Consider the following 72,089-nt stretch of genomic DNA (forward strand, 5'->3'; position numbering starts at 1 on the left):
GTCATTTAAGTTGCAAGCTTAATATGATAATTACATGAAACTAATTAACATTAAATGCTTTATATATATATATATATATATATATATATATATATATATATTATATATATACGTAATACATATATTACGGAACAATTTGTTATAAATGTAAAGAATTGGTATCATTAAAAACTAGACAAGTTTATAAATTTGTTGTAGAAATCGTGTTATTGTTTAGCAAATTTTACGTTAAAATAATATCTGACTTATTGGAACTATTCTTCTCACCAATAGTTGATAATTATTCTGCTCTTGAAAATACTGCCTCATAAATTAATTCGGTAGTCAAGTACTCAATTGTAATATATAATTGGCGTGACAAAAGATCGTAAAGTACATCGTTATTACGTTGACAATTGACAGACTATATGCAGTGCTTATCGTAGCTAACACAGTGATATTAGTGTAGGTGTACAGTTTGTGGCCGAACTGGACTAACAATTGACAGACTATATGCAGTGCTTATCGTAGCTAACACAGTGATATTAGTGTAGGTGTACAGTTTGTGGCCGAACTGGACTAACAATAATGACAGACTATATGCAATGCTTATCGTAGCTAACACAGTGATATTAGTGTAGGTGTACAGTTTGTGGCCGAACTGGACTAACAATTGACAGACTATATGCAATGCTTATCGTAGCTAACACAGTGATATTAGTGTAGGTGTACAGTTTGTGGCCGAACTGGACTAACAATTGACAGACTATATGCAATGCTTATCGTAGCTAACACAGTGATATTAGTGTAGGTGTACAGTTTGTGGCCGAACTGGACTAACAATAATGACAGACTATATGCAATGCTTATCGTAGCTAACACAGTGATATTAGTGTAGGTGTACAGTTTGTGGCCGAACTGGACTAACAATTGACAGACTATATGCAATGCTTATCGTAGCTAACACAGTGATATTAGTGTAGGTGTACAGTTTGTGGCCGAACTGGACTAACAATTGACAGACTATATGCAATGCTTATCGTAGCTAACACAGTGATATTAGTGTAGGTGTACAGTTTGTAGCCGAACTGGACTAACAGTTGCTCACTCAGCTGAAGCGATCAGGGTGAAGTATATGCGTGTGTAAGTATTAGGTTTCATTGATTATTATTCATCTATGAAATGGTAAGTTTAAGATAATATTACTAATCTATCAAATAGTAAGTTTAAGGCAAAAAATCGCAATTGAAATTAACTATGCTCAGAAAACAATCTACTTACATTAGAGCAGGTTAAGGCTAAACGTGCCAGCCACCTCAAAGAGCAGCACCAAGATAAAGCAAATTTTGAAAACTGTGTGTAAACTAGCTGATACCGAGCGAATAAAAGACTGTGATCGAACTATTCAACAGATTTGAAAGTAGAAATTTCAAAATTCATAAGAAGTTATTGTCTACCAAATGACCATCTGCATATTTTCAGTTTCTAATATATTTTAGATAAAAATGATGTTCAATTATTTTGTTACCCTATTATACATAATATAATTTTTCTGCCTGTTTACCTCAAATTCTATGACTGTCTGCTTACAAATCCCGTTATCAAAATTAAACTCAGTTGAAAATTAAAGGAAAAAGAAACTTGACCACAGAAGTGCTGCCATCCGTCGGATAAATTTCTTAACATTTTCGAGTATGTTTAGTCTCAAACTTAAGAGACATTGTTCCTGCAGAAGGGCATCTAGAATGGCTACATTTACCAAATCTGAACTTTTAAAATAATAGTAATTCTGGCTTGATAATCTCCTCCTTTCTATCTCATTCTGCTAATCCACAAGGGTATTATTCTCTCCGTGTTAGAATAAGGGAGAAATCGGTACAGTACACTATCGGTTGATACTGCTGAGAAAAAGTATTTCTGACAGAGACAGGATTTGAACCTGCGCTATATAAAACTGAGATGCTAAATCCGACGGACAACTACGGCAACTGTCTCTCCCAATTCAAAACAATATTAATTTATTATAGTTTCGTTAGCTACCCGCAAACTCCGCCTTTCTTTATACATATACTATATCGGCTATATACGAGTTTGTAATATTTGACAGATATTCTCAGATATTTGTGATCAAACCCTCTAGAATTTTATTTTTTTACACGATGGTCTTTATCTTGGTGGTGCTTTTCGTTTGTGATCAGTGTCAGACCAATCGGGAACTGATTAAGTACTTGTATTTTTGTTGAAAATGTCATAGAATGTTTTTATTGGTGTGCATTAATATTTTAGTGCTTAAATTATCGTCGACAAAGTTAAATTTTACGAACGTAATTTAACTATTTATAGACCTTGGAGCACTGACCGGCTAGGTCCGATCAGACTTTGTTATACAACGTATATTTATTTTATGCATCTTTAGTATAATTATTATATAGTTTAATAGTATTATTATTAGTATTATTCGTAATGTATTATTAGTTCTTATATAAAGCGTGTATTATAAAAGACAACATCTTATAAATCATACAGAAGTTGGGATTAATAGACTTAAATGTTTTATTGTTTTTAGTTTTTGTAAAAATGTTTATATAAAATTTTTAAATAAAAATAATTTACTGAAGTGTGGTCTGATTACATTTTTCTGTCCTACTTCTTAAGAACAATTCTCTGTAACTATTTTTAAATGTTATATAGATAAGCGATTGTATAACTTTTAATGATTTATTTTTACCATTACGTATTTTGATATTTAATGAGTATTTTTTGGAGATTTGTATACAATTTGTACTTATTAGCAAATCACTTTCCAGGATATTGAGTAATCAACCATGGCTGAAGCACACTCAGCTGTTGCGTTCTCCTTCTCGATTACTCACGAGGGCTGGGACGTGAACGTAGATCGCGAGGTTCTACACTTGGTCTGGGCCTCGGGAGTTCGGTCGTGGAAGAAGAGACTTGCCAGGTTCAAGGTCAGTTGAAATCGGTTCTACTACGGTTCACCACCAACGATAACCTTATTATTGGATTTATTATCTGCATCATTGAAATACTACTAATTGGTGTTAATGACTGACATTTGGTTTTTATATATTTTTTATTTAACTCCCTCCTTTTTATTTCGTAATAAGTTTCGTTTAAATGTATGTAACACTTATCTTTTTACTAATTTCCTTGTCAAAAAATAAAGTTCATTAGTTTATCTTCAGGTAAACTCTGTTTACACAATTAGACAACAAATTATAAATTATGTAAAATATTTACTGCTCTAGCTTGACTTTCATATCGTATTTACTTTTTTATATGAAAAAATCTTTGTTTACAATAGGGAGTAGTATTTCTTATCACACGCAATACAAGATTGTAATTGTTAGTTTGTTACATGTTTAGCATAGCATTCATTGTATAAGAGAATTGTTGAAGATGTGTATCACACAGGGGTTCTATCTAGCTGAAAATAATAAACCTTGAGGCTATTAAGAATATCCAATGCAACTAAGAGGTTTAGACCAGTTTGTCAGAACTAGTTGAAAGTTGGTCCATTTAAGTTACCATCTAAGTTACCATCGGAATATAGTGGGGTCTATTACTTGTCCATTGTAAATATCACATCAAGTATTTAATGTCTTGTACATTCTGATGGTTGACATCCATCATCCAGTGAGGTTTCTGAATACACCAGTACTGCATATTAAGGGTTAATAATTGGCTATGACTTGTAAGGTCCTTGCATCTTAGATACTTTGATGAAAATTACGATCTTCTGCAAGCTTATTTTATATTTCTGGTCCCCAGCGAAAAATTCATCTTGATATATCTTGGTGAATTGAAATATGGTATGGATGAAATGTATGTTTATTAAGAACTCTCCACATGAAACCATGGTTCATTCCAAGTCTAGGACAAATCTTCTGGTAGAGTTGATATCAACCGCTGCTTCAAGATGAGCTGTGTCTGACAACCAAATGTTGGGTGTTTACTTTGGTTGTACTTCACCAATAAAGGCCTACTGTTATATGGTTATACAAGTCATACTTCTCATTTTGTAAAGGGTATAATAAAGTTCTTCATACATCAAATAACAAACAAATAAAATTAGCTCAAGTCATTATGAAAGATAGACTACTCAATCCATAAATAAAAAAGTCACGATTAGTTATATTTAGGTTTATTGTTGCAGTATTTGAATAACTAATTTAATATAAATTAAACTGGTTTCAATAAAACAAATGACTTCTTTTCTTAGAGGTGGTGTGTAAACAACTTGGGTTTTTATGTATTTATTGTGGTATACACCATGTAATCAGAGCGTACTCATACTCAGCTTTGGTGGACCCCAGAAAAGATATTCAACTGGGCCCGTGATATCCACCATGTCCCACCACCGTGCCCCCATCACACCACTGGATATTATTTTTAAACAAGGGGTTGATTTTGTTGAGGTAATCGTTTAGTTCACCATTCTAGCATAGCATGTTCATTTACTTTCAAATGGAAATACTTTATAAAACACTTGTTTCATTGTATTGTAAATTGTTGACGTATGTGAAAAGAAATCATAGTTGAGCACTCAGACCGTGTATTCTAGATGGGAGTAGATCTAGAATAGATAGATACTAGATTCTTATAGTTTAAGCATAATGTCAAAATCTCTGATTCTTAATAGCTTTTGACATTTATAAACAGCTGTTCGATTTGATAATCCAAAGCTAATCTTTCTTTGGCTGTTGCTCAATAGACTTTCCTCCTGCCAAGCCGTGTGTTATGAAATATTCACCTATAAAGGCATTCTAATTTAATTCAAGCAAATTTTTTAGAGCATCAGAATTTTACTGAAAATTATGAAAACAATATAAAAGTCCGTCCGGCTCAGTCAGAAGAAGTAGGTAGTTTATGTTACAGATAAAATATTGTTAATTTATTATCATGAGATTTACATGTTATTCAGTATATTGAAAACTATTAGAGGTACAAATAAAGTTTATAACGAAAATGTTAGTAAAACGTGCAAGCATTCCAGAACACTGTTTATTTTCTGTAAGTCCATAAATAACGGAGTTGTCAGTTTTTTTTTCGAAGCTTAAACAGCCATCTTATTGAAACAAAATTGTGTACCACAGTGGCCAATGAGCTTAGCCGGTCAATTTTTGTACTGAGTTTCAACTTGATTAAGTATTCCTATCACGAGTTAATAGTGATACCAAAGTTCTTATGGGATTTCCATGTAATCAATATCTCAAAAACCGTTAAAGATACCTAATATTACTTTTGACAAAATTTTAGTTCATCTTATTAGCATTCCAGAACACATTGTTTTTCTCCAGATCCTTAAAGACAGAGCTATGAATTGTTTTCAGTTTTAAAGCTGCTATATTTAAACGAATTGCAAACAAAACTGGCTAACGAACTTAACGTAGAAAACAATTTTGAACTGGGGTGTCTTGGGCTCTGGTGAAGTTATATAGAAATTTTCCTTAAGTGTTACCATACGGCCTGCTATCAATAGGCTAATTTTGTATTCAAAATCTACCTAAAACTCCATTTTGCAGACAGTAGTATTTTGTGATTATACTTTTCCAGCACTAGCTGCAGTTTTCTAAACTTATGATTGGTAATTGAAATTAAATTTTAGAGTAAAATTAAAAAGTTATTAACAGAAATATTTATTGTTTGGACTTGAACATTGGCGACTTCAAGTGAATGCACAATTAATATGAACTAGAAAAGTGCTGCAGCTATTTTTGAAAACTAGGCCACTCATAAGGTATTAAATTAGAATCAATGAGGCCTAATGAGCAACAAGCATCAAGCAGCACAGGATATGGAAGCAAAGGTCATTGAATGCACAATTAATATGAACTAGAAAAGTGCTGCAGCTATTTTTGAAAACTAGGCCACTCATAAGGTATTAAATTAGAATCAATGAGGCCTAATGAGCAACAAGCATCAAGCAGCACAGGATATGGAAGCAAAGGTCATTGAATGCACAATTAATATGAACTAGAAAAGTGCTGCAGCTATTTTTGAAAACTAGGCCACTCATAAGGTATTAAATTAGAATCAATGAGGCCTAATGAGCAACAAGCATCAAGCAGCACAGGATATGGAAGCAAAGGTCATTGAATGAATTTACATGTTAATTTTATCAGAAAGTGGATCATAGTCTGCCGCAAGGTACTGTTAGGAAACAAACTGACCAAAACTGCAGTTACAATTATTTGTGAATTTTTTTTATAGCTGATTAATTTTTTAAATTATGTATTTCTTTATAAGTAAACACAAATTGTTTAAGAGCAGTGTTTTACGTTCTGGCTTTCTTTGGAAATTTCATCTGCAATTCCGGGTATGTCACACAGAATGTTCAAACAACTTACGGTATTATTTTAGTATTACTTAGGCCCTCTAAGAATTAATATAGCCATTGCATGGCACATTTGATATACTGTAATATCGTTTTCTAAGTATTTCATTTATGTAATTAAAACAATTTTAACACTATGTTTTATTCGTGAGAATTAAAAAAAAATTGGTTCAAAGGAATTTGTGTAACCGTTCCGTTACAATCTAATCTTAAAAAATCATTGAATTTGCCTGCTGATAAATGAAAGAAATTGGTTCATATAGTCAACACTATCAATAATTCTTTCTAAGACATTAATAGAAGTAAAGTTTTAAAACAGTAATGAAAAGATTGTTTTAAATTAATTGTTAGTTTACCTACATTCTGTGAGCATAATTATTAAAGATATTGTATATTTTAGTGTGTATGGTTGTTTGTTTGTTTCAGAATAACATAAAAAATGGAGTTTTTCCTGCTCCACTACAAAGTTTGTGGGCAACAGTGGCACTCATCACCAGCCTGCACTTTGCTGGAATAAAACTTCCTTTTTTCGATTTTATTCTTTCAATATTACCCGAGTAAGTCCATCAAGCTAATTTTATTTAACAATTTAAAATACTGATAGAACCATTTCAAGATACTCCAATGTTGTTAAAACTTCTTTAAATGTATTTTCTTAAAATAGACAATTATAGAATTGATACAATTTTTATTCATTAAAGTACATTATGTATAAGAATGGTGTCAAGTTCTTTATTAAATGTCTGTTTTTAAGAAAGAATAGGACATTACATAGGTATATGTCATAGGTAACATAACATGATTATCTTAATAAGTAAGTCCTCACTTAAAACTGTTATACAATTTTAAGTCGTATTTAACAATCTAAATACATATGTTTTACATTATCATGTGCTAAAAACTCATCAATGGTATACAATGGATGTTCAATTAGGCAATTTTTAAAATGTTTTGTTTCCCTTTTAATTTGTATACAGTCCGGCAATTTAGTACAAAAATGTATTTCCCTGGTAGGTATGTTTCTTCTTAAAGAATTCTAAATTATCAAGAGCAATTGCAATATTCTCCCTGTCTTGGGTATGATAATTGTGGAAGTTCCCCAGAAGTGTTGAATTCTGGTAAGAATGATTGACTATAAAATGTATTAACAGTCATTATTCTTTGTACCTTAAAATGATATCTGACAGATGCAGAGTAATCAGAATAATCTAAATTCAATGTAATTCTTGAATTCATCTATGCAAAATTAATATTCTCCCCAAACTTTCCCTTGGTTGCTCCACATATGCTAATTCCAAATGAGAAGCAAAATGTATGAAGGTAAAATATATTGTGCATAAGGTAAGGTTTTTCTTGAATAATTGTTGAATAATCTGTTCTGAGGTAATTTTTTTATGGAACATGTATGGTCAACATGTTTGTTTCATCTAATATTTTAACTTCACTTTCAGTCAAAACAATGAGGAGAGATTAAATTATTATATATCATTGTAAATTTCACAGCTATGAGGATGATATAAATATGTAAAACACATATTTGGTGAAAGTTTATTTTGGAAAAACTTATTGAAATGGCTCAGAAATGTTTACCCTAATTGTGGATACATACATTTGTTGTAAAAATTATATTCCATTGATCTGACAGTCTATCTCAAAATTTGTGGTAATTAAAAAATAGTTTGTCCCCATTTTAATCTTTTTGTCATAAATTTGGAAACATTTTTAGATGATATTGTACATAATATTCTTATACTAATGAAAATGTTTAACTAATGTATTAATGGTTTAAATGAAGATAGATGTATGTTTAACTAATGTATAAATTGTTTCAGAAACAATATGAACTACCAGATTATTACCTGCTTCATCCAGTCACTTCTCTTCTGGCTGTTTGTCATATACGTGTTTAGGTACACACTTAAGTTACTGCTCATGTACAAAGGTGAGTTTTATAACCGACTAAAATATTTCACTGTCACAATACAATGCAAACCACCAGCAATGCTTTTCATTTAGTTTTTGAGAGGTAAATAGTCTAAATTAAGAGTGAAACAGGATAATAATAATCAGAAATGGCCTTTGGCAGTTATTTAAATTCATCAGTATTCATTGAAGGCCACACTTAAACTTGAAGGCCTATAATCCTAGTTGTTAGAGTGTAAGTGTTTAGTGCAAGTGTTCTTATTATTTTTGGCAGTAAATTATTACTGTATTATAGTTTTCAAATCATGCTGGTAAAAATAAAAAAATGGTAATGACCGCATAGTTGACTGATAGTGACAGTGGAAGCAGGCTAGAAAACATCCCCACAATAATTTATTACATTTTTTTTCATGTTTTCTGAAATTGTATTTGAATTTCAATCAGATTACAAACTGTAAGAAGAAAGAGGAAGGGAAAAATATGAAATATAAGAAGGTCAGAATACAAGAAGGCCAGAAGTTGACAAGGCCAAGGTCATTCGTACTGGTTATGGTATAATTTCCTGACAAATGACATGGTTGCAGCTATCAAAAGAGATTCAGCACTAGGCAAAATGTTCTATATAAGTATGTTTTTTTTTTTCAGAAAATATCATAAACATTCTTTATATTAAAATCTGGTCATTATATATCGTGTTTAAGTTTTATTCTTTCTTTCATTTTTGTTAATTGATGAAATCCCGAAAATTGATGCAATCTTTTGAAAAATTAACATTAGTCTAATATTTAATTTGGTAACTGACATATTTTTGTTTGTCAAATTGTTTTTAGAATGTTCTGTAACACACATCTAAATAGTTTTACAACTTTATGCTTAGGCATAGTTTTGGTTGCACATGAAACAAATTACTTTAGAAGAGGACCCATGGAGAAAGAAATAAAAGGAGAAACTCCCTAGTAGCTTAATTAAGGAATTAATTAAGGATTGTGTGTGTGTAAAAGGTAGAAAAACAGCATATTCATTTTTATACAGGTTAACTTGTAAAAAGTATAACTTCGAATAATCAATATGGGACAAAAAAACTACTTTCTTATGTGGTCAGTGTGAAGGAGGATATAACCTATTAAAAGCCAGTCTATAATCCTAGGTCAGCTCAAGTTGTACATAATTTAAAATGTGTAATTAGAAGAGGAATAACTCTTTTATCATGTGACCAGTGTGATGAAGGATATAACCTATTAAAAACCAGTCTATAATCCTAGGTCAGCTCAAGTTGTACATAATTTAAAATGTGTAATTAGAAGAGGAATAACTCTTTTATCATGTGACCAGTGTGATGAAGGATATAACCTATTAAAAGCCAGTCTATAATCCTAGGTCAGCTCAAGTTGTACATAATTTAAAATGTGTAATTAGAAGAGGAATAACTCTTTTATCATGTGACCAGTGTGATGAAGGATATAACCTATTAAAAACCAGTCTATAATCCTAGGTCAGCTCAAGTTGTACATAATTTAAAATGTGTAATTAGAAGAGGAATAACTCTTTTATCATGTGACCAGTGTGATGAAGGATATAACCTATTAAAAGCCAGTCTATAATCCTAGGTCAGCTCAAGTTGTACATAATTTAAAATGTGTAATTAGAAGAGGAATAACTCTTTTATCATGTGACCAGTGTGATGAAGGATATAACCTATTAAAAACCAGTCTATAATCCTAGGTCAGCTCAAGTTGTACATAATTTAAAATGTGTAATTAGAAGAGGAATAACTCTTTTATCATGTGACCAGTGTGATGAAGGATATAACCTATTAAAAACCAGTCTATAATCCTAGGTCAGCTCAAGTTGTACATAATTTAAAATGTGTAATTAGAAGAGGAATAACTCTTTTATCATGTGACCAGTGTGATGAAGGATATAACCTATTAAAAACCAGTCTATAATCCTAGGTCAGCTCAAGTTGTACATAATTTAAAATGTGTAATTAGAAGAGGAATAACTCTTTTATCATGTGACCAGTGTGATGAAGGATATAACCTATTAAAAACCAGTCAATAAGCTTGCAAAAAGTTCTGTCAGGTAAACCTTTAATAACTCTTTACGCCTTTTTTTTCCATACAAAAGCTTTTTGAGCAGCGCTACTATTTCCCCCTAATAAAATTCCATGCATTAAAAGTGAATGAAAGAAGGCATAATAGGCTGTCATGAGCATATCCATGCTAACACAGAATCTTAATTTTCTAAGTAAATAGGTAACTCTTGCCAGTTTTTTACACATCATTTACACATGTAAATCCAAGCTTAGCTTACTATCTAAATATACTCCTAAAAGTTTTACCGGGTTAAATTTAAATCATCATAGTTATTCTTATCCAGAGAGAAACATATGTTCTCTGCTTTATCACTGTTTACAAGAGAGTTAGATCTGAACCATTTATTTGCATCACATAGCAGCCTCCTACAATTTAACAATAACTGGTCTATTTTTTTATTGCTACTTACTAGGGTGTTGTCATCAGCATATAGTACAGAATAACATGGTATATTGCGTGCAAAGTCGTTCACAGCCACCACAAACAGAAAAGGCCCTAACACTGAACCTTGTGGTACCTCTATTGTAACATTTTTAAGATCCAATTTGTCTCTACCTTGTACAACCATTTGTTTTCTACCATTGAGATATGAAGAGAAGATCTTCAATTCCACACCTTTTACACTGTAATCTTGTATTTATTTAGTGTAATTTATGTGGAATACAATATTAAAAGCTTTAAAAAATCTATCAATCTAGCTGAACAAACCATTTTATTGTCAAAGCCATTTAAAACATTAGAAACCACTAATTCCACAGCTTTAATTAATTAATAAGAGAGAGGACTACGCACCATCTCGTGGCAGACCAAGTTTTGGTTGATATGTGTCAAAGTGGTGTCTGGTGCCAGCATGTTGGAAGTTTTCAGTGTGACAGTACTGTGATGTATGATTACAGGTTGGATGTACGAAGAGAGAGGACGAGGACGCACCATCTCGTGGCAGACCAAGTTTTGGTTGATGTGTGTCAAAGTGATATCTGGTGCCAGCATGTTGGAAGTGTTGAGTGTGACAGTACTGTAATGTATGATTACAGGTTGGATGTACGAAGAGAGAGGACGAGGACGCACCATCTCGTGGCAGACCAAGTTTTGGTTGATATGTGTCAAAGTGGTGTCTGGTGCCAGCATGTTGGAAGTTTCAGTGTGACAGTACTGTGATGTATGATTACAGGTTGGATGTACGAAGAGAGAGAGGACGAGGACGCACCATCTCGTGGCAGACCAAGTTTTGGTTGATATGTGTCAAAGTGGTGTCTGGTGCCAGCATGTTGGAAGTTTTCAGTGTGACAGTACTGTGATGTATGATTACAGGTTGGATGTACGAAGAGAGAGGACGAGGACGCACCATCTCGTGGCAGACCAAGTTTTGGTTGATGTGTGTCAAAGTGATATCTGGTGCCAGCATGTTGGAAGTGTTGAGTGTGACAGTACTGTAATGTATGATTACAGGTTGGATGTACGAAGAGAGAGAGGACGAGGACGCACCATCTCGTGGCAGACCAAGTTTTGGTTGATATGTGTCAAAGTGGTGTCTGGTGCCAGCATGTTGGAAGTTTCAGTGTGACAGTACTGTGATGTATGATTACAGGTTGGATGTACGAAGAGAGAGGACGAGGACGCACCATCTCGTGGCAGACCAAGTTTTGGTTGATATGTGTCAAAGTGGTGTCTGGTGCCAGCATGTTGGAAGTTTTCAGTGTGACAGTACTGTGATGTATGATTACAGGTTGGATGTACGAAGAGAGAGGACGAGGACGCACCATCTCGTGGCAGACCAAGTTTTGGTTGATATGTGTCAAAGTGGTGTCTGGTGCCAGCATGTTGGAAGTTTTCAGTGTGACAGTGCTGTGATGTATGATTACAGGTTGGATGTACGAAGAGAGAGAGGACGAGGACGCACCATCTCGTGGCAGACCAAGTTTTGGTTGATGTGTGTCAAGGTGATGTCTGGTGCCAGCAAGCCCTTGCTCTACAGCTACCAGGGTTCTCTACCCAGGTTGCCCCTTCCGTCTGTAGATGACACTATGGAGAGGGTAACGTTCTGTTAAATATCCATATGTAGACTAACTCTGGATGGATCTTTAATATTTGTATTGAGAATTTTACAAATTTTGTACGAAAAATAAGACCGATGCTCTTATAAATTTGAAAATATTTACTCTTTGCAAGGAAATGGTAGACACTAAAATGATAAACTGTTCCTTATTTTTGTAACATCATTGTCTTTTACTAAAACATAATTTGCAATGTTATAAACGGATTACATGTGCTTGATTTTGGCCTATTATTTAGAGGCCTACTTTTAGTTGATCATAGACAGGATTTGTACCTGTGCTATCTCTGACTCAGTTTCAAAGTTCTACTACGACTTAGACCATGCAATAGGCATTTCTGTATTACAGTTGTTGACTGTATTCAATATTAGTATTCTAAGTTACAGTATGTGTTACTTTATTTGGAATAAAGCCACTAAATGGAGATTTTCTTTATTTACATATAAAGTACATGCTCACTGGACTTTAATGCCAGAGTTCCAGGATATTTCAGATGGTACGCTGAATTGCCGTAAATGGTATGAAACAAGTGTTTCATTCATATTGGCTGATATGGGCGCCCCTGTAATGATGCAGATGGTCTAACACTGGAGTGTGGTAAACTTGGCTGAGACCTATAAGTCCCACTTGGAAGTGAATATGATACAGCATTATTCTATACAAATTCATTTTTGGAAGTCAAAAAAATTGATCGATATAAATGATTTTACAAATATTTAAATACACATAAAAATTGTATTTTAACAATTTGATAAGCCATGATGAATACTAGTGAGGAATCTAGAACATGTGTCAGTTAGATATCACTGTGTTATATTTACACAAAAATTGAAATGTTTCAGTATCTCCGCAGTGTCAGACCACTGTTAGATGACACACAGTATGGGAGGATGGAAAAACTTGCGAACGAGTTTAAAAATGGAATTGCTGTGAAACTGCAGCGTTACTTGGTTCTCAAGTCATGGTAAGGCTCTTATTTTGTGTATAACAGATAGAACACATTCTTTGTTTGTATTTTACATTGTTCATATCAAAATATTATCTACGCAGGTGGTCAAGCAATTACGTGTCGGATTGGTGGGAGGAATACGTCTACTTGAGAGGCAGATCACCTCTCATGGTAAATTCCAACTTCTACGGAATCGATGCCATTTTGATGCACCCTACCACAAACCAGGCAGCACGCGCTGCCACCATAATCCACACAGCTCTCCTGTACCGTCGACTCATCGAACGGCAAGAACTAGAACCAGTAGGTACTTTAGTGTTACTGAACTAGTCGTCATTTCATTTAAGTATGCAAAATTTGTGAGATATTTTGTGTATTTAAAGGAAATTGTTTTAGCCTATCAACAAATTATGTGTAGCTGGGTTGACTAGCATATTTGTGTCTTATTAAAATTTGTTAAAAATAATTGGGAGAGGTTGAATCATTAAGTTGTCAAACCGTTATGTTACAGATATTGATCCAAGGCCTGGTGCCGCTGTGCTCTTGGCAGTACGAGAGAGTGTTCAACACCACGAGGGTCCCAGGGGTGGAGACGGACAAGATAGTCCACTACAATGACTCCAAGCACATTGTCGTCTACCACAAAGGGAGATACTTCAAGGTGCCTATTTATTACAAAAATCGGATCCTTCTGCCAAGTGAAATTGAAATGTAAGCCATATAATTTTACCAATACTTTACTTCCATTACTCATTTCAACTTATTAAAAAACAATTACACTGCAATTTGGAATGTAAGTATAGGCTACAATAAGATTTTTTAATTATATCTTCTTAGATTCCTGCAATAGACCAATAATTGTAACATTTTAATGTTTATACCATTAGGTATTTTTATTTTTAACAAGCGAATTGTATTTAATTAATTAGCTTTGAAGTACATTGAATAATGTTATAACATGAAAACAGAATACTTCCTTTGCTTAATAATATTTTAGTTGGACCTCACTAATTGACATCAGTTAAACTGACAGGCTCTGGAACTGACATAATTAACTTAAAAGCGGTGATATGGTTTTGCATTTGCTTAATAATTGATCCAGAACCAAGGCGCAGTGAAAGTTTAGGTGCATTCTAATAACATTCATTTTAAGGGGATTAAAAAAATATTGTTATATCGGGGAATTCACTATAACAGAGTTTTTTATGCTTATTATAGTGTGTACATTTCTGGTATTTTCATTATATCAGCTCTGTCCCATATAGCAAGATAAAAAATAAAATATTTTGATCTTTACCAACAATCAAGTCCCATTGTCACAGGTTGCAAGATTCTAATGCACATTATTTTCAGCTAAAGTGTTATGAAAATCATTTGTACTTTTTTATGATATAATACCATATTAGATAACTTTATTAAATCGTGGCATAAACGGTTGGGAATAATAATTAGAATACTCAAGACTACCTTTATATCCTTCTCCAATTCCTTCTAAATTTTCCAAAAAAATTCTGGACATAATTATTATTTCAATATAAGGAAAGAAATAATACAAGTTTCAAATATGTTTTTAGACAGATGAACCACATCCTACAAGACACAAGTACACCAGCTGTTGGAGAAGAGAAGCTGGCATCTTTAACAGCTGGAGAACGAACTGCTTGGGCTAATGCAAGAACAGAATTTTTCTTCAAGGGCACAAACAGGACTAGCCTGGATGCCATAGAGAAATCTGCTTTTGTTGTTACCCTGGATGATGTTCCATATGAGTTTGATGAGGTTAGTTTGTAATTATATCAAATTGCATTTGAAAGTAACTTATTTTCATTAGAAATTAAAATGCACAAACTATATTTGTTGTAGTTGTTACTTTTCAATTATTAGGAATACATATAATTTAATTAAGTTGGAGTTTTCAATAATTTAATTTTGTTTATCATCAGTATTTATGTATGTTAGAAAAGTATACAACTTCCCTTTGCTGACCGATTATTACATGACCGACTATCTCTGATCGGTGAAATGGATGGAGAGGGGACCCTTCTGAGACCACCAGTGTGTTTACGACCACTGGTGCTTCATATGTTATGGGTTCACCCAGTCAGTGAGTCGCGGTGCTCTGCTTTATAAGTTATGGGTTCACCCAGTCAGTGAGTCGCGGTGCTCTGCTTCATAAGTTATGGGTTCACCCAGTCAGTGAGTCGCAGTGCTCTGCTTCATAAGTTATGGGTTCACCCAGTCAGTGAGTCGCGGTGCTCTGCTTCATAAGTTATGGCTTCACCCAGTCAGTGAGTCGCGGTGCTCTGTTTCATAAGTTATGGGTTCACCCAGTCAGTGAGTCACGGTGCTCTGCTTCATAAGTTATGGCTTCACCCAGTCAGTGAGTCGCGGTGCTCTGCTTCATAAGTTATGGGTTCACCCAGTCAGTGAGTCGCGGTGCTCTGTTTCATAAGTTATGTGGTTCATCCAGTCAGTGAGTCGCGGTGCTCTGCGTCATAAGTTATGGGTTCACCCAGTCAGTGAGTCGCGGTGCTCTGCTTCATAAGTTATGGGTTCACCCAGTCAGTGAGTCGCGGTGCTCTGCTTCATAAGTTATGGGTTCACCCAGTCAGTGAGTCACGGTGCTCTGCTTCATAAGTTATGGCTTCACCCAGTCAGTGAGTCGCGGTGCTCTGCTTCATAAGTTATGGGTTCACCCAGTCAGTGAGTCGCGGTGCTCTGTTTCATAAGTTATGTGGTTCACCCAGTCAGTGAGTCGCGGTGCCCTGCTTCATAAGTTATGGGTTCACCCAGTCAGTGAGTCGCGGTGCTCTGCTTCATAAGTTATGGGTTCACCCAGTCAGTGAGTCGCGGTGCTCTGTTTCATAAGTTATGGGTTCACCCAGTCAGTGAGTCACGGTGCTCTGCTTCATAAGTTATGGCTTCACCCAGTCAGTGAGTCGCGGTGCTTTGCTTCATAAGTTATGGGTTCACCCAGTCAGTGAGTTGCGGTGCTCTGTTTCATATGTTATGTGGTTCACCCAGTCAGTGAGTCGCGGTGCTCCGCTTCATAAGTTATGTGGTTCACCCAGTCAGTGAGTCGCGGTGCTCCGCTTCATAAGTTATGTGGTTCACCCAGTCAGTGAGTCGCGGTGCTCTGCTTCATATGTTATGTGGTTCACCCAGTCAGTGAGTCGCGGTGCTCTGCTTCATATGTTATGTGGTTCACCCAGTCAGTGAGTCGCGGTGCTCTGTTTCATAAGTTATGTGGTTCACCCAGTCAGTGAGTCGCGGTGCTCTGCTTCATATGTTATGTGGTTCACCCAGTCAGTGAGTCGCGGTGCTCTGCTTCATATGTTATGTGGTTCACCCAATGATAAGTTTTGCCATTGGTGACTGTTGCAGGACTGCCAGATCGCGGGTTACTCTCCACTCATATATGGCCATCTTGAATAGTCTAAACCACTATTTATCTAAGTATCACCCATAGACTTAACTTCAAAAGCTACACAAAAGTATCACGAAGGTGATCTTCTGAAACAGAATGGGCAAGGATTTTCAAACTCTGCTCAATACTTTAGTCATAGTGAAATGCAAGCAAGAACATGTAATAACATCGTAACAGAGCGCTGTGACTAATTGACTGGGTAGAGCACAGAGAATGTCTGGTGGGGTCTTTATCTCTATCTATCCAACTCTGTCCAACTCTATCTTTATCTAACCAACTCTGAGGCGGTTAACTTGTAATAATTTGCCTACAAAGGGAGTCTGGATACTTATATAACAGATCTCGTATAAGATGAAATCGGTTAATATAAGTTTATAAATTTTATCGATATCAGAAAGAGTTGAAACTACATCACATTTTATTAAGGATTGGTTTGGAAGACAGTTCCAAAACTGACTGTCTAATGTTCAGGAGATTTAAATAACATAATATGAATAAACCTTTAACACTTTTAAACTTTTATTTTTCTTACGATGTACATTTCGAAATCAGTGATTTCATCTTCAGGTACAAAATAAGGTTAAGTTAATTATAAAAATAAATAATTAAAACCAATTTGTCATGTGTTCTTTACTACCTTGGTGGCTAAATTTGTTGTATTTATTTTGTACCTGAAGATGAAATCACTGATTTCGAAATGTACATCGTAAGAAAAATAAAAGTTTAAAAGTGTTAAAGGTTTATTCATATTATGTTATTTATATTTATAAAACACTTTTCGAGGCTACATCTCTAACATTCAGGAGATTGGCATTTTTTCCGCTGTAACTGTAGTAAATAGTGTATATCAGTGTACAAAATTAGCTCATAGTTGTATCTCAAGCATGTAAGTTTTAAGTAGTAAAAGTAAAGTTTCCTCATTGTGTTGGCATTTCTTTATAATAAAACTGAACTCACTTTCCAAACCATCTAATTTTTAATTGTAATTATTGCATTAAATTTGTTTCTGTTTGGCTTCTATAAAAGATATAAATAAATTTTGAAAAATAAAAATTGCGATATTTATGAATACGTCCTTGTATATGTAAATCTGAAGTGTGAAAACAAACAATTTCAGAAAGACACTGGAAAGCTGGACAACTATGGCAGAATCTTGCTCCATGGAAAGGGTTATGACAGGTGGTTCGACAAGTCATTCACCCTCTGTATAGGCACCAATGGCAGGGTGAGTCGTCTTTCATTTACTAGTAAAGTTTATCTTCTGTAGAACTGTTTCGTATTCTATACATAATATTTCCGTAATTATTTTGGGAACTATTCTATGTATGTTTTCATCAATACAGATATTTACAATTTTTCTGTAAGTGTCTGATAGAAATTTGTGTTCTGTAGTCATTGTAAATCACATATCGTGTGTTTTCAATCAATGAAGAAATGTTAAATTTATTTATCAAAATTTCAAATGCATGATAAACAATAGAACAAAAGTAGGAGCCTCATTAATGAAATTTGGTTCCATTTCTATGTATAACTTCTTTTGACTTTTATTATTTATGATGCTTTAATACCTAATTTACTCTTTCAGATTGGGTTCAACGCTGAACATTCGTGGTGAGTAAACAATCAAAACAGTGATAAAGGTTAAACATACCAAGAAAAAAGTATGTATTACAGGCTAAAACATGGACAGAAATGAATTACCTAGAATAATGTAACATAAATGACAATATTTTTGTATAACTATGTAAATGTACATGTCCCATTCATTATATGTGTAAGTAAATAAGATTAAATGTATATACTAGCATGTATTCTACGTTTTCATATTTTTTTTAAAGTTTCACTCCCACAATCCAATGGTTACCAAAGTGAGCATTTATTTTTTAATAGTAAACTTTCTTAACCCTGATGTGTGTCGATCTTGTACTTGAGAGTTACATTACTATACGCTGTTCTTTTCAAAGAATACAGAAAAATTGTTGATCATAACTGAAACATTTGTTATATTCAGAGTCGTTCTCAAGCTATTTGACCTGTATTATAAACATAATTTAATTTTTCATAAAACAATAAAAAGGTTTTAATAACATTAGGGTTAACACTTTTAGTATACTCGAAAATGAAAAATTAATTTCATAATTAAAAGAATTATGTATTCCTTGACTATATATTTTCTCTTGTCAATAAATTACCCTGTTATAGGAAAGGCGAATTGATTAACTATTTTATTATTTTTTAATAGTAGGAACTATAATAGATAAAAATAAGGCTTTTTAATATGATTTAATTCAAATTCTTTATTGACATAACTTCAAGAAATGCAACAGCATCAGTTACATACCTGATATAATAATAGCGATTATTTCTGAATATTGTTTTCTTATCATGTCATACTAGTAGTAATCAGGGATACCAACGTGGTCTGTCGGAGATAATCAACAAGAACATTTAAACTGGCTATGAACTATAAACTCAGTAATAATCTGTTGATATGAGTAGTAAAACACAGACACTCACCAAGATAATGAGCTAGATGTATGCCAAGGTCATTCATTATCTTGCTGAATGATTTGTTTATGTACACTTCTAGAAATTACTATATTATGAAAATTAACCAGTATAATTTAAATTTTATTCTATTATTTTTTTAAATTTCCATTTGTACGGCAATTAATGAATGAAACCAATTTAGTTTTTGAACCTGACTGTTTTCAAGAAATCAATGAAGAATAAACACAATATTAAATCCTCCTGATAGTTACCTGAGAAAAAATAAACAATGAATAAAGTCATTGAAATCCAAATTAGTATTTATATTACAAAAATGCATTCTGACTGTAATCGTTGCTATGTTTCTTGTAGAAGTTGGACACAGTAAATGTCACAATATCCTAACCTCTGACTCGTGGCCTATCTACCCCTACCTCTCCTTACCCTCCTAATCCTCGTTGACCCGGAATGATCTGGTGCTGGTTTCAGGGCAGATGCAGCCGTTCATGTCCCACTTCTGGGAGTACGTAGTGTCTGATGAAACCGTCAACATGGGGTAACTTGTCTCTCAGTCACTCTATCACTCTCTCTCTCTCTCCTTTCCCTCTCTTCTTTTTTTCAGTTCAAAGTTTTTCAGTTTGTCTCGAGCTGAACATTTAGCCAAAGTTGTATTTCATCTGAAATGTTGCACATTTTATATTACTGGTAAAGGCAGTATAAAGCTTAAACAGTCAATTTCTTCTGAGTTTATAATCCCTGAGATACTACTCAAAATAAATGTTCCGCTCGGACAGCAGATTTTTAGTTGTACGCTTAAGTTATTTGCAGTTTGGTGGCAGTTTGTTTACTTTTTCTTCACTTCAGGGCTGATGCGCCGGTAATGGGCCACTTGTGGGAGTATATCATTGGAACTGATATGGTCGAAGGGTAAATATTAACTAATTGATACCTAAACCTACACTAACAAGATGCAGTCTCCACATTACAAGTCTATTAGATTACTTGTGAGTGAGTGCTGTTTGAGAAAAGGTCCAAAGAGCGATCTTCATCTTGTTTCAATTGAGTGATGTGGAAAACAGAGACAAAAATGTTTGATAAGCACAAATATTTATTGTTATTATTGATTAGCCTATGATAAAAACAATTATTAAAATATTATATTGCGTTACGTAAGAACTATTATTCAAGCATTCAGTGATACAAGGCATTAAAAAACTTATGTACTTAGCTTGAAATTACCGTACATGAGGCCTCCTCTTGTTTTCCACTTCACAGTTTTTATATTGTTGTGTGTTTTGGTTTACTATGTATGATTAATACTTAACATTTAATTGTTATTATTACAAAAAGATTGCAGTTTACTTTTTAAGACATTAAGTAAGGAACATTTTATTAGAATAACAAAGTTGAGATATATCAGCTAAAACAAGGATAACGGATCTTATCTCTCCGCTCATGTATTGGGTTGTGGTTTCTTCACTATTCAGTTGTTAGAGGAGTAATAAATGTAGTATGCAATTTTTTATTACTTGCTCGAACAGCAAATAATTGGATTCTTTTGGATATGGTTTTGTGATCTATTTAATCCAATGGCGTATATTGCCCATAATCAGTTGACGCCGGCTTAATTACCGATGGCTCTGCTTATCATTTTAACTTTGTAATTATGGAGTAGAAAAATATTCCCGATATACATTTTTTTTTTGCATTTGTCTATACTATTATATCGATGGTCTGTTAAAATGTAGCATGTTCAATTTTGAAGCTGGTCGACTCTCAAAATCGATTGTTGAGTCGTCTGTTGATTGTTTGTTTTCATTAGTCGCCGTCTGAAATGGTGTCGTGGTAAAATGATGTTGTTCTTTTCTGAAAGTTTTAGTAACTTTGTGGAGAAACATACTCAATGAAAGTAAAAATGAAGTGCGTGATGGTAACTTTTGAGTGAAAGTGACGATGAAGAAATTTAAGACAATTATGTTACAAGGCCTATTCTTTATACTGGTGGCCAAAGCAAGCTAATGAACCACATAATTTTATTTTTAGTGGAAGATCTGGTATAATTCCAGTTTTTACTAGGCAACTAAATACTTAAAATATAAGATAGTAAAATAAAATTTATCATGTCACAAGGTTGTTTAGTATTTTTAATTGACTTTAAGCAACCACACAATGATTTCCATTGTTAAAAGAAAAAATAATTTCGGTACCTGATGGTAAAAAAATTTTAATTTTAATTATTTTTTTTTTAGGGTAATTGATCTTGTGTGGCAAAATGTTAGTTCTTTTCTGTCAACCAGTAACAAACCAAAGTTTGCAGAGCATCTGTATCCCAGACCTCTAAATTTAGGTAAAGACTGAATCAAGACTATACATGACATAGTTTTTAGTATGTTTGAGGTTAAGTGAATCCTCAAACTGTTGACTAACATTACAGATTCTTGGAATTAATTTTTTCTTGAATCATTATTGAAAGAATAATCAATATTTGAATCCTATTTCCTCCTTTCCAATTACTGAAACAGGGTCGAATACTAAATAAGATTAGCAAAATTTTTGTCTCATACATAATAAACTTGCAAGGATTATACTCGAGGTGGATCGATACAAACAAAATTTAATTCCGATACAGAAATTGTGGTCTTGATTCGAATTCGATGCCATTTCCCATTTTATTTGTAACTAAGAATGTAACAAGGTAATTGGTTTTCTTGATATACAAATTTCAACATATGAAACATACATATATCCTTATAGATGTCATATTTATAAAACTACATAAATTATGAAATTTACAAAATAAGCAGTATTCTGTTTGTTTTCTGCCAAGATGTGAACGCAAAGTAATGCATGAATAAACACACACACACACACACACACACACACACACATATATGTAGTAGTAACATAACAAAACCATTTTGCTTTTTACATTCTTATAGTAAATAGGAACTGCAAGTTAAATATTATTTACAAAAAGTGTTAATTTGGCTGTCTATCTACATGTTTTAATAGAAAAAGTATAATAAAAACACATCCATACAATCAGTAATTTGTGTGTACTACTGATAAAATGTCGTCCACAAATAAAAACAACATGGTGTGGCGATGTATGAACACAAGCATAAAATCCCCCCCCCCACCCCCCCCCCCCCCCACCCCCCCCCCCCCCCACCCCCCCCCCCCCCCACCCCCCCCCCCCCCCACCCCCCCCCCCCCCCACCCCCCCCAACGAGTATGTATCTGCTTGTTAAGGGCCCATATAGATACAGAATAACACTGTCTCCCAGTTCGGTAGTTGTCTTCGCCTCTTGTCTCATATACGAGTATGTATCTGCTTGTTCAGGGCCCATATAGATACAACAGAATAACACTGTCTCCCAGTTCGGTAGTTGTCTTCGCATCTTGTCCTCATATACGAGTATGTATCTGCTTGTTTAAGTGCCCCATATAGATACAGAATAACACTGTGCTTCAAAGGAAAAACTACACAAGATTTGGAAATCACATCATTTGTGGAACTGACTTCATGCATTCAGTATTTTACTGACAGGAATTTGAAAACGAACCAATCAAAATCAAATGTCATCAATTTTCATTTCTGCCTAAGACCCAAGGGAATAATTTGCAAGGCAACCTGCTGTATTTTGTGGACGATGTCCCTTTTAGAGGAAACTGGATCCAACGAAATTCCTGGAGATGTACATTGATCAAGGTCTGACCTGGGACGACCACGTTAACAATAATATGTGCTAGAATTACTTCTGGCATATTTTGCCTTGCGAAGCCTAGCTAAATACTGTTTTCCCCTGAAGTCTTAAATGACGTCATATTTCGGTCTCATATATCCGCACTTTGCGTATGGCTTGAGACTGTGGGGGGGCTGTGCCAAACACAAGATGGAACGCGTTTTTAGGCTTCAAAAAAAGGCAATTAGAATTATTGCAAAGTTGAGTTACAGAGAGTCGTGTAGAGACTCTTTTAGGGAGCTGGGTTTGCTGACATTGCCCTTTCTCTATATGTTTTCATGTGATCCTGTACTGTCAATCGAAGTGCACTTTAGTCCGGGGCAGGACTTTTCATCAGTATGAAACTAGAGCCAGGGACAACTTTAGAGTCCATAGTCATAGACTGGCGGTATCTCAGCATTTACCGCATCAGGTTGGCGTCGGCCTTAATCAACAAGCTCCCTGAAAGTGTAAAAAATGTAACTAATCAAATCCAATTCAAAACTCGTCTCAAATGCCTGTTGGTGTCAAAAGCATTTTATTCGCTAGAGGAGTGGATGAGTCGCTGGGATATCTAAAAATATCTTAAATTACCAAAATTTAAAATCTGGATCCAAAGATAGTGTGAATGAGTGAAATGTAAGTCTGACTGTGTGTGAGTGTGTAGAGTATTTGCTGTTTGAATATATGACGACTGCTATAACAATGTTATATATTGTCTAAAAGCAATAAAGAAATGATTTGATTTGATATGACTGTCTTCCCAGTTCGGTAGTTGTCTTCGCCTCTTGTCTCATATACGAGTATGTATCTGCTTGTTCAGGGCCCATATAGATACAGTATAACACTGTCTCCCAGTTCGGTAGTTTGTCTTCGCCTCTTGTCTCATATACGAGTATGTATCTGCTTGTTAAGGGCCCATATAGATACAGAATAACACTGTCCCCCAGTTCGGTAGTTGTCTTCGCCTCTTGTCTCATATACGAGTATGTATCTGCTTGTTCAGGGCCCATATAGATACAGAATAACACTGTCTCCCAGTTCGGTAGTTGTCTTCGCCTCTTGTCTCCTATACGAGTATGTATCTGCTTGTTCAGGGCCCATATAGATACAGAATAACACTGTCTCCCAGTTCGGTAGTTGTCTTCGCCTCTTGTCTCATATACGAGTATGTATCTGCTTGTTCAGGGCCCATATAGATACAGAATAACACTGTCTCCCAGTTCGGTAGTTGTCTCTGCCTCTTGTCTCATATACGATTATGTATCTGCTTGTTCAGGGCCCATATAGATACAGAATAACACTGTCTCCCAGTTCGGTAGTTGTCTTCCGCCTCTTGTCTCATATACGAGTATGTATCTGCTTGTTCAGGGCCCATATAGATACAGAATAACACTGTCTCCCAGTTTCGGTAGTTGTCTCTGCCTCTTGTCTCCTATACGAGTATGTATCTGCTTGTTCAGGGTCCATATAGATACAGAATAACACTGTCTCCCAGTTTCGGTAGTTGTCTCTGCCTCTTGTCTCCTATACGAGTATGTATCTGCTTGTTCAGGGCCCATATAGATACAGAATAACACTGTCTCCCAGTTCGGTAGTTGTCTTCGCCTCTTGTCTCATATACGAGTATGTATCTGCTTGTTCAGGGCCCATATAGATACAGAATAACACTGTCTCCCAGTTCGGTAGTTGTCTTCGCCTCTTGTCTCATATACGAGTATGTATCTGCTTGTTCAGGGCCCATATAGATACAGAATAACACTGTCTCCCAGTTCGGTAGTTGTCTTCGCCTCTTGTCTCATATACGAGTATGTATCTGCTTGTTCAGGGCCCATATAGATACAGAATAACACTGTCTCCCAGTTCGGTAGTTGTCTTCCGCCTCTTGTCTCATATACGAGTATGTATCTGCTTGTTCAGGGCCCATACAGATACAGAATAACACTGTCTCCAAATTGTAGTAATTCGGAGGAACCAACAGTTAAAATTATCTTTTTTTATTTTTTTTTATGGAAATTCTTTGATACTCGTGTTTTTATTATTTTGAAAAAAGAATGAATGCTCTCAAAACACGTTTATATTGTATGTGTATTACTAACGTATGATTTTACTTTCTTAAGCTAAATTCTAATAATATTAGTTATATATAATCAAGATTCGCAATAAACGATACAATTCGTTATTAAAATTTTCCTCAACCATAAATAGACTACCAAGCCGGTTATCTGCAACATCGATTTAGGAACTAATATAAAACTGTACTTGTGGATTATCCCGGATGTAAAATTAAATGTACACGAGTAGTTGTATTAAATTAATCGCTGAGTTAGATGTGTAATAAGTTTAAGCAAGATGAAACACGATCTCAACAGCTGCACATCATATTGTATCATTATTAACATGTGAATAGGAAAACTGAGTAAATCTCTGTGAAGCAAACGTAAAGGTCAAGGTCATGTATAAATTACTGAAGTACAGCTGAACATTATTTAGCTATTATAGAGCACTAGCCAGGGCAGCCAACCTCGCAGAATGGAACAAGACAAATGCCTCATTAATAAGGTATTTGGCCACATGCCAACGTTACGTTGTCGCTGAAGTCGCCAGTGCGTATAATTACCGTTATATATCTGCCTCACATTATGTTACTGTGGATTAAATTATGTTTCTTGGCATTCGAGTTTTGCAAGCGATATCGTTTCTGAAATTACTACAAAAACTTTGATGCTAAAGGTTTATAGACTATTGATGCTTACAAGTTATTAAAATTGATATTTGTCGTTGCCAACTTTACAATTCTCGGGCATCGGCATATTGTCTTCTCTTATCCGTGGAAGATAAACAATGCCTGTTTTATTGTATTACATTCCAAAATGTAACTTGCATCGCCTTATTCGATAATTATGTAAAATAATTTGGGTTTCATACAAACGTTCACACACATTGAAATTTACATTTAATACATTTCCTTAAACACGATCTCATATTGACTGCATGTAGTACTTATTTTATATTCAAGTAAATACTCCAGTGACTCATCATGAATTCTTCAATAGAGTACTGGAAACAATGCCATTTAGATCTCTGTTGGCGATTGAGAATAATACAATTTATGCCACGATATCCCTGGCTTATAAACGACACCTTTAGTTTATACTTAAATTCGATGACCATGATTGCATTCATTCGTATACTAGTATCATATGAACCAAATAGTGTACCATGAAACCGAATAATATTTTAATTAACTTAAGATTATTTCAAAAATAGAGAGCATAACAACATAACATAAAAAATCCTTCATTGAATTATTGATAATTATTAATAAATATATTTTGCGGAAAGATATGAATTGAACCATAAATTTGCATTTTATTCTGTTGAAAACTTTGTTTTATAAGAAACTAACAGGTAATCGCGACTTTTGCACGCAATATCGTAGGCTTTGCACGCAATCTCGTAGGTTTTACACGCAATATCGTAGGCTTTGCACGCAATGTTATACGCTTTGCACGCGTATCAGCAATTCTGGTTAGAATGAATTATAGTACTATAGAACTAAATAGTATGTTTGTTTTCATATCTAATACTTAATATTTGTTACAAATGTACAGTTAAAAAGATATTTTTGCTTAAAAATTTAATCTCCATATCTGGATATTATATCACCCCTGTGTTCAAGAGTGGTTCCAGAAATGGTTGAAATAAGATAAGTGTTGTTACTTTCAAGCTTACTCTATGTTTTCACGCTATAAATGTAAATAAATTGAAAATAGTGGGTTAAATTAGTTAAACATCATATGGTTGTGCTGTCGTATAACACTGTTTAGACATAACATTTGACTACATTTAACAGACCCTTTCTATTGATCTGTAGCAACTTTAGAGACCAGTGGGATGACTTGGAATATATATTATTATAGCCTATATTCATACCTGGGACCCTAAGGATTTTCAAGTAAGATTTCAGTACAATCGGTTAAATAGGTTACGCGTGAACGCAAAACATACAAGCAAAAGTCACTTTTACATTTATAATATTATTAAAGTAACAATAATATGATTTTGAGAAAAGATCTCTATTTAAACATAAATTTACATTTAATTCTGTTTTTAAGTTTGTTTGATAAGAAATGGACAAATGTAATTCTCCCCGCATCGCCTAGTACTTTAATCGTTGGAGGCAGATGAGCTGATGGGGTTTTATAAAGGAATCGATGTGTCAGCATCAGGAGCTATTACGGTGTACAAAACATGTAAAAGTTTAGATACGTTTTGGATATAAAGAGTTAGGGATCTTTTTCGTTTAAGGGCCAGCACAAAAGACCATAGCTTGCCTATTCAAAACTCAGATCACGCGATGCTTGCCCGCTGCGCAGCGCTTTGCGCTGCTTGCTTTTTTAGAAAAAAAAAAATTAACTCGAGCTTGCAAAGTCGAAGCCCAGATCAACTCACCACGCTTTATTGAACAAGAAAAACTATGTATAACTCATAAAGCAGGTTTCATTACAGGCAAAAGATAAGCGGCACGCGTTTATCACTGATAAGATAAGACGAGTTTATACTAGAAGTAGTACCTGGACTACTGACCTACGAACTAATAACACCAAAAAACGATTAAATGCACTGTCAGTCAGGTATAGTATGTTTGTAAGGTGCTGGCCCTTAAACGAAAAAGACCCAGAGTTAGTAAAATCAGTGAACAAGCATAACTTAATGGAAAACATGTACCCTTCACAAGTTCATTTGGAAATTGATTTATTAAATCTTGTCCTATTTATATTATCAGACCAAAATATTATGACTGCATAGTGTGACATATAAGTGATCTAAAATTTTCAACACTGTACCCTATGAAGCACAGATACTCCCAATTACTTTAACAGTCGAAGGCGAGGAGACAAAGGCAAAAATTGCTTCCAGCTCGCTGGTTCTGTACATCATTCTCCTGCCGACCGACTATAGTATTTGTACCTCTTAGATGGATAATATTGTCAGGGCAGGTAAGAGTGTCACGTGACTGTCTCGCAACAACCAATTTAGACCTGATTTGACATTACAGTATGGTGAATTCAGCTAATTCACAAATAATTTGGCTAAAATGTAAATTAAACCGTGTAAAAATCAAAATTTTCTCAGATTAATAAAAAAGTTCATCAAATATATTTTTGTACTACGTAGTTTCGTTTTCAAAAATTACTTTCCTGCAACGGTTTGAGGTTAAGAGCGAATCTAGCGGAAATGCACAGTATGTAAGGAATTTCTATTTTATAAGCTTGTCTATTCCGAATCGTAATATTCCAGTGTGTAAACACTTTCCCTTTATGTGAACTTTGTTTGTACGCGTAGACTATAAGTAAGAAAACTAACTCGTTTTGATCAAATTTGGTTTGGGGATGCCAAATTCCATTAATACTCCATCTTATATACCCATAACTCTCTACCAATATTTTCAGGTATATATTCAGACCTGGATCAAAGGCAAACCATTATTAAAACTTTGAAAAAGTCAATAATACCCGAATACCAAAGCAAGTAAAACAAACTTTTTAAAAAAAAAAATGAAAAGACCAATTTTATACTGCTAGTTTCAGTCCAATATTAAAACCCTTTATTCAATAATCCCACAGCCATTTTGGGTCTTTTTCGTTTAAGGGCCAGAACAAAAGACCCTAGCTTGCCTATTCAAAACTCAGATCACGCGATGCTTGCCCGCTGCGCAGCGCTTTGCGCTGCTTGCTCTTTTAGAAACAAAATTAACTCGAGCTTGCAAAGTCCAAGCCCAGATCAACTCACCACGCATTATTGAACACAAAACTCAGACAGAACTAACGCAGGTTTCATTACAGGCTAAAGATAAGCGGCGCGCGTTTATCATTGATAAGATAAGACGAGTTTATACTAGAAGTAGTACCTAGACTACTGCCCTACGAACTAATAACACAAAAAAAAAGATTAAATGCACTGTCAGTCAGGTATAGTATGTTTGTAAGGTGCTGGCCCTTAAACGAAAAAGACCCGCCATTTTTCACATCTTAAAACCATGTCAGTAGAATTATCCCTATATGTCCATATTCGATTTTGAAATTTTTTAAAATAAAAAACTAAACATTTATAAGCAGCATTATGTAAATAAAGTTATTATTTTTGTAGATGATAATAATTTTTATTTTCTGATATTTTAATTAAAAAAACTTAAAACCTGCAATAGGTAAGGATATTATGCCCGCAGTCGTAATGCACAACATAATGTTATAATCAGCTGATTAGAGCAGCTAAAATTAATACAGCTGTTTGTTGTGGCTCACAAAAAGTACTGTTACAATAATGGCAGTGAATATTGTTTAGTACTTTGATTTTTAAAAAGGTCATTATCCCTCTTATTATTATCACATTTTCTTAAACTTGTAATAATATTGTCTAACTAAATTGTATTTTTATCTAACTAATTTTTGTCTAACTGTGGTATATTTATCATATATAATTTTTGAGATATTTACGATTAAACCTCTAAGGAAACCGCTATTTTAAAAATAAAGCTTTTATAAAATGGGATATGTTTTTGTGATTAGGCTTGTAGGCTACAAAGATATATACCAAATTTCAACTTATTACAAAAAGCCGCCATACAACTAAAAGTAGTTAAGTAAAAAAGAACTAGCTGCTGTTAGGGTAATTATTGAGTCTTTAAGGGTTTAATATGATCATATGTATTTGGTCCAGGTATAATACATGAACATATTGGTAGAGAGTTCAGGGACACTCTGTACTATTGCGTAAATACATTAAGAAATTAAATTTTAATAGTCTTTGTCACGGTGCTTAATGTTTGGAACAAGTCTAGTCTTCCGTCCATTGTATCTAAATTGTGGAAAAGTAATCACCTAAGCGAACTATACAAAAATGTTTTTGGTTGGTCATACAGGAATTATCAACTGTAGAACGTCCACAATGACAGTGTGTAGTTGTCACCTATAGCTAGCTTACTGCGGAATCAACCTTCATTAACAGCGTTGATTAATTGAAATCAAAACGGAAGTGAAGTCTATTGCAACTTAGTTCTGATTTAAAGCACCTTATCTAAATGTTATATGTAAATATGAAACTTCACTGAACAACTTTAATGGTAGAAACGAATGAGATCCTCAGTTTTAATAATTTTGAAGACTGCTATGATTTTCATCGATGATTTTGACCCATAAGTCTCATTGTAAATGTTTTGGAATTTTAGAATCCCTGCGAAATATCATCAATTGAAAATAAAAATTACAAATATAAATATCTAATTTTCAAAAATCCACTTCACCACCTGGTTAAGCGAGTGCTCCGCTTAATGGGTCCGGTAAAAAAACACACGTGAGATATTAGTAAGTATATCAAAACACATTAACCTAAAACTCACAATCCAATTATTAGCGGGTAACTCTAATTAAATTTCAAGGTTATTGGTTTATTAAATTCATTGAAATCGATTAATTTTACTGTATTTATTAATGAAGCTGCGAACTCAGATAGAATTTGCAAGCGATTTAATTTACCAGTTGGATACGACATGATAAATGCACCCTCTACATAAATAGAATTTGAATATGTTTGAAAAGAAATGCATTTTTCTATTATTTCACTGTTCTATGTATTGTGTGTTAGAGTGCATGTGCGTTGCCAATAAAATTTAATGTTTACTTTTCTAGTAATGAGCTTAATATATATATTTTTTATTCTGTCAGGGGGGAAGAAAGAGTATGTGACCTAATTTTGGCCTTACTGAAGAAAACTTCTGTTTATAGGATTTCTACTTGCCTCAAGGAACATAACAAGAATGAGATCTAGACGAGAAAGCACTCTACTTTACCGTAAGGCCAGCCTAGGATTGTATTTCATTCTTTTTCTAGCTAGTGTACCACACTCTAGTAACAGGTAATAAGTTATCTCGTGTCCTTTCAAACTAAACAGGGAGGGGGAGGTTTCTTTCGGTTGGAAGTGTCGATAACCGAGTGCTCTAAAGACATCAGACTTTGAATCTGAGTTAGATACAGTGCAGGTTCAAATCTTGTCGAAGACAGTATCACTTTTTATCAGTACAATGTACCTTGTACTGTATCGACTCCCCCTCTTGTTCCGTTTATATTTAATTAATATTATGATATTAAATATAATACGAACTATACAAATTTAATGAATGTTAAAAGTTGTTTGGTACTCCTATAATATGTTAGTTTTGTTACATACATTTTAGGATTTTGGGGGTCATGATCGGAGAAAATGCAAAGAAATCTCTCGGAAATTCCGTCTACTATGACAGGTTTTTATGAAATCTACCTAAAAAGTGTAACTTTAACACAGAAAAAAATTGATAGAACTTGGAATCAGAACGAACTCATCGGATTTCTAACTGTCCAGTATATTCTATAGGAACAAAACAGTTGTATTTCTCGAAGGAATAATAAGTAACTATAAATGAGTATAATGTTCCTTATCTGACATAATATATCCTGTCACTTAGTCAGCTGACACTGAGTATAGAAATGTGTTTACCATGATCAGTGGATAAACTCTCTATTGCAATTACAAATAGTACAATATAAATACAATCTTCAGTATGGGTTGATATTATCTACGCAATTTTCGATTAATCTATCCAAAAACTGAATATACTGTCAGCCTACTTTCAGGATCAATGTCGTCGGCGCCGAACATCTTTTGTGCTGGACTTGACCCAGTTTGTTCCAAGATAACTGTTATTCATCGTTTTCCGAACTGAATGCACTGTAGGCCTACACTCGGGATCAAGATAGTCTTGTTATTGTTACTTCCACACACCTGGCGCCAAACATCTTTTGTGCTGGACTTGGCCCAGTTTGTTCCAAGATAACTGTTATTCATTGTTTCCGAACTGAATGCACTGTAGGCCTACACTCGGGATCAAGATAGTCTTGTTATTGTTACTTCCACACACCTGGCGCCAGTCATCGGCGCCTAACATCTTTTGTGCTGGACTTGGCCCAGTTTGTTCCAAGATAACTGTTATTAATTGTTTCCGAACTGAATGCACTGTAGGCCTACACTCGGGATCAAGATAGTCTTGTTATTGTTACTTCCACACACCTGGCGCCAAACATCTTTTGTGCTGGACTTGGCCCAGTTTGTTCCAAGATAATTGTTATTCATTGTTTCCGAACTGAATGCACTGTAGGCCTACACTCAGGATCAAGATAGTCTTGTTATTGTTACTTCCACACACCTGGCGCCAGTCATCGGCGCCTAACATTTTTTGTGCTGGACTTGGCCCAGTTTGTTCCAAGATAATTGTTATTCATTGTTTCCGAACTGAATGCACTGTAGGCCTACACTCGGGATCAAGATAGTCTTGTTATTGTTACTTCCACACACCTGGCGCCAGTCATCGGCGCCTAACATCTTTTGTGCTGGACTTGGCCCAGTTTGTTCCAAGATAATTGTTATTCATTATTTCCGAACTGAATGCACTGTAGGCCTACAATCGGGATCAAGATCGTCTTGTTATTGTTACTTCCACACACCTGACGCCAGTCGTAGGCCCCGAACATCTTTTGTGCTGGAATTGGCCCAGTTTGTTCCGCGATAATTGTTATTCTTTGTTACCGAACTTGTTTCCGGCCATATTGTACGTTAGACGTTTGCATGCCATCTGCTACAGCCCATTAAAACTTTCCAGATTTATTTATTCCGAGTTTTCTTTCACATTCATAATATACGAAAACTATACTTTGCGTGCACGTATGGCTTCAAATAATGCACATGTAACGGTTTCAAAACCTCTTATGTGCGAGTTAACATAAAAATGTCTTTGTCACGCAGCCGTAAATATATCAAGAGGTGAGTGGATTGCCGGTCAAACAGCAGGCTACACTCTCGAACTACTCCCGATGCCATCTTGATTGGTTGTGTTTAGTTTCTTTTGTTACTACGTTACTAACATATTACTTGTATGTATTTTTAATATTTTTATATGAGTAGTAAATTTACACAGGATTCAAGCCCGAAGTGTGGTCTATTGACATAGTGCCCCATTACATTGTGTTATTGGTGCAGTGGCTAATATCTAATATCTAACAAATTACATCATCTCATTAATTTCAAGACTATCTAAAATGAACAATACAGTATGAAAAGAAACTAAAAATGTCATTAAATAAAAATTAATTGAACAGACTATAAAGAGTAAATTATTTTTTCCTTAATTTATTCAGATTCATAATCCCATCCAGATTAAATTAATCATTGGTAATAAAATGGTAATAAGAAAAAAATAATCTTGTACAATAAAAAAATCATGGAGGGCATATTTAGTGATTATTTATTTATCACTTACACATTTGTATTTCTTATTATTTAAAGTAAAATGGAAAAAACTCTAAAATATATTAGGATGGACACAAAACTACGTCGTTATGTGCAGTGTATTCCAAATGAAGTTATCTTGGACCTATAAGAGATGCAGCAAAGATAAATGGACAAAATTGAAGGCCAACAAATCAATGCGGTTAAGTTAATTATTAATTGCTTCATTCATTCGCAACGTTCAAAAACTATTTTTGGAAAAGAATTGACAAACATTTCAAACTATCACAGGTCTCTTATTAGTTCCTAAACGGAATGTTTTTACATGATAATTGCATAAAATTTCTACTAGGCTAAAAATGTTGTAATGAAAAATTTCGAATGTCTAACAAGAATAAGCTGTAAGGGTCAAATCGTTATTTTAATATGCAACGACCCACTTTTTACGAATCAGAAATACTAGATTTTTTACTGAAAATATCATATATGTCATTCACTCCTTGTGGGTGCCTTAAAAATGTTCTTTAAACGTGCACATAGCATTGGAATCATCAGCTGTTTAGTTAAACATCCTAATAATGTAAATGTGAGTGCGAATGTGAGTGTGGGTGTGTGAATGTGTGTTGTTTGTTTGTTTTGTCTCAAAACTTGTGAATATTCATTCAAAGAGCCTGTCAAATGTAATCAACTTTTTGGGTAAACATTTTTTTATTATTTTTTATTTGTTTACATGTACAGTGTGTAAATTCAGTGTGTAAAAAAGTTGAAACATTACTTTTATGAACTTAGCAATTTTAGTTTTAGATTTAAGCAATTAGGTACGTACTCATCTGTTACAAAATGTCATCAAACACAATATGGTCAGAATTCGACTCCGAAGAATTTGAACTATTTATCAAGAACTACACTAATTGAAAGTACGCTGGACTGTGCTTTTGTGTTACTAATGTACCAGTTCAGGCTCTACGTGTTCTAAAATATCCATAGTATTTTTCAGTTTATAAAGAAACAAACAGGTATATAGTGTCTGTTAATTTACTTATGACTGCAAATTGTTTGCAAATATTAAGTATTAAATATTAAAGACAAAGTGACTATCTAACTTTTACTATAAATTTAAAAAATGTTGTAACATTCATCTTAGTTGCCTTTTGACATAAGTAGGATTCTCAGACTTGTCTATGTACGTATATTTTCTTGATAGGGGTGTAGGAAAAATAGCTACGGAACAAACATAATAAGACTGGAATCAATTACAATGGCTATAAATGTACACTGTTTTAATATATTTTTTTAATCGTGGAAAGAAGGCAAAATCTTGAAGCAAAAGCGCTCATACAGGTGCAAAACCTTCAAAACTACGTGCAAAGCCGCGGATAGACGAAGTTAAATGACAAATCTGTCCAAACATGACTGTTATTTTTTTTAACTGATTAGCACTTACTTTCAAATTGTAACATATTTTATAATCTTATAAAAATAATTCAGTTGTACGTAATCTTTGTCCATTTAATCTTTGCTGTATATCTCTCATACCTTTCAAGATCTTTTGGTGTGCACATTTGGAACACAAGTAAATTAACCAAAGTGAAAAAACAAAACAAATACAGAGTTGGAAAGAAATGCATCGATTGAAAGACTTCCCCACTGACAATATTTTTAATACAATACCGGCGTTGAACGGAATAAAGCATCAGTGGACTGGCCTTGACGCACCTGATCAGATTTCCTGTTAACCGAGAGAGGAAGTGAGCATCCGAAGGAAAACGGTATTGGGAGCTTATAATGGGAGGTTATAAGGTGGGCTAGATGGGAGGGTAAAGTGTTTAACCCGAGTTGTGAAGGACGTGGTGCTGAATACAGAGTGCTGGAGGAGACATCAACCGGAAACGATGCGTCAAACATATAACATATTGTGTGGATACTGTGTGATTAAACTACAACGAGCTGAGCAGGTTATAAGGTGGGCTAGATGGGAGGGTAAAGTGTTTAACCCGAGTTGTGAAGGACGTGGTGCTGAATACAGAGTGCTGGAGGAGACATCAACCGGAAACGATGCGTCAAACATGTAACATATTGTGTGGATACTGTGTGATTAAACTACAACGAGCTGAGCAGGTTATAAGGTGGGCTAGAGGGGAGGGTAAAGTGTTTAACCTGAGTTGTGAAGGACGTGGTGCTGAATACAGAGTGCTGGAGGAGACATCAACCGGAAACGATGCGTCAAACATGTAACATATTGTGTGGATACTGTGTGATTAAACTACAACGAGCTGAGCAGGTTATAAGGTGGGCTAGAGGGGAGGGTAAAGTGTTTAACCCGAGTTGTGAAGGACGTGGTGCTGAATACAGAGTGCTGGAGGAGACATCAACCGGAAACGATGCGTCAAACATGTAACATATTGTGTGGATACTGTGTGATTAAACTACAACGAGCTGAGCAGGTTACACACCTTACATGCTGAATACGATCAGCTTTGGATAAAGTATTTTAGGTATCTATTAACCTCCAGAATACCTTGTTCAATAATTACTTTCCAGGTCATCTTGTAGGATACACAGACTATAAATCTCTATTATGCAATAAATCTTTATCTATATTAAGTAGTAAGTAGTACTAAGTAAGTTTCTTACTTTACGAAGTCAACTTTACCTGCATTTTGGTACGTGTATTTATTACCCAAAATGATTAAAAGAATCGAAGGTGCATTACTAGTTTCCATCCATAATTATATTCTTGATGTTATTGTTATTTTTTTATTTTATTCATGGTTCTTTTTGCTGTTATTCCTAATGGTATGATACTTAAATATCATGCATGAAATGTATTAAATACCAAATAAAAAAAGCAGCAATAAACGAAAAGTGGAAGCTTGCTCTTTTATATTTTTATATATTGCTGCCAATCTTCTGCCAGTTCTTTTTTGTTATATTAAAAAATCTGCTGGGATGTAATTGAATTTCTGCCTTTTTTGAAGCATACAAATAATTAAATAATAAAAATATATTTCATGATATTTCATAACTTTTTGCTTATTCTAAAACGTTTCCTTTAATTTTTTACTAATTCCAATACATGATGAATTTTTATTATCATCTACACTTCCTTGTCTACATATTTTAATTTGGCTTATATGATTCAGTAATATAGATGTTATACTTTTTAGGGATAGTTCAAAAGCATATCAACACCTCATAGAGGTATTTGCTTGTAATAGCTACATATACATTTATTTGTAGCCTATGGTGTTTTTAAATTATTGTTTTAAGCAATTTTATCAAGCTTCGACGAGTAACAAAATATTCTCAACTCGAAGCTGTTGAAAATATACCTATTATTAATTATGTTAAAAGATAATAATATTATGTATGTACTGTCAGTAGTGGCAGAGACTGAGTTCTGAATGTTCAAGTTGTGACAGGTCAAATTACGACATTTGAATATTCGCGGGGAATTGGCAGACTGTGACGTCAGTGAATCACATGTTGTCAGAATTGAGATTTATTTAATTAATAACGGAGAAATATATTAAACTTTATACGGGAACAAATTTAATTAATTAAAATGAGTTATACATAACCAAAATTCGTATTTTACAAAAGTACTAAATAAAATTACGCAGAAAAGCCAATTGTGGGATAAAATGACTTGCGTATTGATGACGTCAGAAAGCACATGTTGCTAAAAATTTAAATAAAAAAGCTTTAGAAAAATAATAAAAGAAAATAGAAAGACTTAAATTGATCAATTATAGTGAACGTGATAAATTTTGACAATTATAAGAAAAGAATCAAATTATATTTAATCGTGAAGACGCTGATTTGAACGGGAGAGGGGATGAACATTGTGTGAACCGATATGCGCAGTTTTTATACAGAGAAACCTTCTTCTTTGTCTGGACTTGAAGCAGTAAGGACGTCTACTCGTATAGATGAAATTTGAAACTGTACAATAGTGCATTGAAGTTGTAATTAGGGATGGGATGTTGTGTTAGTGAACAAAAATCAAAGCAAAGTGAGTAGAATTAGACAGTATAATATAAAATAAATTGACGTCAAAGTCATTTGCTTTGTCTTTCATTGAGTATCCCATCTACAAAGAAATATGGGTAATTAAGATAATAAGCTTTAAGTTAAAGAATGTTACTTTCAAAACTTATTTGATTCAAAGTGATTGGTAAGAACAGTGAATATTTTGTGAACTTTATTATGATATAAACAATCATATTGATCACAACTTTCAAAAGAGTAGTATTAAGTTTGAACCATTATTCAACCTACTTAAAAAACCTGAGATAATATAGACCCAGTGCTAGTGATATATAACGTGTAGTCTACTTCATTAATACAAACTACACTTTCAACAACACCACAGACATTGAAGTTTGATCGTTATTTAAATATCAACTTCGAACAATATGAGTTAGCCAACACGAAGCAAGTCGCACAACCAATGAGGGGCAGCACACTTTGAATACCGATTGTGAGAAAATTGGGACAACAAACGGGGGCCTGGAACGTAGCAAAATCGTACAGCCAACTGGGGACTGGACCGTAGCAGAAGGGCGACCAAAGTGGATCGTAGCAGAATAGGCACAGCAAACGTGGGAACTTAGCAAAGTGAATTAAATATTTCAAGTTATCATAATTGTTTCCTCTTTATTAAAATGAAAGCCAACAACAGTAATGTCGGTAGAGGTATAACTGTAATGTTACACAGCCTGGTTGGGTTACGAGTATTATGAAGGGCTTGGACGCGCGCAAATGAACAAAGGCAGTAATTAATTATTGTTACACGTACATTATTGTTATTAACGATCTTAAAATTCACAAAAAAGCAAGTGAGAACGGTATTTTTCTGTAGAGATGCTTATTGTAAACATTTTATTAATTTAAACATGTCGAATATTGGAATTGATAGAACAAAATACAAAAAAACCCAGTACACAGTCTTTTCACGAGTAGTTTAGAAACCATTGCGAGGAATTAATAAAACTAAAGACTACGAAAAACTTTTTATTTGAGAATTGAATTATTACACAATTACAAAATGAGACCGGAAACTTTATCCGAATAAATTATTAATATCAATAATGGTGACTTTAAAAATAAAAATAATTAACCACCAAATAAATGAGTTTATTTTGTATTGTTTGATAAAAGAAAAGTCACAATTTTCCAAAAATTTTATTTCTGTCACACGAGGCCTTTCGACATCAAAGATGTCATCGTCAGGTGTGAATCAACAACTTGAAATAATATAAATATTTTATAATTTAAAACAATTATCAGCTGAATAATACTTAATACACGATTTGTTTAATTAAAGTAAAATAAAATAAATATTAATATATATATATATATATATATATATATATATATATATATATATATATATAAGTAGATATGAATATGCCGGTTCTAGACCACTTTTGGGACAGACAGAAAATCAATGTAAAATACTGTCCATTGAACCATAAACAAATCTAATAAAATCTAACAGGAAAGCACGAATGTTAAATAACCGAATCTTTAGCTGTTTTACTGTTCAATGTTTGCTTCTACATTTATAAGCTGTTTTAATGAAAAAATCAAAAAATCTTAATAAAAAAATCTCTTTATTCTACAAAGTTAATTGTAACACAGTCTTTATCTTTTATAGTCTTCTTTCCAGTAACAATCAAGTGTAATTTTTCATTTTTGTTTAATTCTTTAATCTTTTTCTCATCCAAAACAGTCAAAAATCTGTTCGGTAAGTGTACTTTACAATCTTCCAACTCGGCAATTATTGTAAACCCGAATTTATCTTTCATTTTCTCCAAATTCAAGATTCTATGTTTCTTTTTTTCTTCCAATTCCACTAATTTCTTATATTCTTTGAATCTTAGTTCACCAACCTTATTCAACTCTTGTAACAGCGCTGCCATTTATTATAGAAAAATCTTTTAACTAAATTTAGTTAAAAGATTTTTCTATAACAAATAGAACAATCTGAAAACATTTGACCAGAAATTGTGCTGATTTGTGTCAAAAATCACTACTTCTCAAAATTTAATTTTACAAATTTTTGCTCTTTAAATAGAACAATCTGAAAACATTTGACCAGAAATTGTGCTGATTTTGTGTCAAGTTGTCACAAAAATCACCACTTCTCAAAATTTTAGTTTACAAATTTTTGCTCTTTAAATATGGAGCGGAAAAAGATAGAGTGCCCATACTGCAAAAAAGACATTTTTGAACATCACTATACTCGTCATTACAATTCGAAAAATCATTTGAAGAACAAAGAAATTTATAATAAAGAACTAAATTATTTGAGGACTTGGGCTAAAGAGAATCAAATCGATGGTCACGAAAAGATGTACAATATAGAAAAATTGCGTGAATTAAAGAAAAGCTTTAAGGAAGATAAAAAAGATCTCAATCTATTTAATGATGAAAAAATTCAATCAATCGCTGAAAAATTGTCCTTAGAAACAAACGATAAAACTAAGTCTGAAATGATCGAAGAAATTGATAAAACTCTTAAAGTAAAATCCGAAAATATCATTGATGTAGAAGTTTTATCCTCAATACACGGTCTTTTCAAGCAATACATTTTAAACAAACTTGAACGACAATTCCATGTCAATTTACAAATATCTTTCAATTATGCGGTCAGAAATTAAAAGTTTAATCGAGAAATTTCAAGAAAATGTTAAAAATATGAAGGGCTATCTCTCTTTGGAATGTGAATACGAACGAACTTTAGTGAATGGTGAACCGCAAACATGTCTAATGTATTTTACTATCAAAGCAGACGAAATCTTTGACGTAAACGACTTTATTACTAAGCAATTTAATAAATTAACACATCGAGAACAAACGAATAATCCAAATAAAGGTTCCGGATGGACATTTAAAAGTTGTAAACAACTAGTTTTGAGCCTTAATAAACATGAATTTATGAACGCAGGATCATATATCGATTTACCAAAGGAAATCAAAGATAAAAAAGCTTGTGTAAATATCAAAAATAAAGATGATTATTGCTTTATTTACTCTATCCGATGCGCTATTGAAAAACCCGAGACTCATGTTGACAGAGCAAAACAATACGAAAAATTCGTGAACGATGAGATATTTTCTGGATTCGACTATCCTATGTCTTTAAAAGATATACAATTATTTGAAAAACGAAGCAGCAAAGCAAAAGTATACAAGTATCCGAAAATGTCTGTAAATGTCTATACTTTTGATGAAAAACTACACATAGTACCGTTGCAAATTTCAGAAGTTTATGACGCCAAGTTAGAAGTTGATTTATTGTATGTTAAACAAGATGATAAATCCCATTATGTTTTGATAACAGATTTAAGTAGATTAGCGAGTTCACAGATATCAAAAAATGCTCACAAGACGTTCTTGTGTCGAAGATGTTTAAGCCATTTCTACAAATATAGTGCTTTATCAGATCATTTAGAAATTTGTAAGCAACATGAAGTTTGCAAGCCAATTATGCCGTTTCCGGGTCAAACAACTAAATTTACCAATTACCAAAAGAAATTTAGCCATCCGTACGTTATTTATATGGATTTTGAAAGCATATTAGAGAAGATTCCCACATGCAAAAACAATCCGCAAAAATCGACTACAACCAAGATTCAGAAGCATATTCCTTATGGTTTTACTCTATATTTAGTGTCTAATGTGACCAATCGTATGTACAAGCCGATATGTTATCGAGCAAAAAATGAAGAAGAGTTGCCGAACGTTCCTGCAAAATTGTTTGAAGAACTCAATAAATTATCGAAGTACATAGCTAAAAAATATAATTCAAAGAACATGAAGCCCATGAAATTGACTGACGAAGAAGAAATTTCGTATCAAAATTCAAATCTTTGCCACATTTGTGAAGAAATATCGTATCAAGACACTGAAAAAACTTTAGGGTTTTTACCAGATAATTGGAGTTCTGCTTATGATGCATTCAAAAAATGCAGAGATCACTGTCATTTGACTGGAAAATTTCGAGGTGCAGCTCATAGAATTTGTAATCTGAATTTGAAATTTCCTCAGAATATTCCCGTTTTCTGTCACAATATGTCTAATTACGATACGCATTTGTACATAAAAGAATTGGCAAAACAATACGGTAATGTTGATTTGATTGCAAACACCGATGAACGATATATAAATTACTCTGTAAATTCTGGATACGGGTATGAATTTGATGGTGACAAACCTAGAAAGTTCATAAAATTCTCTTTCGTAGACACGTTTAGATTCATGGCGTCATCTATCGAAAAATTAGCGAAAAATTTAAAGAAAGAAGACTTCAAACATACAAATCATTTTATACAAGATGGACTGAATGAGATAATAGAAAGACAGCCAAATGACGACGACGAGATTTTTAAAATTCTATCTGGAAAAGGAATATTTCCCTATGAATTTATCGACAGTATTGAAAAACTTGATTACACAGAAGAATTGAGAATTCAAGATTTCTATTCACTTTTGACAGATGAGAGCATATCTGAGAAAGATTATCAACACTACTTGAGCGTTTGGAACAAATTAAAAGAGAAAAATCTTGGAAATTACTCTGATTTGTACAACATTCAAGATGTTTTATTGCTTGCTGATATATTCGAAAATTTCAGAAATATTTGCTTAAATTGCTATAAACTTGATCCGGCACATTATCTAACAGCTCCCAGTCTCGCATGGGACGCAATGTTAAAATTAACGAAAATTGAGCTTCAACTGATACACGATTACGATATGTATTTAATGATTGAAAAAGGTATTCGTGGAGGTATTTCTCAATGTATTAAGCGATATGTGAAAGCAAATAACAAATATTTGAAAGATTTCGATAAGACAAAACCTGAAAACTATTTACTTTATGTCGATGCAAACAACCTTTATGGTTATGGTCTTATGCAAAAACTGCCGTATAGTGATATCAAGTGGATGGATCCAAAAACGTATACAAAAGAAGAGTGGAAAGAAACAATTTTGGAACTCACTGGTGACGAAAACTATGGCTATATTCTTGAAGTCGATCTTGGATATCCAACAAATTTACACGAACATCACAAGGATTTACCTCTTGCTCCAGAACATTTTAAAAACAAACTTTGCACAACTCTACTGGATAAAACTGAATACGTTGTTCATTCGAGAAATTTGAAGTTCTATTTGGAACAAGGTATGATTTTGAAACATGTGAATAGAGTTATTGCATTCGATCAGAAGCCTTTTATGAAAGAATACATTGATTTTAACACAAACATGAGAACCAAAGCTACAAGCGACTTTGAAAAGGACTTTTATAAGCTGATGAACAACTCAGTTTTTGGAAAATCTATGGAAAATGTGAGAAACAGATGTGATATTAAGCTTGGAAATGAAGAATTTTCAATGAAACAAGCTAAGAAAACGAACTTCAAAAGCTTCACTATCTTTGACGACAACTGTATAGCGAGTCACATGTACAAACAAAAGGTTAAATTTAACAAACCGATTTACATAGGATTTTCAGTTCTCGACCTCTCAAAATTGCTAATGTACGAGTTTTATTACAACAAATTAAAGAAGTTTGATCCAGATTTGAATCTGTGTTACATGGATACAGACAGTTATTTTCTAGAATTGAAACGAGATCCTTTTAAAATTATTAAAGAAAATATAGATGACTTTGATACAAGTGATTATCCAAAAGATCATGAATGTTTCAATACTAAAAATAAGAAGGTAATAGGGAAATTCAAAGATGAGTTAAATAGCGAAGTTTTAGAAGAATTTTGTGGTTTAAGGTCTAAGATGTACTCGTACAAATATCTAGATAAAAACCCAGTTAGGTGTAAAGGAATTAAGAGAAGCGTTGTAAATAAAACAATAAATATCGAAAACTTGAAGAGATGTTTGTTCGAAGATAAAGAAGAATTTAGGGAGATGACAGTCATCAAAAGTTATAAACATGAGTTGTACACTGTTACCATAAACAAGCTGGCACTGAACGCTAAAGATGATAAGAGAATTGTCCTAGAAAATAAGATCGATACAGTACCGTATGGATATAAAACAGATATTTTAGAAGAGTTAAACAAAGTTGGAAACTTTGATATGTAAATGGAAGATGATTTAATTCACTGTCACAAGTGTAAAAAGAAAACGAAAAATATAGATTCAAAAATCGTTCAAACTCAAAATGGATTGTATAGAATTGCTGCAAAATGTTCAAAATGTAAGACAAACAAGAGTAAGTTTATAAAGAATCCAAATCCAAAACCTGTTAAGCAAGAATTGAAGACTAAAGATGAGATAGAGATTGAAGCTCGAGAAATTCATGCACCAGTACGAAAAAAGTTTAAAAAGAGAAAAATTATAACTTTAGGAATTGACGATTTATGGGCAGCAGATTTAGTTATAATGTCTAACTATTCGGATCAAAATGATGGATTCAAGTATATGTTAAATGTTATTGATACTTTCTCAAAATATGCTTGGTCAAGAGCTATCAAAAGAAAAAACGGTAAAGATGTTTCAAAAAGCCTTCGAAGATATAGTAAAAGATGCCATAAGGATCAATCACAAACCTCCAATCTTACTTCATACAGATAAGGGTTTAGAGTTTAAAAATAAAGAATTTAACGATGTTTTGAGAAAATACAACATTAAGATTTATCATACTGAAAACGAAGAGAAATCAAGTAATTGTAGAGAGATATAACCAGAACTCAAAATGAGAGAATGAAAGTAATTTTTGAGATTAATAAAAACTTTAAATGGATCGATATTCTTCAAAAAATCGTAAAGAAATATAACGATACTGTTCATAGCACAATCAAAATGAAGCCTAAAAGACGTAGATAAAGATGCAGAAAAAGAGTTATTAGAGTCGGTTTTTAAGTATGTTCCACCAGAAATTCACACGAAAACTAAATTTAAAGTCAATGATCATGTAAGAATTGTTAGTAAAAAACAAACATTTTCGAACAAATATAAGAACAATTGGTCAAGAGAAATCTTTGTGATTTATCAAATTAATAACACAGATCCTGTAACTTATAGTATAAAAGATTTAAATAATGAAGAAATAACCGGAAAGTTTTATGAATATGAATTGAGAAAGTCAAAGATTTTTTCTATATAAATGGAGGCCCAAAAGAAATGTTCAATGTGCAAAGAATTAAAAGGTTTTGAAGAATTTTATAAAGATAAGAGTAGAAAAGATGGAATTATTTATAATTGTAAAGATTGTTATAGGAAGTATCATAAAGAGCTGTATGATAAAATAGAAAAATTAACTTTGGAAGATAAAGAATGTCTTAAATGTAAAGAAACTAAAAAAATTTCAGAGTTTAATAGTGATCACTATAGTAGAGATAAGAAAGACTCCTATTGTAAAGATTGTGTAAAGAAGAATCACCATAGATTATATTATGAAGATACTCAATGTGAATGTGGAAGAACTATAAAATGGTTAAATAATTATCAAAAACATTTACAAACCAAATATCATAAGTTAAGAGTTTAACATTTTCATCGTGTAATAATTTTTTCTATATAAATGGAGTCTCAAAAGAAATGTACAAAGTGTCAAGAAGAGAATAGAAAAGACTGTTATTGTAAGGAATTATATGATAAAATGAACAAATTAACTTTAGAAGAGAAAAATTGTTACTTTTGTAAAGAAATTAAAAATATTTCTGAATTTAATAACTGGCAGTATAGTAAAGATAGAAAAGATGCTTTTTGCAAAGATTGTGCTAAAAACATTTTCAGCGAAAGTTATAAAAACGAAATGCCTTGTGAATATGAAAAAAAAATTCTACGATGGTTACCTAGTTATGCTAAACATTTACAAACAAAATATAATAAATCGAGAGTTTTTAGTAAAATTTAGAAACATTTTCATCGTGTAATTTAGATATTCTATAAATCAGTCGAGATTCTGCCATATTTGTAGTAAAATGATTTCCGTTGTATAAAATATTCAAAGATTCTTTCATTTGGTTGTAGAGATTTATACTATTTGGATCTCCATGTCTTAATAAAATTTCCATTTCTGGGTAATCAATTTCAAGTTCTTTCAATCTTTTCGGTATTTCTCGTTTCTGAGCTCTGATAACATAATAAGGCCATTCCCACATGTGATTCTTCTTAATTAACACAAAAACATGGTGTTTTTTCTTAGCAAAATCTTTACAAACAAGGTCTGGTTTCATTAAGTCAATTTTTACACTTTGTTTTGCGATTATTTCCGTTTTTATTTCATCTTTAATTTGCAAGTGCTTAACTTTGTCCTCTAAATATTTAATCTTGTTTTCAAGTTTGTACACACCAAATTTACGAATGCTTGGTAAAACATCTCTCGTAACCCATTGTTGAAAGCTTTTTGCTTCTATTTTATGAGATCTTAAAATTAACGAATAAAGTCCTGATTCATTAATGAAAATAGTATCTTTGTGAATATTTGCGAGGTGGCCCTCGAGGGCTACCTTATCTTTTAGATAAAAGTATTGAGATTTGTCACCTTCATCGACATTATTTCTAATCGCTTTTTCTGTATTGTTATATTCCAATATTTCTGCAACATCTTTAGCCTTAAACCAAAATTCATTATTTTCGTCAACAATTGTTAAAATTTCTTTATTATTGAATTTTAGTTGATTATTTCTTAGATCTATGACTGACTCCATTTAGATAGAAAAAAAAATTTAACAAGCAATTATTATTTTGAGTTTAAAGGTCGAAAATAGTGTCTGGATGTAATTTTTGTAAGAGTCGCGATTCGATACCCTTGAAAGTTTAAAGGTAGTCTATTCAATAGACCCCCTTGATTCATGTCCGTTGCTTCGACAATCTTAAATAAATTGTTGTTTTTACTCTCATTATTTAATAAATTTCCCTCAGAGTCTTGTATAGTTAGAACGATTTTTTGAATTCTTTTAATATTTTTTCTAATTGGAATATAATCGATTTCATTCGGTTTTTTCACTGATTTTTGATCCATAAGCAACATTTGGGAAAAATGTGTACAAAATCTCAGATTCTTTGTGTAAATGTTCGGTATGATTTTCAAAACTAGGTTCAACGAGATTACAATGTACTTCAATTACATCGAACGGTCTAAATTTTGGCGTTTTATTTCCTAAATATACCTGATTTGGCTCAATAGTTTCTTGAACAAACCCTAACAAATCTACAATAATTGCTGAAAACATTATTCTTACTGGTGATTTTATTTGAATTTTATTAGAGAGATAATTTTTTTGCATTTTCAAACTTGTTTTCGTCAAAGTTTAAAGATTTATCTGATTGTTTGAATGTTTTCAGATAATTTTTAAGGGAATTTTTTATTTGATCGAAAGTATAATATCCTTTGTTTAAACCATAATATTTTGTTATGTTCTTCTCACTAAATCCTATACAATAAGGAGAACTTTCACTAATATTTATTACAAAATTGTCAGAATAAAAACCGCTTAAACCGATAAAATAATTTGATTCTTCCTCTAAGTGTATAGGATGTTCCAAGTTTAAAACTAATTTAGAGCTTTCTGAAGTCAACTTGAACACAGCTTCATTTTAAGAGTTATTTAAATGGAGAAATTTTTAAAGCAAAAAGATCAGATAAAACTTCAAACGTTTGAAGAAAATAAGAAAGATCAACCAATCAGATTGTTAATTGTTGGTTCAAGTGGATGTGGAAAAACAACTTTATTATTGAATTTTATCTACAATAGGTTGATTCCTTATTCCAATTTGTATGTTTTTAGTAAATCTTTAGAACAGGACGCCTATAAAAAATTACAAGAAAGATTTGAAAACATTGAGAAAAACTTAAACAAAAAAATATCACATTTTTATAATGCTTCTGAGGACATAGTTCCGTTAAGCGAATGTAAACCCAATTCGTTAATCGTTTTTGATGATTGTATTTTGGAAAATCAGGACGTTATTAAGGAATATTTCGTAATGTCTCGTCACAAAAATATCTCTTGTATATCTCTTTCTCAATGCTTTTCAAAGGTTGATAAACAAGTTATTAGAAATAATTTGAATATGTTGTGTGTTTTTTAAGCAAGACGATCACTATTCGAGAAAGATTTACAACAATTATGTGGGATCTGATATGAGTTTTAACCACTTTAATGAATTGTGTGATAAAATTTGGAAAGAAGACTATGGATTTTTAACTATTAATCTAACTTTGAAGCCTAAAAGTGGTAAATATTTGAATAAATTTTCCAATATAAAACGTGTGATAATCTAGTTGTTTTCATGTTTTTTACGTTCACGTTTACGTTTCGTGTTCTCGTTTTTACGTTCCACGTTTCACGTTTTACGTTTCACGTTCATGTTTTACGTTCGTGTTTACGTGTCACGTTTTTACGTTCCACGTTCACGTTCCACGTTCACGTTCATGTTTCACGTTCATGTTTCACGTTCATGTTTCACGTTCGTGTTTACGTTTCACGTTCATGTTTCACGTTCGTGTTTCACGTTCCACGTTCACGTTTTACGTTCCGTGTTCACGTTTAGTGTTCACGTTTCCACGTTCCACGTTCACGTTCTACGTTTCAAAATTTTCCTAAATAAATGGCGAACGTAACTTCAGAAGAAGCAAAAAAACTTGATCAAATAGAAAAGAAATTAATCAAAGAATTTAAAGAACAGATTCGAATTGATGAAAAAGAACAAGAATTTATTCAAAAAATTAATCAACCTGTAACATCTGCAATAAAAAATGTTGAGGGCAAAATTGAAAATGTTTTAAGCGATAATCAAAATTTGATGAATTTGGTTCCAGTTGTACGACAATTTGCTGATATTTCGATACCAGAATCTGAGTTTGAATTGCCAAAATTACCATCTTCAACACCATTTAGACCTCGGATCATTGAAGACTCTACCATAGTTGAACCAATAAGTCCTGGAACAACGGATATAATAATTGGTGAAATTGGTAAAAAATTTCTTCCTAGAGCAAAGGATGATAAATTTGGTTTGTATTGGGACAGAAAAAAGAAAAGTTTTATGATTGGAAATTTGCCCGTGAATTTTGAGCATAATGATATCATTATTAATGAAAAAACATATGAAGGAACTCAAGGTTTATGGAGATTATTAACAGGCACTGATGTTCCAAAAGACGGTTTATATTCTGAAGAAGACTTGAAAAAGTATACTGAAATTTTATGGAAATCTGATTCAATTTACAAAAATAATGATCCATCAACTAAGAAACCAAAGTCAAGTAAAGGTAAAAAATATCTCAATTTGATTAAACCAATTTGGGAAAAAAGAATCGAAGGATCAGGTGTAAGAAAATACAGTGATAATAAGATTGAATACAGATATATCGACGATTTGACAAAACTCGATGGAATTATTAATTATATTTATGCTCAAGAAAAGGCTGGAAACAACAATTTTTTGAACGAAAAGAAAGCGATTAAAGATTTTATTTCGAACAAAACTTGATGAAAATGATTGAAAAACCTGATGGAATTAAATATTTAAAAACGAGTTTTGCCGGCAATAAGTTCATCTATGATTGAGGGTAGTGGACTTTTGAATGATTTTATCAACAATTTACCTTTTGAATTACACGTACCAACTTATCAGTATCTGGGGCCTGGCACAAAACTCGAAAAAAGACTAAAAAGAGGAGATCCTGGTATAAATAAATTAGATCAAGCTGCTATGGAACACGATATTTTTTATGCAAAACATAGAGGACACAAATTCCAGACATATCGCAGATAAAGTTTTGCAAGATAAGGCAATGGATAGATTTTTTTCAAAAGATGCTAGTTTAGGTGAAAGATTTGTTGCGCTTCCAACAGGCTGGAGCAATGTTTTTGAAAGAGAAAACTAGGAATGGGAATCGAAGAGAACTTGAAATTTTAACTATATAAATGGAGGTGAATGTAAATTTCAGCAAAAATCAGAAAGAAAAAAATAAAATCCGCTTTTTAAGAAGAAAATACCCGTTAGTATTCAATTTAAAATAGATCAACTAAAAAATGGCGAAGATAAGATATTTTTAACAAATAGACAATACAATAAACTCGAAAAACATAAGAAAAACAATAAAGGAACCAGAATAGAATTTTCTTATAATCAGTTGAAAGAACTTAAAAATGGTGGACTTTTGAAAGATTTATTAGATTTTGGAGAAAATATTCCAGTTGTTAAAAATGTTGTTCCTTATGTTCGTAAAGCTGCTCCAATCGTTAAAAAAGATGTGATTCCTATTGTTCGAAACATTTTAAATTGGTTAGATAAAGAGTTGGAAGATGTTACAGGATCTGGATTAGATGAAAAAACTTTGAATTACGTGAAATCAAACATTGAAAAAAAAATTTAAACCTTTAACATTCGGGGAATTGGAAGAAATCTGCAAAAATATTAAACATTTTAGAGGAATCTTCATGAGAGATACATTACCTGAAAAAGTTAAGAAATTTGAATGTGGAATTGTGAATTTAGACTCGATTATGGGAAGTGGAACACATTGGATTTGCTATTATAAAAATGATAAGATTGCGTTTTATTTTGATTCGTATGGAAGAATTGAGGACAAACCACCTATAGAATTTGATTAAATATTTGAAAAAATCAAGCGTTTTACTACAATGATTCTCAGATTCAAGACTATAAAAGATCCCCCAATTTGTGGTCATTTATCTGTTTTTGTGTTGAATGAACTGGAGTGATGGTAAAGATTTTAAAGAAGTTGTTAACAAATTATTGCTTAATAAATATGGATTCACAAAATATTTTTTGACGTATTTGGAACACAAATTATTCAAAATGTAGATAATAGTTTTTTGAATTTGATAAGTTTGAGAAAATGAGTTTGATAACAAGTTAGAAAATGTATTACAAAACCTTCCAGATTCAGATATGTTTGCTGTCGAGATTGAAGATTTTAAAGCAGAATATGATAACAAACTTGCAAATTTCATGAGTTCAAATGAAGTTGCTGATAAAATAAAAACATTGGAAAAAGAAGTTGATGATGGTGTAAAAAAATTATTTACCAATTTAATGTCTCACATCGAAAAAAGCTGATGAAAATTACTGAAGCGATCAAAGTTGAAAAGAATTATGTTAGTTTGGCTAATAATAAAAGAATTGTCGGTGTTCGACCTGGTATTGACAAAACATGATGTTGTTGTTAAAGAACAAATTTTAAAACCTCTAAAATTATCAGAAAACATCGATATTGTTGATTTACATGATCCGAATGTTAAAAATGCCTTAGATTTTAAAGGAAAAAAGAATTAGCGGTGTTAGTAAAGGAATTAATCCATTTGATGTTGTTGTAATGATTCAATTAGAAGATCCTATTAAAATGTTTTAATGAACTAAAACAAAATTATGAGAATCATAAACAGCATGTTAAAGATTTTACAACAGAAGTCTATGAAAAACTTGAAGCGAGAAGTAAAAGATCTATAGAAAATTGTGATGAAAAATTTACAAATTTTGAGGAAAATTTCAATCTATATAAAGGCGATCTTTATGGAAAAATAACAAACTTTTTGGAAGATTTTCGCTAAATTTCAAGAGGGTTTTAATGAAACCGATAGAAAAAATGGTGAAGTTTTTAAAAGAGTAGTTACTAATCAAATCTTTACTTCATGATAAATTAATTAAAACTAGAAGAAAACTTTGGCGAAATTAATGAAAAAGTTATAAAAAATAAGCAGTTCTTTTGATAAGTTTAGTTTAGATGCCACAAAAACTTTTTGAGAATATTGATCATAAACTCGTTGATAATACAACGATTTATATCTCGATAAAGTAAATAAACTAGAAGAAAAACTTTAATAAATTTAAAAGAAGATGTCGATAAAACTTTTGAAAACATCGACAACAGATTTAATGGAGTAGGGCGGCTATGATGACTAATTTTCCTTATATAAATGGCGCTCATATACTGTGTGAGGAGGTGCAAAGAGAAAACTGCCACAAACGATATAAAATACTATGCAAACATTAACGGAGTTAAAAGAATTTCGGGAAAATGTGCTGAATGTAACTCAAAAAAAAAGAGTCAATTTATAAAAACTTGATTTTGAAATTTTTTTCCTAATAAATAGAGGATGGCGGGACATTACAGTGCTTTCGATCTTTTTATCATGCAACACGAAAGAGATTTGAAAAAAGAACATTGGGATGACATTTCTCAAAAATAGAACTTATCCGAAGATATGATGAGATTATACGTAAACAAATTGAATTGGTATAACATTGCTAAATATCAAACTTTATCATCAGAGTTCATTCAAGAAAATATACATTATCAATTAAAAGATCATATGTCTGTTCTTTGTCTCTATCAACACTTGAGTATAAAGTTTTTGGATGAAAATAAAGATACAGTTGATTGGAACAATATTATAGATAGCGGTTACTATCCTGTGCAAATTTTATTGAAATATGTGGCCGAAATCGCAAAATTTAAGGAAGAGAATCCTGAATATGACGAAGTAGATCATTAAAAATGACTCTAATCTTTATAATTATTTTACTAAAATTTGTATCTTTTCTTATAAAAACGTACATTAGATCGATGAAAAAATGATACACGATGTTTTAAAATTTCTAAATTTTCCTCTTATTTAAAATGGTCGGACTACAGAAAATATGTTAGTGATATTGAAAAGGGCGGAGTTTAAAAATTTCTATCCAATTAGTAAACAAACATTTGAATGAACCGAATAAAAGAACTGAGTTTAATATTGATTTTGGAGATAACTTTTGCTCGTCTAACTTCCAGTTTTATATTTCTGGAACTTTAACAAAACAAGATGGTCAAGCGTATCTTGGAACTGAATAATGTTAGATTAATCGATAATTTTATACCGTTTTTATTTTCTAAGATTGAAGTAAGAAAACACAATAAAATTGATAGAAGAAGTCGAAAAACTGTGGCCAATTAAGCTCAATTAAAGGAACTATTTCGTATTTAAAAAGTGATGTTATTTCTCAAACTTCTAATGGCTTTGAATCAGACTTTAAATTTGGTGTTTTTGAAGCAGCTGGAAATTTATCTCATTTTGGATTAGGAGTTTTTGAAAAATGTTAATCTATTCCGATCTATAAAGGAGGATTTTATCTAAGTTTTATAAGAGCAGAAGACGATGATGCGATTCTGAAGACTGCAACTGGAAATGTTATGCCTGTTGATGGAAAAATAACAATTACAGATTTTTTTATTAGAGTTCCAATGATTGATTATAAAACTACGAGTAAAATTAGGTTGATTGATGAAAATTACAAAAAGTCAAAACATTATGTTTAATTTTCTAGATTGGCAATGTAGTTGAACAAAAAGGTATTTCCGGAACAACTTATTCGTTCGATATTACAAATATTTATAGAAATATCTTCAATCCCAAGTTCGTTATCATAGGTTTTCAAACAGATCGACAGAATAATCAAGAAAAAAAATCCTTCAAAGTTTGATAGTTTGGATGTAAAAAATATCAGAGTAAAATTGAACGGTTCTTATTATCCAGATGAATTACAAAATTTAAACATTTCAGGAGGTCTTTTCAGAATCATGTATCAGATGTATCAAGATTTTTAAGAAAGTTTACTGTAATAATAAAGGAAATGTATTACAATCCTAAAGAATTTTTAGCGAATAGACCTATTTATGTCATTGATACAACAAAGAGTTTGACAAATATTTCTGGTTCAAAGAACGATATAAATTATCAATATGGATTTTCAAAAAGCTGTTACAAAACTCGACATGTTATGTGGTTGTGGTTTCTGAGAAATTTTTAGCCTATGATGTTGATTAAGAACGATATTAGAGAAATTCAGTAAAAATCGCGTATATTCGTCGGATAGTTTTAAAACTTTACAGAATTGTTAAAGACATTGATAAAAGTATACATTTTAAATTGCATTAAAAATTTTGAAAAAATAGGGATGATATTAGGAAAAAAACTATTTCAAGGTCATGGACCGGAAGTGGTGATTTTAAAAAATACTTTAATATTTACTGAAACCTATATACCAAATTTCATCAAAAAGCTCCAATAGTTTCTCGAGATATAAGAGTTTAAAGATAAGGGATGATTGGGGTAGATTTTGAAAATTTTGTTATTTTCATGAAATTTTAAGTTTGAACTCGCTTGTTTTTGAAGTTTCAGATTTTTCCGATAAAATTTTTTTATTTTTCTTTGAATATTAAGAAATAGGGGATGATTTCAACCCTTATGGATAAGTTAAGTCGAAAGAGTTAAGTATTTACTATATGTGTACCAAATTTCATTAAAATCGGTTGAGTGGTTTTTTTAACAACAAGGTTTGAAATAAATATTGATATTCACTTATTTAAATTAATACATTGGAAACTATAACAGTTCTAATATCGATTGTAACCATCGATTTTTATTATCGATAAAACTTCGATAATTCATAATCGTTTTATCGCACGGAAAAAAATTTTCATCATGGGCGTTGGCCACGTATAGTCAGTCATGCTTGATCCTCCTCTATTTTAACGAAATTTAACAAGATATATCATCAATTAGAAGATTCTAATGTATTTGCAAGTTGAAGAAAGAAGATATAGACTTTATAATGAAGTAAGAAGATTGTGTGATGTTCTGTGTTTCTTGTTAAAAGTGAAGTGAAGTGTTCCACTGGGCGTTGCCATTCATAGTGTTATTATATTTTATAAGTTACTTTTATATTTGGGACTCGAAGAAAAGACGTTACAAGAAGATTGTGGAATTTGTGTAGACATTCTAAACTGTGATAAAACATTGTGTGAAAAATAGTGATGTAAAAGTGTTCATTTTGTAATACAGAATTAAGTGTTTTTACAGTGATTTCATTGTCTCACACGGCGTGAGAAAAGCAAGGTCATTGTTTGGTGTCACTACTGTCCTTGTACCACACACGGCGTGTGCAAAGCAAGGTCAAGCGCGTTAGTGACACAAACGCCTCTCACATGTTTTCAATAAAATGAGATTCGAGGTCAAGCGTTAGTGGTACAAACGCTCACAGCAGACGTCACAAATCTACAGTTGATTGAAATAAAATATATGATACCTTTCTTCTTCTCCCATTCCCAATTTCTTAGAAGTTAAGTAGATATCGCAAAAACACGCACACTAACAACACTCATTTTGTATGTCTTTAACAATAATTGATGATGTTCATATTATTCTCTTTCATTCCTTCTAAAACTTCAAAATATACTCTTTCGCTGATGAAAAATCTCGATTTCTTCCGGAATAATCTTTGTAATCATAGACAAAATATCCTAAATAGTTTGTACAGTAGAATGAAATTATTTCTATTTATCTCTGTTGTAGAAATGTAAACATAAACATTTGCGCTGAAATATTTATATCTCGGCAGACACTTAGTTCCATAATCTCCATTTATAAAAAAATCTTTTTGTTTAAATGGAAGAGTATAATGCCAACTGTTACACAGTGTTATAATAGAGGAGAAATTATTGATAAAAGATTCGTTTGTAGAGATTGTAATTTAATTTTGTACGAAAGACCTAAACCTAAGAAATTTCGAAATAAACTAACACATTTGAATAATCTGCTTATGAAATTACAATACGGAGACAAGAAGCAAACAAAATTTGTTACAGAATTTAGAAAACAGAATAAAAATTTTTACTTAATCTTCTCTTGGAACCATTGACAAAAATTATTTTCCTTTTCAAAGAATACATTAGGTTTGTAGGTATCGATACACACGTTTATTATGAAAAGATTTTTACCTATAATCTTTCACTATTTGGATATTGAATTTGATTACGATTTTAAGCCTGAAATCTTTGATGATTTTATAGTACATTTGGAGAAATTAAACGAAGAACCTCGTGAAAAGAATGCGGTTTTACTCACATTCTCCCCCGACTTCTCGAGTGATTGTTAGCAAATTTCATTTTTTCCGTCTTTAAATTTTTTCTATTTAAATGGAGTTCTTGAAGGAGTTAAATGATATTGGAGAATGTAAGTTTAAAGAGTATAAGAAAGTTAAATGAATTGGAAGAAAATAAGAAATACAAAATCTTGAATTTGGAGAAAATGAAAGATAAATTCGGGTTTACAATAATTTGCCGAGTTGGAAGATTGTAAAGTACACTTGCCGAACAGATTTTTGACTGTTTTGGATGAGAAAAAGATTAAAGAATTAAACAAAAATGAAAAAATTACACTTGATTGTTACTGGAAAAGAAGACTATTAAAGATAAAGACTGTGTTACAATTAACTTTGTAGAATAAAGATTTTTTATTAAGATTTTTTTGATTTTTTCATTAAAACAGCTTATAAATGTAGAAGCAAAACATTGAACAGTAAAACAGCTAAAGATTCGGTTATTTAACATTCGTGCTTTCCTGTTAGATTTTATTAGATTGTTTATGGTTCAATGGACAGTATTTTACATTGATTTTCTGTCTGTCCCAAAAGTGGTCTAGAACCGGCATATTCATATATCTACTTATATATATATATATATATATATAAACGTTTGGGTTAAAAAGAGTTTAGTTATATTTTAAAGGAGGGTGAATTTTGATACTTTTGGATTATTGGATAATTGTGACTTTTCTTTTTATAAAAAATAGAAAATAGTGTTTTCCAATAAGAAGAGCTCCTCCTTAAATGAAATTAGTTTATAATTAGTAAGGTTTTAGTGAGTACGCGAGGGTGTGCTAGTGGATCGGCGGTCCGACCTAGTATTACAGTGGCATGCACGTTCAGCTGTTTAATTTCCCCGCCTACAGCATTACATTACAGTATATACATCGAGATCAATACGAGTCATCGCCTGTCATGATCGTCTCAGGTTATTTTGTTTTTGGCGCACAAAATGGAGCAGTCAAACAAGGTTGATTGGGAAATCCGCAGTCAATTTGCGATTTGTTTGTTTGGATGGATACTACAATCGTGAAGCTGGATATCTAAGTAGCCTACCTATACAGCCGCATGTGAAATTGACTGATTGATTGATTCACTCACTGACTACTATATTGAGACAAATTCCATAGAGACAAATTTGGCACGTATGTGCCTCTTGCCGTATAACCAACAGGAAATGTCTGAAAACCTAATTTTTTTTCTTTTAAACTCCTCAAAAAACATGCGAAAACTCGCACATTTTTCCCCTTGCAGGCCTTTTAAAAGCCCGATAGCGGGCGAATCGGTAGAGCTAGCGGGAAATGCAGTGAACTGAAAAAGAATTCCAGTGAACTTTTATCCTATCTGTTGTTAAGTGAAAAAACGCTCGCTTAGCCAAAATTCCAAAAATTTCCAGATTAGAAATAATGATTTGAGCCCGATAGCGGCTGAATGATTAGTTAGAAAATGGGGCGAACTCCAAAAATTTCCCAGTCTATGGTTCCCATATCTTTAACAAGTGACCAGAAAAGCGTTAAAAAATTAGTAGATTAAAATTAGAAGGTGAACTAGGGCTAACCTTTTTTAAAATAGTTATATATTTATAAGTACAAATTTTCCGTTCATTCAGTTTTAAATGCCTTCAGCATTGGAAAACTGTCAGAATTTGGTAATTTGTTGACAGATTGAACTCGTTGGCAAACTTCCATGTGTTAACTCCGTCTTCTGGTTTGGTAGTCGTTTCTGTCACTAGGCACACTAGAATCACTACTCCTTACGGTATTGCATTCGTCTTGAAAAGTACAAATTTCTTTAAAATATAAAAGCACGGCGGTGACAGAAATTTCAAATAAACAATGTCATTGTATTTGTATAGAAACATGTTTAAGAAATACGGTCGTGTATTAGAAAAGACCCTAGAAGTTTCAAATAATGCCAATACTGATATATAAAACCATGTAATTATGGAGAATGCAGTTCCCAAGCGCAAATGCACTTTAATACAAAGAATAAATAAACTCTATCAAATTTTTAATGTGAGACATTGAACCTAAGTGTTTTATAGCTATTTCATTACTTACTTAATACTTTTTAATGGAAAATAAATAAAATAAAAAGGATGAGAAATATTTGAAAGTATGAAAAAATATTTTGAATACTGGTTTGAAATCACGTAAGCACGTTTATGCGGCAAGTAACAATAATATCCACGAGTGAAGCACGCGAATGTTGGTCAACCGCAGATACAGACGTCGCCATTATGATATCTTGAGAAATGCACTTAGGTTATTGCAATTGATACAACATCAAAAGGAATCGATAAAGCTGCATACCATTCTGTATCGCTGTTACTGTGTGTTTCATTCTAGGATACTCACAAATATGATCTAAAGCAAGCAATATACACTACATAGCACTGCAGAAGGGAGAGATGTTATACCTTTAACAATCTGTTATTTTTGAATTTTCACAAATATTATGCTAATATTAGGATAAACTCAGTGTGGGATAGTCATACTAAAATTACACCTCATTTATTCTTGTTGGAAGGTAATAAAAGTTAAAAGACCTTCAGATTTAAACTATCATAAAAATTGGGTCTTGGGCAAGTGGTTGTTAAATCGCAGTTGCAGTTAACCTTAGTTAGTAATAGAGCTTCACCTCTTCTGGTCATATGAGATTGAAATCAAACCTTGCTTTTGATAAACCTATGACATTGTTATCTCGGTTCAAACCAAGACCCATTATTGATAGTTGGAAGTGATATGATCCCTTTGATTGTGTCGAATGACTTTTTTTAATAAATCTATTGGATGTTTGGTTGAACATGTGTTCCGTTATGGGTGATTTTCCCGTATCCTGACGTTTTGTGTGCTTACATAATAGTGTTGAGGAGTGTACCTGCATGTAAAACAACCAATCAAAGATCAATACGATCAAACAGCGAATAGTGAATACTTATAGGCGATATATCGTGGTTTCACATAAGTTGACTGAATTTGTATGTTCACAGCGATGTGAAATATTTTGTACCTTACAGTTTTTCGATAGCATCAACCGGAAAGCTTATATTTAAACGGTCTTAAAAATAAACAGTCAATGTAAAATATATTCTTAACGACGTTTTTAATGTAATTTCTTCACAATCTAAAACTGCTCTTGTGTTATTTTGTTAGGCTTACTTATTTCTCTATAATTAAACATGAGAGGGGAGAAGTACGCTACCAAAGCAATGGCTAAATTATCAAGCAAGATTGTTAAGGCAGAGGATCCAATGAAATAGATCAGCTGATCGACAAGTTATGCTCTCGTAGTGTATGGATTCATCAGTAGTGACGTCATGCAGGTAATTAAGTGTCTAATTGGGCAGGACTCCATTACATGAGGGACAACTAAGTCATATTAGACACTTGTATCTGAAACACTGGGTAGCGCTCTATCTGAAAATATTGATTTATTGTCTTCTACCGTGTCTTCTTTCAATAGGAAAATTAGAATGTATGTACCCGATTTGTATATTTAATTCAATTCGTTTTATTTAATTTATTGTAGGTTGTATAGCATAGTGCAGATGATTTTCTTTATTGTTGGTAGATGTTCATTTAATATTACTTCTTTATCAAAACATTTGTTTTCTATTGTTTTTAAATTTACTTGTCAATGGATCTATAAAAGCTATTTATTATATGTTATTTCTGTGTAAGCAAATAGTGTACGACCTTAATGCATTTTGTAGTAATTATGATATATAAAAATGCTGCAATGTAATTAGAATGTTCTGTTTTGTTGCATCAATAAATCAATAAAATTCCGAAATTAAAACCAAACATGTACTTAAATGAAAGAAATTAAGGTTCCTTAACTTTCAGATAAAATTATTTTAACTTCCATAAACCTCGGTTATAACGATAAGAATATGATGCATAAATTGTTTTGAATACATGACTGATATAATGTATAAAAATATTTGTTGTATTAATTCTCATATTATAATAAATTTATTTCTTTTAAAAATTAAAATGTTCATATTAAAAAAATATTATAGATCATATAGGGAGATATAAAACAAAAGAGACAAAATCGTAAATTTTTTCTTATAAAGGTTAATACGTTGTTAATCAATTTATATATTTTGAAGAGAAACCATCTGTTCTTCCCCCTCACACACACATGGATACTGTATTGTTTGTACGTAATTGTATATTTTTTATGTTAAACTCAACCTTTTTGTAGTCAACTACTATGTCTTTAATGTTATATCCTTATTGTTATTTATTTTTATTATATTAAACTAAATGAGTTTTATTTTATTTTTATATTAATACAAGATACATTATTTTAGTTATGCAAACTCTTCCAGCACTTTAAAACTAGAAAATACTTTTAAAGTGTTTATAAAGAAATTTACTTTTGATTTGATAAAGAAAAACATAAGGTATAAACAACTTACAATTTGCAATAGTTTTGGTGCTTAAAAGGGCAAGTAATAAAAAATCTAACGTTAAAACCTCTTCGTGGGACACCCGGTATATAGACAATATTCATGTTTAATAAAAAAGTGGAACCTTATAGCAAAAAATACAGTTGGTCAGAATTAATGACTTATTTTCATATAATTATAATATAACAAGACTACCATTGTTAGTATACATTTTTATTCTAAAGAGAGTCAACAATACGGAAAACGTACTAAAAATAAAGAAAGTAAGAGGAAACAGAGAAAACGCTTTCTCGTGGATCATAGAATCTTGTAGATAGTTAGACTCGGTGAGTAATGGCCGTCTGGAAGTTGAATATATATATTATTTACTGAAAATATTAATAAAGTAAATCAAATTGAACGTGAATACCGTAAAGTGCTAAATAGGTTATACAGGACGGAACGCCATTTGAGTTTTGTTTGGAAACATTGCTGCATTGTCATAACAATAAATGAATTGACGCCAGTTGAATCGGATAAAGAAGATAACGACACTGCGGTAAAACAAAATAAATGAATCAATCACAGAGATTTGTGAGCAGGAGAGCTCGCTTTTGATATTGCGCTTATTTGAACTGAATCTCTGTGTAACTTTTTATTGGTTTATTCTTTTTTTTTCAATAGCTAAAGATGGAAAATGGTTTTGTAGATGAAGGTATGACTAAAGGTTTTCTGTAAAATACTAAAGATAAAATAACCTATTATATACTGGTATCTGTACATACTAAGAGGTAAGACCTTGGGGTGACTGCTAAGAGGTCAGAACAGACTAAATTATTAAAAAGTAGAAGTAAAGTAAAGAATGTCTTGTACACCACTCATAGTTAGGACTAAGAAGGTCTCCCTAACAAACACTGGGACCAACAGCTTAAAGGTGTCTTCAGAACACCACCAATGACCAGGCATGCGAACTGCTTGCAAGGGACAGGATCGCACTCATAGTTAGGACTAAGAAGGTCTCCCTAACAAACACTGGGACCAACAGCTTAAAGGTGTCTTCAGAACACCACCAATGACCAGGCATGCGAACTGCTTGCAAGGACAGGATCGCACTCATAGTTAGGACTAAGAAGGTCTCCCTAACAAACACTGGGACCAACAGCTTAAAGGTGTCTTCAGAACACCACCAATGACCAGGCATGCGAACTGCTTGCAAGGACAGGATCGCACTCATAGTTAGGACTAAGAAGGTCTCCCTAACAAACACTGGGACCAACAGCTTAAAGGTGTCTTCAGAACACCACCAATGACCAGGCATGCGAACTGCTTGCAAGGGCAGGATCGCACTCATAGTTAGGACTAAGAAGGTCTCCCTAACAAACACTGGGACCAACAGCTTAAAGGTGTTTTCAGAACACCACCAATGACCAGGCATGCGGAACTGCTTGCAAGGGCAGGATCGCACTCATAGTTAGGACTAAGAAGGTCTCCCTAACAAACACTGGGACCAACAGCTTAAAGGTGTTTTCAGAACACCACCAATGACCAGGCATGCGGACTGCTTGCAAGGGCAGGATCGCACTCATAGTTAGGACTAAGAAGGTCTCCTTAACAAACACTGGGACCAACAGCACCAATGACCAGGCATGCGAACTGCTTGCAAGGGCAGGATCGCACTCATAGTTAGGACTAAGAAGGTCTCCCTTAACAAACACTGGGACCAACAGCTTAAAGGTGTTTTCAGAACACCACCAATGACCAGGCATGCGGACTGCTTGCAAGGACAGGATCGCACTCATAGTTAGGACTAAGAAGGTCTCCTTAACAAACACTGGGACCAACAGCTTAAAGGTGGTTTTCAGAACACCACCAATGACCAGGCATGCGAACTGCTTGCAAGGACAGGATCGCACTCATAGTTAGGACTAAGAAGGTCTCCCTAACAAACACTGGGACCAACAGCTTAAAGGTGTTTTCAGAACACCACCAATGACCAGGCATGCGAACTGCTTGCAAGGACAGGATCGCACTCATAGTTAGGACTAAGAAGGTCTCCCTAACAAACACTGGGACCAACAGCTTAAAGGTGTTTTCAGAACACCACCAATGACCAGGCATGCGGACTGCTTGCAAGGACAGGATCGCACTCATAGTTAGGACTAAGAAGGTCTCCTTAACAAACACTGGGACCAACAGCTTAAAGGTGTTTTCAGAACACCACCAATGACCAGGCATGCGGACTGCTTGCAAGGACAGGATCGCACTCATAGTTAGGACTAAGAAGGTCTCCCTAACAAACACTGGGACCAACAGCTTAAAGGTGTTTTCAGAACACCACCAATGACCAGGCATGCGGACTGCTTGCAAGGGCAGGATCGCACTCATAGTTAGGACTAAGAAGGTCTCCCTAACAAACACTGGGACCAACAGCTTAAAGGTGTTTTCAGAACACCACCAATGACCAGGCATGCGGACTGCTTGCAAGGGCAGGATCGCACTCATAGTTAGGACTAAGAAGGTCTCCCTAACAAACACTGGGACCAACAGCTTAAAGGTGTTTTCAGAACACCACCAATGACCAGGCATGCGGACTGCTTGCAAGGACAGGATCGCACTCATAGTTAGGACTAAGAAGGTCTCCCTAACAAACACTGGGACCAACAGCTTAAAGGTGTTTTCAGAACACCACCAATGACCAGGCATGCGGACTGCTTGCAAGGGCAGGATCGCACTCATAGTTAGGACTAAGAAGGTCTCCCTAACAAACACTGGGACCAACAGCTTAAAGGTGTCTTCAGAACACCACCAATGACCAGGCATGCGGACTGCTTGCAAGGACAGGATCGCACTCATAGTTAGGACTAAGAAGGTCTCCCTAACAAACACTGGGACCAACAGCTTAAAGGTGTTTTCAGAACACCACCAATGACCAGGCATGCGGACTGCTTGCAAGGGACAGGATCGCACTCATAGTTAGGACTAAGAAGGTCTCCCTAACAAACACTGGGACCAACAGCTTAAAAGGTGTTTTCAGAACACCACCAATGACCAGGCATGCGAACTGCTTGCAAGGACAGGATCGCACTCATAGTTAGGACTAAGAAGGTCTCCCTAACAAACACTGGGACCAACAGCTTAAAGGTGTTTTCAGAACACCACCAATGACCAGGCATGCGAACTGCTTGCAAGGACAGGATCGCACTCATAGTTAGGACTAAGAAGGTCTCCCTAACAAACACTGGGACCAACAGCTTAAAGGTGTTTTCAGAACACCACCAATGACCAGGCATGCGAACTGCTTGCAAGGACAGGATCGCACTCATAGTTAGGACTAAGAAGGTCTCCCTAACAAACACTGGGACCAACAGCTTAAAGGTGTTTTCAGAACACCACCAATGACCAGGCATGCGAACTGCTTGCAAGGACAGGATCGCACTCATAGTTAGGACTAAGAAGGTCTCCCTAACAAACACTGGGACCAACAGCTTAAAGGTGTTTTCAGAACACCACCAATGACCAGGCATGCGAACTGCTTGCAAGGACAGGATCGCACTCATAGTTAGGACTAAGAAGGTCTCCCTAACAAACACTGGGACCAACAGCTTAAAGGTGTTTCAGAACACCACCAATGACCAGGCATGCGAACTGCTTGCAAGGGCAGGATCGCACTCATAGTTAGGACTAAGAAGGTCTCCCTAACAAACACTGGGACCAACAGCTTAAAGGTGTTTTCAGAACACCACCAATGACCAGGCATGCGAACTGCTTGCAAGGGCAGGATCGCACTCATAGTTAGGACTAAGAAGGTCTCCTTAACAAACACTGGGACCAACAGCTTAAAGGTGTTTTCAGAACACCACCAATGACCAGGCATGCGAACTGCTTGCAAGGACAGGATCGCACTCATAGTTAGGACTAAGAAGGTCTCCCTAACAAACACTGGGACCAACAGCTTAAAGGTGTTTTCAGAACACCACCAATGACCAGGCATGCGAACTGCTTGCAAGGACAGGATCAACAGGATATATATATATATAAAAAATAAGTTATTATAACAATATCAATTACAATATATGATAATCGATAACAATTTAAGGTAAATCACATTATATAGGTACATTCCAGTAGTCTAATACACTAGTAAACCTAATAATACAATATCAAACCTTTTAAATATATAATTACCTACGATATGCTATGGCGCTTCAATTTCAATCATATCTAATGCTATATTTAAAACATTTTCTTCATCAATGGGACCATATGAATATTTGAATGCTTACAAAGTATTATTGACTATTTATAACATTGGTATTCTTAAAATAAAACTTTTGGTGTAGGGCACTGCTCTAAAATTGATAATTATCCTGCACAGAACTATAAGTGATAATGCACAGGGACAATACTGATTTGTATTGGACATTCTGTAATTGTTATCGCATGTTTATGTTTGGATAAATTAACGTTTGATAGCAATTAGTAAGAACTTACCACAAAACTATCTTTTGTTGTGCATTATTAGCAAGTTTTGCCTATTGTTTTTTTATACTTTTATGTCTAATGCTTGCTACAAATGTTTTTGATGTGTTTAGTAACAAACTGTATAAAATGTTTCGAAATATTTGTACTAAAGTTTAATTTCGGGTTATGTGATCACTGATAAGATTTTCTCCATTTAAGTGAATAAGTTAAGTTAAGTGTGAAGCAATAAAGCTCAGCGGGACATTAATTAACTTCTGAGCGCCAGCCAGGGCAGCCAACCACACAGGACGAAATAAGACAAAGGCGAGTCGAATTATTTGGGTATTTGCCTATCTGCCGTAATGACGATATCGCTGTTGTCACCCACCATCAAATATATGTATGGATTAAACCTTATGAGAAAACACTGATATTTTTACCTTAACGAAAGAAGTCATTTTATAAACAGTTAAGAAATGTGTTTGTTAAACTATACGTGGTAATACTTAATCGATAATCATTTAACTTGAAATTTCTTGCAATAAAATGTAACAGATCTCGTTAAATGTATAAACACCTTAAATGTTGATTGTATGGAGTACATAAAATGGGGAGTACTGTATTTCTTAATCATGAAGATGTAAGGTTATGTAATAAACGATTTTATTATATTGTAAAGAAACAATCAATTTTATTTATAGTTTTGGATCCTTGCAGTTTCAAGGCGCATACAAATAAATTTAGAATTATATATTCTTAACTCGATTTAGAATACATAAATTCTTGTATTTGACTTCAAGTTTGGTTGAACTAAAACCACTTTTGAATCATTGTTTAGAGAAATGTGCAAATAGAATATCCATTCTGTATACTGTTATATCTCAATGTAAAACTGTAATAAAACTATATTATAAGTTTCTTACTGCCGTAATAATACATGTTGTGAATGATTTCCTTTATTTATTCATTTAGTTGTTACAGGTTTTCCTCTGCAAACTGGTACTGAAATCAAATGATATTTCAAACCTCAGTGTGTTCAATAATATATACATTTATTGATTCTTACTTTCTGGTGGGTTTTAGAAAACAGTTGTGGTAACAAGCTAAGATCTTAGAGTTGTGTTTAGATTAAGGAAGGGAAGTTAGATATGAGTTAATACGATGGTAATCTGATTCTTAGTTGTAACATTTTCGAAGTACTTGCCTACTTTATGACCTACATGTTGATATGTTACGGGTAACATCACAGTGGTTTACAAATATTTTCTCGATGTATTCCAAAATTAATTTACTCGAAGTGTATTGGAGTCGAGTGTCACACAGATGTCACACAGATGTCACACTACTTGCAAACAATTCCGTACAGTGTGCAGTAAATCCAGTCTACTGTGGAGTAGACGTGGTGTACTGCAGCTTGTCCGTGTCACTTTACTCAAATATTTATATGTAATTTGTATATCTCACATTGTTTTGCTCTATTGTAAGACCAACGCAATTTTATTTACGAGTTATTAAGAATTTACTGTTGTAGGTTATATATGTATATGTTACATATGTGTATACCTGTTTACTGTTTTTTATTCATGGTTGCAGAGATGGATGTAACATTAGAAATTACTTCAGTTAAAAATTTAATTTTTCTTTACCCGTAAGTTGTAAAAGAATGCTATAAATTTCCTGAATACCAATCACCTGATTGAAAACCTTTTAACAAGATAATAAATATAACAAAAATATTTGTTAAACATGTTTTAATTTATGGTGAAAACCAAATTACCCTGTAGTTTCTTTTTGAATAAAATTGAAACGTTACTTATAAGGTACCACGCAGAGGCAGAATGTAATGCAGCTTACAAAACAATAGAGAATATTTCCAATGTAAGGAATATGGTTTTGAACGTGGGCTTGACAGCTTACGAATATAATCCAACATAACTGGTCTTGTCACAAACTGTCGTAATATGGATGCTAATTGGTGGCACCACAGAAATTGAAGCATAGCACAGTGCTTACAGTTAGTGTCAAAGCAGTAAGTAGTAGTCGAAGAGAATGCTCGGCCTTGTGGTATCGCCGACAACACACAGTTATACTAGCTATGATTTGTGGAACCGCAGGAATTGAAGCACAACACAGTGCTTACAGTTTGTGACAAAGCAGTAAGTAGTAGTGGAAGAGAATGTTCGGGCTGGTGACATGGCCGACTACACAGTTATACTAGCTATGATTGGTGGAACCACAGAAATTGAAGCACAAAACAGTGCTTACAGTTTGTGACAAAGCAGTAAGTAGTAATGGAAGGGAATGTTCGGGCTGGTGACATGGCCGACTACACAGTTATACTAGCTATGATTTGTGGAACCACAGAAATTGAAGCACAAAACAGTGCTTACAGTTTGTGACAAAGCAGTAAGTAGTAGTGGAAGAGAATGTTCGGGCTTGTGGTATGGCCGACTACACAGTTATACTAGCTATGATTTGTGGAACCACAGAAATTGAAGCACAAAACAGTGCTTACAGTTTGTGACAAAGCAGTAAGTAGTAGTGGAAGAGAATGTTCGGGCTTGTGGTATGGCCGACTACACAGTTATACTAGCTATGATTATTAGTGGAACCACAGAAATTGAAGCACAAAACAGTGCTTACAGTTTGTGACAAAGCAGTAAGTAGTAATGGAAGGGAATGTTCGGGCTTGTGACATGGCCGACTACACAGTTATACTAGCTATGATTGGTGGAACCACAGAAATTGAAGCACAAAACAGTGCTTACAGTTTGTGACAAAGCAGTAAGTAGTAATGGAAGGGAATGTTCGGGCTTGTGACATGGCCGACTACACAGTTATACTAGCTATGATTTGCGGAACCACAGAAATTGAAACACAACACAGCGCTACGATTCTCGAGTAGTAAGTAAAGTGGAAGAGAATGTCAGTGGCTTGTAGTGTCGCCGACCACACAGTTATAGAGACACCACACGCCATAGCTGTTAATTTTGTTGTCTAGAGACTTCAACAATTTTGTCTGTACTGTCTGCAGGTACGAACACTAATTTGCTGTCATGTTTTTGTGCTTTAACTCAGTGAAGAAAATTATAAATATAAGTTCTGTTGTTGTACTTATTGTTTTACATACAATTTATATTTTTTATTGATATAATTTGTTGTTTGTAAATTTTCAGAGAGCTAAGCAGTAATTTTTAATTAATTTAGTTTCAATTTTTAATAGTATATATCACAGAAGCCTTACGTGCAGCACAGGGTTTAAGTATTGCCAACAGCAAAAGTGTATTGGTTTTGTTTTACTTACCGAAATACCTGTATATTAGTTTCCAACCAATATTATAAAGGAAAATATTAATTTCTGATGTCATATATCTAAAGATGAATTAGATTTTATAATATCTCCGGAGATTAAAATGATAACTTTAATTTATTGGTTGAAGTAACTCTTTAACACCAAACGAAGAGTATTACACTAGCCAACGTGCATAATGAGTGTAATACTACAGTGAGATAACCGCAGCCATTCCATAAACACAAAGTTTAATGATAACCAGTATGCTGTAATACTACAGTGGGATAACCGCAGCCATTCCATAAGCACAAAGGTTAATGATTGACCAGTATGCTGTAATACTACAGTGGGATAACCGCAGCCATTCCATAAGCACAAAGGTTAATGATTGCCCAGCATGCTGTAATACTACAGTGGGATAACCGCAGCCATTCCATAAGCACAAAGGTTAATGATTGCCCAGCATGCTGTTGCTAAACAACAAATTACATGCAAGTAGTGATCAATGCTTCCTGATTTATTACTATTGGGTTGATAAATTAATGAATTTAAACAATAAAATGTTTGCACTATAGCACCCTGTTGAAACGTATTTTGATGTATACAATACCTTAGAATATATTGAAAACAATTTTGTGTTTTTAGGATTTTGTTTTATTATAGTGTTAAGTGCCATAATGACAGAAGAAAGTATTATCATAACAAGAGGCTTTACTTACTATTATTATTACACAATCTCTATTTCCTATAATCTGTAAAGTATAATATTTAATACTGATTTAATAATTTAACTATGTACTTTAAGGAAGACGAAACAGTATACCTCGTTAAAATATGATAACCATGACAATGGAACTATACGTCATATAATTAGTAAACTAGCAAGCTACACTCGTATGTTTTTATGTAAGGGGAGGGGAATACTCTCAATTAATAATTGCGTAGACAAATTACACGGAAATCTATATTGATCGAGATTAAAGCATCTCACTCCAGTAGGAGATTTAGGGAGATTACTCGAGTTCCTCTGGCAGCAAGTTTACTAGACTTAGAGTCTAGAGTTGCGTGCTCTGTAAACTGTACATAGCCGCAGTCTACAGAGTTGTACATGTCTGACACAGTTCGAGACGAGTTATGACACTAAAGTTTAGGAAGGCCGACACTGCGTTGGATTACTCGAGTTCCTCTGGTAGCAAGTTTACTAGACTTAGAGTCTAGAGTTGCGTGCTCTGTAAACTGTACATAGCCGCAGTCTACAGAGTTGTACATGTCTGACACAGTTCGAGACGAGTTATGACACTAAAGTTTAGGAAGGCCGACACTGCGTTGGATTACTCGAGTTCCTCTGGTAGCAAGTTTACTAGACTTAGAGTCTAGAGTTGCGTGCTCTGTAAACTGTACATAGCCGCAGTCTACAGAGTTGTACATGTCTGACACAGTTCGAGACGAGTTATGACACTAAAGTTTAGGAAGGCCGACACTGCGTTGGATTACTCGAGTTCCTCTGGTAGCAAGTTTACTAGACTTAGAGTCTAGAGTTGCGTGCTCTGTAAACTGTACATAGCCGCAGTCTACAGAGTTGTACATGTCTGACACAGTTCGAGACGAGTTATGACACTAAAGTTTAGGAAGGCCGACACTGCGTTGGATTACTCGAGTTCCTCTGGTAGCAAGTTTACTAGACTTAGAGTCTAGAGTTGCGTGCTCTGTAAACTGTACATAGCCGCAGTCTACAGAGTTGTACATGTCTGACACAGTTCGAGACGAGTTATGACACTAAAGTTTAGGAAGGCCGACACTGCGTTGGATTACTCGAGTTCCTCTGGTAGCAAGTTTACTAGACTTAGAGTCTAGAGTTGCGTGCTCTGTAAACTGTACATAGCCGCAGTCTACAGAGTTGTACATGTCTGACACAGTTCGAGACGAGTTATGACACTAAAGTTTAGGAAGGCCGACACTGCGTTGGATTACTCGAGTTCCTCTGGTAGCAAGTTTACTAGACTTAGAGTCTAGAGTTGCGTGCTCTGTAAACTGTACATAGCCGCAGTCTACAGAGTTGTACATGTCTGACACAGTTCGAGACGAGTTATGACACTAAAGTTTAGGAAGGCCGACACTGCGTTGGATTACTCGAGTTCCTCTGGTAGCAAGTTTACTAGACTTAGAGTCTAGAGTTGCGTGCTCTGTAAACTGTACATATCCGCAGTCTGCAGAGTTGTACATGTCTGACACAGTTCATTGAGTAACACAAGCGTAATTTGAACAAGGGTTAAATTATAGCAGCTAACTCTTAAGACCAATAGGAGAGAGCTAGTTAGAGTGGCCTTAATTTAACGAGTATTTAAGGATAGAAAATAAACAACGTGTTTAAGGAAAAGTAAACATTGCGTTATATGCGATATATAAATACCGTGTGTCTTAAGTCTTCTTGAAATGATAAGGCCAGCTTCAACTTTTGGTCATTTTATAATTTTTTAAAAGAATCATTTGTTTGGTTTAGTGGAATATTTTTAATATTAAACTCCCACAACATTAAATTCTAGACCATCTTAACCTCTCAAAACTAAGATGGGAAGGGATAAAACACATATTTTAGTTCGCATTTTTCGCACTTATATATTTAGATTTTTATATTTAATTTTACAGTAACATTGAGTAAAATATAGTACGAATAATATTATACGACATTTAGTGAATTCGGATGATTGCCTTTTCTACCCTATGAAATGTGCATTGTGTTATGAAGCACTGTCTGAATATAAAATATAACATTTAATTTGTATCTATATAATATATACAACATAAATGTAATTTAAAAAATGTAAATAAAACTGAATACATAACATTTGCATTGTATAAAATATACTTAAAAATGAAATGTTATACTGGAAAATGGAAAATAAATTGAAAACAAAACTTTAGAATCAATAAATTAAGGCAAGTAACTAAATATACACACTAATATTTTATTATATCCAATTTTCTATGAATTAAAAGATGTCAGCAAACACATGTTTGACCGGATTTTTTTGTAATATTCAAAGCAATTTTTTTCCGTTTATTATTTGATATATACATAACACATGTTACAACCAACTAGCTGTTACTCACACATTTTTCACCTTAACCCACCGAGTAGACGAGTCATAAAAACACGTAGGTCTTCAAAATCTAACATTCCCTGAAATATTTAACGTAACTGTACTATGGCAGGACTGAATGTATGAATATATCTTCCAGCTCTCTATTTCATATCGGAATAACATGAAACATTTGATAATTTATAATGAGTGCAATTAGTGAAAACAAAAGAAAAACAACTAGGACAGGTATGAACACGGGAGAGGAAAGGAATGGGTAGAAGAACGATGAGATTTTGACTAATAATGCGTGGAGTTGGATTGGTTGAACCGACGCTTCTAGGTGTCAAATGCGGCAACTCAAACAACGACCCCTCCCTTTAGAGCTATATGATATGGTTAAAGTAGTTTATTTATATAATTAGTCCTTATTTTTATTTGAATTTTGTCTTAGTTAATCAGGACCGGAAGAAATCTATGAGAAGGTCTCAAATTTATTATACTTTACCCTAATATTATAATTTTTTTCTGGTTAATAAAGGCCTATGGGGTTAATAGCCAATTTAATTCCAAAGGAACTTTCTCTATACCACACCGGAATATCATGAGCTTTCTTCTGATCAATAATGTTATCAGGGATAGATACCTCATTTACCTCCAAATTAACTTTCTCTCTACCACATTAGGATATCATGAGCTTTCTTCTGATCAATAATGTTATCAGGGATAGATACCTCATTTACTTCCAAAGGAACTTTCTCTATACCACACCGGAATATCATGAGCTTTCTTCTGATCAATAATGTTATCAGAGATAGATACCTCATTTACTTCCAAATTAACTTTCTCTCTACCACATTAGGATATCATGAGCTTTCTTCTGATCAATAATGTTATCAGAGATAGATACCTCATTACTTCCAAATTAACTTTCTACCACATTAGGATATCATGAGGTTTCTTCTCCTCTACAATGGTCTCTGGGATAAATATCCCATTTACTTTCCAAAGGAACTTCGTCACTACCACATTAGGATATGATGAGGTTTCTTCTCCTTTATAATGGTCTCTGGTATTAATATCCTATTTACTTCCAAAGGAACTTTCTCACTACCACATTAGGATATCGTGAGGTTTCTTCTCCTCTATAATGGTCTCTGGGATAAATATCCTATTTACTTCCAAAGGAACTTTCTTTATACCACATTAGGATATCATGAGGTTTCTTCTCCTCTATAATGGTCTCTGGGATAAATATCCCATTTACTTCCAAAGGAACTTCGTCACTACCACATTAGGATATCATGAGGTTTCTTCTGGTCAACAATGGCCTTTGGAATTAATAGTCAATTTACTTCAAACGAAACCTCACTCTAATATTATTAGCCTAAAAAACACGTTTTTAGAATCTTTAACTAAGAGAGAAACAAGTTACCAGACTTCTTAGTGGTTGCTTTGCATTAATTCCCATACCGTCATCGATACATGATATTTGTGCTTTGCAGACGTGAAGTCGTTCATGAGAAGAGGATCATTTCGACACCTGTTAGAGCACATTGCCCACTTTATAATAATTAATATATGTTTGTACTTGCCTTAATATTGGCCTCATAATTTG

The 72,089-nt window shown here is 33.4% G+C and overlaps 1 protein-coding gene across 1 annotated transcript; it reads left to right on the forward strand.

Annotated features, from left to right (window-relative positions):
- Positions 1-2,767: 2,767 nt before the first annotated feature.
- On the forward strand, positions 2,768-20,112 carry LOC124356953 (carnitine O-palmitoyltransferase 1, muscle isoform). The gene is given in 13 exon segments (XM_046808289.1): positions 2,768-2,945; positions 6,761-6,891; positions 8,167-8,276; positions 11,250-11,323; positions 12,294-12,386; positions 13,250-13,371; positions 13,458-13,659; positions 13,868-14,067; positions 14,931-15,135; positions 17,901-18,008; positions 18,369-18,394; positions 19,763-19,778; positions 19,780-20,112. Coding segments are annotated over 13 exon segments (1,482 nt in total). The 5' UTR covers positions 2,768-2,804; the 3' UTR covers positions 19,834-20,112.
- The last annotated feature ends 51,977 nt before the right edge of the window (positions 20,113-72,089 follow it).

The sequence above is a fragment of the Homalodisca vitripennis genome, chromosome 1 (assembly GCF_021130785.1).
Source record: "Homalodisca vitripennis isolate AUS2020 chromosome 1, UT_GWSS_2.1, whole genome shotgun sequence".
NCBI lineage: Eukaryota > Metazoa > Arthropoda > Insecta > Hemiptera > Cicadellidae > Homalodisca > Homalodisca vitripennis.